Source organism: Strongylocentrotus purpuratus, unplaced genomic scaffold, assembly GCF_000002235.5.
Source record: "Strongylocentrotus purpuratus isolate Spur 01 unplaced genomic scaffold, Spur_5.0 spur5_scaffold_20, whole genome shotgun sequence".
NCBI classification, from domain to species: domain Eukaryota; kingdom Metazoa; phylum Echinodermata; class Echinoidea; order Camarodonta; family Strongylocentrotidae; genus Strongylocentrotus; species Strongylocentrotus purpuratus.
In genome coordinates, this window is record NW_022145606.1 from 1,867,589 (window position 1) to 1,939,677 (window position 72,089).

General features: G+C 35.1%; 1 protein-coding gene across 1 annotated transcript; it reads right to left on the reverse strand.

Moving 5' to 3' along the window:
• Positions 1 to 19,124: 19,124 nt before the first annotated feature.
• LOC105447171 lies at positions 19,125 to 33,665 on the reverse strand. The gene is made up of 4 exons (XM_011684924.2): positions 32,951 to 33,665; positions 32,016 to 32,124; positions 26,322 to 26,389; positions 19,125 to 19,937 (listed from the first exon to the last, which is right to left on the reverse strand). Exons 1-4 carry the CDS (start codon positions 33,648 to 33,650, stop codon positions 19,372 to 19,374), a joined length of 1,443 nt encoding a protein of 480 aa, XP_011683226.1. The 5' UTR covers positions 33,651 to 33,665; the 3' UTR covers positions 19,125 to 19,371.
• Positions 33,666 to 72,089: the final 38,424 nt, after the last annotated feature.

A 72,089-nucleotide genomic window follows, 5' to 3' on the forward strand; every position in this document is an offset into this window, starting at 1 on the left:
ACATATAATTGTCCCCAACTGTCTTAATGCTTCCATGAGTTTGCTCAACTGACTCGATGTTTCAAAAATGTAAATGCATCTAGAATCCGTCAGCATGTTTTGCAATCTTTAAGTAAATCATGAGACTATCAAGATCAGCATCAAAGCTTAGGATTGGGGATCTTTGTCTCAAATTCTAAACAAAATCCTGGATTTAGCTTATGCTGCAATGATAATTATAAACCTTTAGGTCAGTCATGAATCCCATGACGTTTACAAGCTGATCGCCCATCTTATTATCAAGATATTTATGATAGGAATTCGAAATGACAATAACCGTTTTCCTAAAGGTTTTTATAACACTACAGTCTATTTGTGAAAATAAATATGGTGAAACCGGTCACCCAAAGTTTTTACTTTTTAGAGGCACTTTATGGTCATTTTGAAACACATGTTTGTTAGGGCTTCAATATTACACCATATCACAGCCATGCCATGGTGGCCATGCATCTCAGATTTAGCATTGTTAAACAATGCCTTTAAAGGGATCCGGTAACTTTTTCAGATTCTGAAACCAAATCATGGATTTAGCCCATGCTGCAATGATAATTATAAACATTTAGGTCAGTCAGAAGCCCCATGACTTTTACAAGCCGATCGCCTATCTGATTATCAAGATATTTATGATTTGAAAACGAAATCAAATGTTTGCGTTTTCCTAACGCTTTTCATAACACTACAGTCTATTGGGAAAAACGGTCACTCATAGATTTTTAAAAACTTTTTTGAGGCACTTCTTGATCATTTTGAAGCGCGATTTTTTTGTAGGGCTTCAATACTATCCATATCACAGACGCTGATGGCACGTGCATCTCAGAGTTAACATTGTTAAACGAAAACGGGAATCACCAATTATAGGCTTAACATTGTAGACAGTATGGACATACATTAAAGCTTTTATTTCATTTGTTACAAGGAAGTAGGAAGTCAAAGCTCGTTCGTTGTTATGGCTACGCAGAATCTGTTTCGTCACGTATGTGTTTGCTTTTGAGATATCAAGTTTAATATTGAAAACCGCGGAGCAAGCAGTTTATATAATAGGTATCTTTGTTTGTCCTAAAGGCATCACATGATGGGATTCATTATGTTTGTAGATGATTTTTGCTTAAGATAACATTCTAATTTCTATATGGATTTCAAGAAGAAATCTGGATTCATTATCATATCGTGTTTTGTTAAGGCCATTAAGGCCACACGAACGAATATATTGTTTGAAGGATACAGTGAACCTTCCACAATCAACTCAATCGTGTATTAAATATTTGTTTTCTCGTGTCAAACTTTAAATCAAAGACATCGAGTATTTGATGCTGATTATAATCGTTGCATATTTTAATGAAAATATCAAAATGTGTCTACATGAAGGAAATAGTACGCCATTTTTTTATTTTTTAGAAAGAAGCTTACTCGCAATCTTTGTGTCTACATGAAGCATATAGTACTCCCATTTTTTTAAAAAGAAAATGACGTGCAATCATCGTAAAATGGTCATACTAGATATTATTGTCCTACATGGCCTTTTACAAGTTGATTTTATTATCACAGATAAGTTGTTCACAATAATTATTTATAACAAATAATGTAAGAAGGTTGTGAACAAATACCATCAAACACACTCTAGATTCGGGAAAAATTCCACTACATCCCATTGAGTGAAAGGTTTTCATTTTCATAATTTCATTTAAATTCATGGACTGATCATTGATGAACCATTACGAATACAGCGGATTTATCTTAAGCCTATTGTTATCATTTCCATGCTCATACTTGTTGAATGATATTTAAACAAAATGAAGACGAGTTTTATGTCAGAGTGAAAGCATTTCGTTAATAACAATGCAGCCATTTTCTTAAGAAATCTTGCTTCACGACATGTTTACCATCATGTGTAATAAAATACAAGAATATTCAAATACGGGGGGATATGAAAAGACCACATGCCTATTAATTCCAAACTCCGTTATTTGAAACACAAATACAAAACAAATAAACAAAAACAATACCACAATAAAAGCAATAACACTATTATCTAAACGGAAGATTAAATAGTTATCGAATGGAATTCAATCCCGTAAATGGCATCATAAATCAGTTGAAATTAGGAATTAATAAGAACAATTTTATATTTTATTGTAAGATAGTGAACATAATTAACGATTATTCCGTTTAAGAACTCTCAAAACTTGTATGCAATTTAGGTGTAATCTTATATGAAAAGAAAATTAGAGAAAATGGTAAAGAAGGGGCATCATAAAGAAAGACAGGGAGAGAGGAAGGGGTGAAAGTGCTAGAATAGTAATAGATAAGTGAAATCATGTATATTTCCAGGCGAGGCGAGTTTGCTCAGTCTGTAAAGCGTTGAACTGCCTGTCGAACCAAAGATCGTAGGGTATGGATCCAACTAAGGGTATGTTTATGTTTAACTTTTTCTGGCCAGAATCAGGCTGTTACGCGTTTAGTTCAAAACACGGTTGCGTCCTTTTCTCACTTTTGTAGAATCACCGAAAAACGGCGATCAAGATCGCCGATCGTAAACTCACAAAAAGGTGCGTTTGCAATTTTTAAACGCGTTTAAATGGGGTCAACGCCCTGACCTCTAGTGGGTCTACGTAGCATGCACAGTGCAGGTTTGCGAATCCAGCTGCAAGGCCAATTAAGGCCACCCAGCGAGAATTGCCTGGAGGAGCCATAGAAGTGAGCATAAACAGTACGCCGTGGAACTGCGATTACGATGATATTTTTACGATGTGCGTTTCAAATCGCTCATTCTGCCTTCAAAATTGAGCTTAAACGCACCCTAAGGCAGGTGACTAAAGACTGCATTGTGTGTTAACATGCCACTCCCATGTTTTAAAGACGCGGGCTATATTACAGTGAAAAACATTCGGTTTATCGGATAGGACGTACATACAGGTACTGTGTAGAGGCGAATGGCCACATTTACACATTAAAAAAAAACACTGGTCTATTCGTATGAGAGTAGGGGAAAAGCCCTATGTACATCTAAATCAGTTTTCTTTCGGACGAGATGATAAGAGGTTAACACTGATTCAAAAGGCTTTTCCCTCCAAGGCATTGTTGAGATCTTGATACAAAAAATAATATTAAAGAAGACAAAATTGATTAATAATGTTATCTTGAGATACGGACAATCATTAGTCCTTGACGAATAGACGAAAATTAATATTAATGATAATACTGACAATATGATAATTATAATATTTTGAAAATAACAATTAAATCTGAAAAATAAAAAAAAGTAATTATATATATACACTGTCGCTCATAAAGTTGGAATATTTTTGTTTTACTCCAATTAAAAATAATTTAAAAATAATAGATCTAGATAATAGTATACATTGTCAGATTTTATTGAATAGTAATTTGCCAATGTGTGTTTTGCGTGACTGCTAAAGCATGTGTATTCTACTATGCTTATCAACTAGGGGCCCTACGCCCTTAAGGCATAAATGACAGTAATGAGGATTAATGCCCCATAAAAGGGCACTAATACAGCATATCGTCACGGTTTTGATCCTTGGGCCCCACAGTTACGAGGCCATTGTTTTTATTTCAGCCATTGGCCGAGGGGGGGGGGGGGGGGCACGGTCCTGTATTTTAGTGCATTTTTGGCTGATTTTAACATATTTTTGGTGGCTGGGGGGGGGGGGCACGTGCCCCTGTGCCCCCCTCCCCTGGATCCGCGACTGATATGTATTCACATTTATGAATGCTTCCTTCCCGGGATGGTGTTTATGCATTTCATTCACCTGCTATTATTCTTTGTACTCCAATTTTTAGAATACAAAATGCATTTTGTTTTTATAGTTTCATTCAATAAGTAAGTCAATAAAAGAGTACGTTCTGCACAATAAAAACAATGTGTGTCCCTAATGTATAATGCAATGTATCCCCTCATTTTGTAAAAGTTAATTTACCCATTCACATAATACCTGCCCAGTGAAGCCAGTGGCCCGTGATCTCTGAGCACTCAACACTGTGTGGGAGTCAGTTTGTGGTTAACTTCTTTTATGAGACAAATCGAAGCAAACGTTCCCATATTGGGGCATCCCAGACCCCTACCCCTGACATTACAGTAAGGGTTCAAACCCCTCTAAACTGTAGGGGGCCCCAAATTCGCCATAAATTTGAAGGCAAGATGTCACTTATTTTTGTATCATATTGTGAAAGAGGAAGACATTGAGACACAGTTCTGCAAAGATTTCCACCCAAAGATGTGATTGAAAACAACTATTGATGAAAGAATACATAATTTTGGCGTTCTGTTGTACGCAGAAAAACTTAATGTTTTATTCTTAAATCAATATTCGACTTCAAACACATTTGTTTTGAAAAGTCTTGAACAAATGTGTCTTAAATGACATCCTCTTAAAAGTTATTATACAATTTACGTGGAATTTTGCCATCAAAGTTTTTTGGGCTCCCAACACTTCATGAACACAAAATACTCGAATCAGGTTCAAAGTGTAAGCATGTAAACAACTACCAATTTAAACAATTTAATCTTGCTTGAAAGATGTAGGTCTGTAGATGACAATTTTGCTTGTCTCGTATTACTTCACTAATTTTCTTTGTCAATCATGAAGCAACGCTACATTTACGTCTGATGTTCACCCCTAAGATTAAAAATACAAAGTATATAGTAAAATCAAATTTATCCTGCTAGTCAATTAGATGCATCTATTCATCATCCATTGAAATTCTTCGTCAAATAGTGCGTTGCCATTTTGGTCGCGTAGCACCAAATAAAACGGGCTTCGTAAACAACGGGTTTATCATTTTATATATTCTAATTGTCTAACCTTGCAAAAAGAGAAACATTGTTTACTTTCAATATCTTGACATAATTTGTTTTAAAGACGTTTGAATTTACCATTCGAAATATTGAGTTGTGCCATTTCACCACCAACAAAAACAGAAGCGCTACCGGAGTTTTTTTTCATTAGGGGGCACATGTCCTGTATCTGTATTAGCTAACGGTCAAAGTGTTTGAGGTATCATCAATTGTCATCGCATGTTATGAGCATATCTGTATTAAAAAAAAGGATGATATTCAAATCACTTGCTGCAAATGATGTTATACTTCGGGATGTTCAGGCTTATCACATTCTTGAGCCCATGTTTATTTATGTCACATGATATCCAAGTCTTCCCCGGAAGATCGGAATGATACTTTTTATCTCCATGTCTCGTGTATGACACATAAATGGCATGACTTTCCCTTGGTTTTTCCCTCGCTCGAGCTCTGCCAAGATCTATAGGTCAACCAACTTTACGAATTCCTTGCTCAACAACATACTCGGCGGCGGGTGAACAAATTTGTTTTGTCAGAATTAACTGCATCGCTGCTTCCAACCTACTCCTATTTATTCCCAAACCAACATTGTTTGGAAATATGGTGTGAATATGCGATGCTATGACTTTAATCAAGGTGTGTACATTGTAAACGAAATAAAACTTGATGGCCTTCAAGAAATTTGCGGGTCCTTTGTTCGCCGAGGGTGATTACCTACATAAATCATAATTAATTGAAACCAGGGCCCCGTCTAATAAGCAGTTGCGATCAATCGCAACTTCCTTGCTACTGATATCAATCCCAACTATGTACATGATAGATAAAAAGTTGCAAACTTGCGATTGATTGGTGGACTTACGATTGATTTAGATCGGCAGAAATATCGCACAAATACTAATGCAACTTGGACAATTATAACCGAGTTGCGATCATCTGCTCCATAGAAAAGTGCATGTTGATGTGTGAGTGCGTGTTTGTGTGTATAATATCAGTGATGGCAAGGCCATGGTCCCTACAAGACTAATTTAAATGGGATAGATACAGTAATTGAACTTTGTCAAGACAAAGGGAAAATCGAAAGAAGGAGAAAACGTGAATCATCAATTATAAGCTTAACATTGTAGACAATAATGTACATACATTATAGGTTATATCTCAGTTGTTACAAGGAAGTAGGAAGTCAAAGCTCGTTCGTTGTTATGGCTAGGCAGAATCTGTTTCGTTACGTTGTGTTTTGTTTCGAGATATCACGTTACTGAAACCGCAGAGCAAGCAGTTTATATAATAGGTATCTTTGTTTGTCTTAATGGCATCACATGATGGGATTTATTATGTTTGTAGATGATGTTTGCTATTAACGGAAAAGGTTCAAATTTCTATATGGATTTTAAGAAGAAATCTGAATTAATTATCATATCGTGTTTTCTTAAGGCCATTGAGGGCATAAACACATTTACATTGTTTGAATGATACAGTGAACCCTTCCACAAACAACTCAATTGTGTATTAAATAGTTGTTTTCTCGTGTCAAACTATAAAATCAAAGATATCGAATATTTGATGCTGATTTTAATTGTTGCATATTCTAATAAAAATATTAAAATGTGTCTACATAAAGCATATAGTACGCCCCTTTTTAAAGAAACTTACGTGCAATCGCCGTAAAATGTTCATAACAGATGTTAATGTTCTACATGGCCTTTCAATGTTGATTTTATTATCATAGATATGCTGTTCACAATAATAATTTATAACAAATAGTGTAAGAATGTTGTGAACAAATATAATCAAACATACTCTTGATTCGGGAAAATTCCACTACATCCCATTGAGTGAAAGATTTTTATTTTCATAATTTCATTCAAATTCATTGACTGATCATTGATAAACCATTCCGAATACAGTGGATTTATCTTGAGCCTATTGTTATCATTTCCATGCCCATACTTTTTGAATGATATTTGACAAAAATTAAGACGAGTTTTAGATCAGAGTTCAAGCATTTCGTAAATAGCAATGCAGCCACTCTCCTAATAAATCTAATTTCACCACTTGTTTATCTCCCTTTGTATTATCATTATTCATATATTTATCTTAATGTGATGAAAGCCCAGGTTTCTCTTTACCCGGAATTTTAGCCATTCAAAATTCGTATGCAATTGTAATTGTAAATGTTTCAGTCTATTGAAAGGCAATATATATATTTACACCAAACCTGCAGCTCAAGGGATGAAAATACATAATCGCCACTGAAATGTGCATGTCACTATATTGACATTTTGAATACTTTCACATATACATTAAACTATTGGAGTAAAGATCACTTCCATTACTTTTATTCTCAATTAATAATATTTTCAAATTCGAATGAAAAGACCAATCACAAGGACAATAACTTTTAAGTTGAAAGAGAAAATAACAAGTAATAAAACACAAGAATATTCAAATACGGATGGATTTGAAAAGACCACAGGCCTATCAATTCCAAACTTTGTTTTTTGAAACAAAGACAAAGAACAAACAAAAACAATAACAAAAGAATTAACAATATTATCTAAACGGAAGATTAAATAGTTATCGAATGGAATTCAATCCGTAAGTGGCATCATAAATCAGTTGAAATTAGGAATTGATAAGAACAATTTTATATTTTCTTGTAAGATAGTAAAAATAATTAACGAATGTTCCGTTTAAGAACTTTCAAAACTTGTATGCAATTTAGTTTAATCTTAAAGAGAAGGTTGAGTTCTGGGAAGAGGTGAAAAATAATTTGTGAGCATTACTCATTCTTATTATGCAAGTGTGGAAGAACATCAGTTAAGACATGTTCCCTGAAAAGCATGGCTCTTCAAATGCCTTCATATTCTAAATATGCATGTAACATCGTAAAAATCGGGGGCCGGCTTTTTACGCCACGTGTTCGTGTAGTCCCATATACATCTTTCTGTGCAAGTGTTTGTAACTTTACCAAGACTTGGCTACATTTCTTATCATTTTGATGATTCCAGAACCTTGCAATACACACAAATTCTTATATGCTAGATGATCAACCTTTTCTGGTCGGCTCCACACCGTTTCTTTCACAATGCAATCGCATGACCAGAACTCAACTTCATCTTTAAATGAAAAGAAAAGTGGAGAAAATGGTAGAGAAGATAACATGACTATGAGGAGAAATAAGGAAACTTAAACAAAGGAAAAAGCGGATAATATATCGAGAATAGAAGAGAGATAATGAAACAAGTGATAGATGGAGAGAGAGGGTAGTGAGGGGGTAGAAAGATAAAAAGATAGAAAGAGCAAGAAAGAGTTAACAGAAAGAGGAAGGAGGTGAGTGGGGTGGGGGCGTCATAAAGAAAGACAGGGCTAGAGGAATGGATGAAAGTGCTAGAATAGAAATGGATAAGTGAAATCATATATATTTTCAGTTTGCTCAGTCCGTAAAGCGTCGAACTACCAGTCGAACTAAAGATCGTAGGGTTTGCATCCAACTAAGGCAGGTGACTGTAGACTGCATTGTGTGTTAACATGCCACTCCCCCGTTTTAAAGATGCGGGCTTTATTACAGTGGAAAACATTCGGTTCATCGGATAGGACGTACATACAGGTTCTGCGTAGAGGCGAATGGCCACATTTGCACATTAAAAAGAAAACACTGCTCTATTCGTATAAGAGTAGGGGAAAAGCTAACTGTACATCTAAATCATTTTTCTTTCGGACGAGATGATAAGAGGTTAACACTGATTCAATGGGCTTTTCCCCTCCAAGGCATTGTTGAGACCTTGATACAAAAAATAATATTAAAGAAAACGAAATTGATTAATAATGTTATCTTGAGATACGGACATTCATTAGTCCTTGACGAATAGACGAAAATTAATACTAATGATAATACTGACAATATGATAATGATGATAACGAAGATAAAAACTACTATAAAGATGATAATGATATTAATAATGATAATAGTGATAATATTGATAAGTATAATTATTTTGAAAATAACAATTAAATCCTTCGGAGGGAAGGATATTTGTCGCGGTACCAACAGCAAACGGAAGAAAAACTGCCAAGAGGCTGATCACCTGTCGTGAAGACCTCAGGGCTCTGTGATTCCTAATTCAGCATACATGCTGCAAGTACTGCTGTGAAGAAATTATACCGTATGGAACATTGTGAACGGAAATAATAAATTACGTCAAGTTGTGAAAACTTTTAAAACTTCCAGATGGGTCGATTTTTGGATCTCGATATTCTTATACATCTCTTGTATTTTAGATTTTTTTTTTCATGAGTTGTGTTCGTACTTGTACTTGTCATTATGTCATCCCAACTACCTATTTTTAATTTTGATATGAAAGATTTACTAGAATCATGCAATGATAGTGCCATTGATAACTTCGGCACAGACCTAATGAACAATATAATAGACAAAGAAACAGAGTATTTTTTACCTGATCAACTTAATAACGAAATTTCGTTATTGGATGAAGAATACATATCCTTAATGCATATTAATTGCCGCAGTCTCAATAAAAACGTTGATACTATGTCTGAGTTTCTAGACTTGCTAAAGTGTAAAGTTGATTTTATTCTGCTCAGCGAATCATGGCCTCCGAAAGGTCCAGATTGTCTATTGTCACTTGCTGGCTACGAATATTATGAAAAAGGGCGACTATCCCGTGGAGGTGGTGTTGGAATATTTGCTAAAACTTCATTTCATATTAAGGAGAGAACTGATCTGTCTGTATTTAATGAAAATATTGAATCTTACTTCATTGAGGTAGTTCAAAGTAATAGTATAAACTTGATAATTGCAGTAATTTATAGACCTCCTTCTCAAAGCTGTGTTGACTTTATAACAGATCTTAACAATATTCTAGAGAAAGTTGGTCATGAAAATAAAACATGCTACTTTTTAGGCGACTTCAATCTAAACTTACTGCATGTACACTCTGACCAACATGTCAAGTCTTTCTTGGAAATGTTTTTTTTCTCATTCTTATGCCCCTTTCATAGCAAAGGCAACAAGAATAGTTCAGTAAAGTTCAACTCTTATTGACAATATTTTTGTCAATGACACAATTCTAGTGTTGAAAAGCGGTATTTTAATGGCAGAAATTTCAGACCACCTTCCAATTTTTGTATTAAATCGGTCAAAACATAACGAGTGGCTTAAGCAAGATCAATGCAATAAAACTTATTCAAGAGACATGTCTCGCTCAAACTTTGATAAATTTATGGTTGCCCTGACTGAATATTCTTGGGAATATGTAATGCATGATGAGTCATGTGACAGAGCTTATGAAGTATTTCTCAGTGAATTTGATATCATACAGAATTCTTGTTTTCCTTTGAAAGAAAAGCGTTGCCGAAAAAGGGAATCTAAACCGTGGATTACAATAGCAATTTTGAAATCATGTAAGTAAAAGATAAAGCTATACAAAAAGTTTTTGAAGAACCCTTCTGCGTACAGAAAAAAAGTATACCGACAGTATCGAAATACTTTTACTTCAATTATTCGAAGGTCAAAGGAATCTTACTATGCAAAGCAGTTTAAAGAAAGTAATTGCAGCAAACGAACCTGGAATATTATTAATAACATGTTGAATAGGGGATCAAGCATTTGATGAAAATAAAAAGAAACTTACAGATCCTGTTGATATTGCAAACATATTCAATAAATATTTCATAAGCATTGGGACAACATTGACAGATACAAGTAATATTGACATGCTGAAGTGTAGGTCTTATATGAATGGTCAATATCAACAGTCAATGTTTCTGAAACCAAAAGAAGGTCATGAAACTATAGATATAGTGAATGCATTGAAAATAGGTCAATGTCCTGGTCATGATAATATAACTGTTTCTGTCAGTAAAGAATCAATCTATTTCATTCTTGCTCCACTTGTACATATTTTTAACCTTTCCCTCTCCACTGGTAAATTCCCTCACAGTATGAAGCTAGCAAGGGTGACTCCGATCTATAAGAAAGGCTCTCTCGATCAGTTTTGTAATTATAGACAGGTGTCACTTTGCCCGTTTTCTCCAAAATTTTGGAAAAATTATTTTATTCTCGATCATTGTCTTACATTGAGAAACGAGCGATTTTGTCAAATTTTCAATATGGCTTCAGATCTGGTAACTCAACTATATTGGCCTTGACATATTTTTTTTGGACAAAATACTTACTTCCCTTGACGATAGCAAACATTCACTCTATTTGTCATTGAATATTTCAAAGGCTTTTGACTCAATTATTATCCAAATTGGAGTACTATGGTGTGAGGGGTTTGGCATTACAGTGGATAAAAGATTATTTAAAGGAAAGAAAACAATATGTTGTTTATGATAATGCAACTTCATTTGAACAAGAACTTGTATGCGGAGTGCCCCAAGGGTCAATAATTGGGCCACTGTCGTTTATTATATATATAAATGATTTGCCAAATGTTTCCTTAACTTTGTCTTACATTATTTTTTTTAACGACATCCATATTTATCTACGCAACGGTTCAAGCGAGAGCGCAAGGCGACCGGCTTTCGTATTTCGCAAAGGAGTGCAGCGATCGAGTAATAGGCCTGTTAAGGGTTTCGCATTTTTAACATTGATAATTTTTTTTTGGTATTATTATTCATTTCTTCTCGAATTTGACTCATTGATTTAAACAACAATAGTACTGCCTGTTAACAATAATTCAAAGACTTTGCATCGAGTTGAACCCGCTGGTTTAATGATTTTAGTCTGAAATATTTCTATATTATACAAATGATGCATGCGTATGAGTTCATTATACGATCTATCTGCACTCGATTTGAGGCTGTGTTTATCTATGGCACGAAGCCGTTAGGCTAAGTGCAATAGATACACACAGCATCAATGAGGGCGGATAGATCGTATAATGAACGAATAAAAACATGCATCATTCGTTTTATACAACGAAACTCCTAGATCCTTGTTGTTTGATGTAAAAAGAATTCATTCAAGATTTGTTCATGACAGTTAAATGGCTGAAAAACAAATCTCAAGTTTGATAAGGCTTAATTTAGTGCGCACACATAGCTATAGATATAGCAAGCGCACTAGACCTCTATATCCATTTACGCATAGCGCAGTGCTGCGCAAGAATAGGCTCATGCTCACGCAGTATTAAGCGCTATAACCTCTACGCGCACTGCGCTCTGAAAACGAGTTCAATTGTACTGGGAAATATTGCACTCCTTTTCATGAAAACGAGTGCAATAGGCTCAGTAGATGAATCACACGTGACCGCGCATGTCCAATCATTTGATTAGGATCTGGGAGTGAGTTGTATAAATTACAATAAACGACACTTTTTTTTTACTGTTTTCGATAAGAGTCACATGGCAACAACACGTTAGATACGTGATCATCAGTGCCGGGTTTACACATATTTAAAAATACAATTGAATCTAAACCCTGGGGCCATTCTCTCTCTCTCTCTCTCTCCCTCTCTCTTTCTCTCTCTCTCTCTCTCTCTTCGTTGTTGCTCTCATAACGACTTTATTACGTCCTTCTTACAACGAAGTATGAACAGTGCACTTGTATACCTCGATCATCCAAAAAAAACTTATCACTTATTATATCGCTGAAATAATTCTTGTACTTCGTCTTCTTCTTCGTAGTTTTATTAGTAATAGTAGTAGTAGAGGTATAATTGCATTCATTATCATAATCATTATCAATATCACTGTTATTAGCATTGCTAACATTTGTTGAATATCATGATGATGATGACACTAAGGAGTCTATTACGCTCCTTGTAAACAAAACATTATTTACCTTATAATCAATTATCATCTTTTAATATAAAAAAAACGGTATACAAAGGAAATTATGGCGCCAAAAGCAAACAATGAGAATACAAACTTGATCCAGGGGAGGCAATTGGGTACCTGATAGAATTATTCATTGAAATGCACTGTGCGCTGGTAACAGCTGTCGGAGCTGGAACTAGGGTAATAATTTATAATGCTCTTTGAAAGCGAATGGAGAATACATATCATGACGAGTCATGCGCTATACATGAACTTCAGGATGGGAAGGGGAACAAGAAGTAGAATAACAAGAAGGAAAATAAGACGAAGCAGGAGAAGAAGACGAAGTAGAAGAATATTTTCAACGTTATTAGTTATTAATTTGTCTTTGACCGAGGAAAACCAGTCCGTATTCCATACATCGTTGTAAGAAGGAGGTTCGAGAGTTGTGAGGAAAGCAAAAACGGAAAGAGAAAGAGAGAGAAAGAGAGAGAGATGGAGAGAGAATAACACAGGGTTTGGTTCAATCATATTTTGAAATATCTGTAAACCCGGCACTGATGATCACGTATCTAAAGTATTGTTGGCATGTTACATCACATAATTAATTCAACTCAAAGTCCAGTCACATAGTCGTAGCCTGCACAGTTCCACAGATAAACTATTGTTTCAGATTCCCCATGGCCAAACTAAAGTAATTCTTGGGGACCGTGCTTTTGCTATTGCTGCCCCCAAACTATGGAATAGCTTGCCAATAGATGTTTAAATGAGAGATCTTATTTTGTAGAATTTAGTAAAAAGGAGCTCTTAACCAGCGCAGCTGAATATAGTTTGTATAAAAGCTGCGCTATATAAATTTATTATTATTATTATTATTATGTTGCCATGTGACGCTATCAATAATAAAAAGTCCGTTTATATATAACGCATGACTCATTATGATACACAATATTCTCTATGCGCTTTCAAAGAAAAATGGAAATTATTACCCTAGTTTAAGCTCCGGCAGCCCGTTACCAGTGCACAGTTCGTGTCAATGAATAATCATACCAGGTACTCAATTATCTCCCCTGGATCAAGTTTGTATTTTCATTGTTTGCTTTTGGCGCCATAATCTGTTTGGACGCGGATTTTTTAAATAAAAAATGTGAATTTATTATAAGTTTAATTTTTTTGCCATTCCAATTATCATTCAATTTTCCCGTTTTGGTATTCAATTTAAAATTTTGGTCGAAGGATTTCATAGATCTGTCATTTAATTTAGAAACTGCTCAACTAGCATTCGAATTAATCGTCACTTGTCTAGGCGTCATTTTGATCATTCAAATTAACACCTGTCATTCGTATTCAAATTATGTTTATTCAAGTTAGGAATGTTAGGGGGAAGAAATGCAACACACGTTTACAGTTTTAAAAATGCAATTAAATGCATGGTTTACCATTAGGGTGTTTTCTGTTATTCAATTTATCAATTTTGAGGACAATGCATATATGTGTAGTCAGACATTTGGAAAAGAAGGGGCGAAATCAAGGGAAATGGCATTTCTGCACGGACATCTTTATATACCCCAGAAAAGTGGGGATACAAAAATACTTATCCCAGTCACAATATTGTACCCTTCCTCCATAATGAAGTTGTGATAAATTTATGATGAAACACAAGCCAAACAACTTCCTAACATGAAACTTTACACAAATATTGAGACCATCAAGTCCGTAGTTGTAAGCATTTTTTAAAAATTACCAATCAAACTTAAAGGATGATGAATATCAGATAAATCTAAAAGTATATAAAGTGTATAATGCAAGAAAATAGAATATAATAAAATACACATGGAAAAACCAATCTTGAAAGAAAAAGAATGAGCTATAAAAAGTGTGTAATAAGCGATAAATGTATATTCGTCGGTGGGGTGACAAAACCTCTTAACATCATGAATTTTCAGGAGAGCAAAAAAACTGACCTTCAATTTAAGTGCACAAAGTGCTAATTTGAATGCTAAAATTACACCTTCGCGATGTCAGAAATCGTGTTGCGCCAACTAGAATGACCAAATAGCGAAAGAAGCACATTATTCATTAATTTGAATGAAACATATATATATATATATTCTAACAAAAACTTCATAGATTTGAAAACTAAAAGAGTAATATAAACCCAAGATATGTCTTACAGCATTAAAATCGTCGAATTTCAACGCAAGACAAATTAATTGAAATGACAAACTCGCGAATTCGGCCCGAAAATCATATACTACTACTACTACTACTACAAATGAGAAGAAGAAGAAGAAGAAGAAGAAGAAGAAGAAGAAGAAGAAGAAGAAGAGGAAGAAGAAGAAAAAGAAGGAGAAGAAACAGAAGAAAAAAGAGAAGACATAGACGAATCATTTCAGCTACATAAGTGATTAATTTTCTTTGATCGTTGTTTACCAGTGCATATTCCAAACTTCGTTGTCAAGAGAACGTACACGAGTTGTGAGTAAAGCAAGAACAAAGATAAAGAGAGGCCTAGGGTTTAGATTCAACTTAATTGTCAATTTCTGTAAACCCGGCACTGATAATCACGTATCAACCGTGTTGTTACCACGTGACGCCTAAAACAAAAACAATACTAATCCTGTCATTACCTCCCCTGGATCAAGTTTGTATTTCCATTGTTTGCTTTGGGCGCCCTAGTCTCTTTGTACGCCGGTGTTTATACAAAGTTGTATATTGATTATAATGTCAAACTTGGTTTTTTACAAGGAACATTAGGCTCCTCAGTTTTCTTCATCGTCATCATATTCAACCAAATGATAGCAATACTAATTACAATGATATTGATGATGATTATAAAAATGAATACAATTATACTTCTACTACTACTATCACTCCTACTACTACAGCGAAGAAAAAGAAAAAGTACAAGAATCTTTTCAGCGATATAAGTGATTAATTTGTTGTTGATCGAAGTATACGAGTGCACATTCCATACTTCGTTGTAAAAATAACGTAAGAGAGTCGTTATGAAAGCAACAACGAAGGGAGAGAGAGAGAGAGAGAGAGAGAACGGCCCAGGGTTTAGATTCATTTTTTTCAATATCTGTAATCCCGGCCCTGATGATCACGTATCTAACGTGTTGTTGCCATGTGACGCTATTGCTAATAATACTAGTCAGTTCTTGTTCAGCGCATGACACATTATGATAGTCTTTATGCACTTTCAAAGAGCTTTGTAATTCATTACCCTAGCTTTAGCTCTGGCAGCCGTTACCAGCGCACAGTGCGTTTCAATGAATAATCCTACCAGGTACCCAATTATCTCCCCTGGATCATTTTTTTTTTACAAGGAGCGTTAGTCTCCTCAGTTTCATCATGTTATTTAAACAAATGATAGCAATACTAATAACAGTGATATTGATAATGATTATAATAATGAATACAATTATATTTCTACTAATAATATTACTACGAATTCTACTACTACTGCTACTACTACTACTACTACGACGACGAAGAAGAAGAAGAAGAAGACGACGTACAAGACATATTTCAGCGATATAAGTGATTAATTTGTTGTTGATCGAGGTATACGAGTGCACATTCCATACTTTGTTGTAAAAACAACGTAAGAGTGCATGCGTTAAGAAAGCAACAACGAAAAGAGAGAGAGAAAGAGAATTATTGTACACATGCACTACTATTTTTGTTTATATCTTGTTTATTAGTCACATTCGAGAAGAAATGACACTTATCAATGTTTGTATTTTCATGGTTTTCTTTTGGCGCCGTTTTTTTAATAAAAGGTGAGAATTGATTATAAGGTAAAACAATTTTTTGGGCAGGGAGCGTTAGGCTCCTCAATTTCATAATTATCATTATATTCAAACAAATGATAGCAATACTAATAACAATGATGGTGATAATGATTATAATAATGGCTACAGTGAACTTTCTAAAGCTGGTTTTCTTGAAGTCGATCAAAGATCAAAACAACTCGTATTGCATCACGTGCATAAAATATATCATACTAGGTCGAATCATCATATTCGATCCAACATCGATCTAGTTACTGACGTACATGATTATAAAACAAGAAATAGCCGATTCAACTTTAACTTACCAGAAAGAGTAGGTAGTATTGGAAATTTGTTTCATTACAATGCCATAAAACATTGGAATTCCCTTCCCAATGGTGTAAAAGAAATAGGAAACTATGATCACTTTAAGAGGAAATTAAAGGAATACCTAATACCTGACAGCCAGAGAAGAGAAGTGAATGACATGTTATATGATTGAAATTGTTATTCTTCTGTCGATTCATACGTTTTCATGTTGTATATACTTATGTTTTCGTACGTTATAGCAATTCTACAAAATCATCATTATTTTCCTCTTCTTCCTTCTCCTCTTTTTCTTCTTCTCCTTTTTCTTTTTCTGCTTGTACTTAATATCATTTCTATCATCAGTTTAATGTTGTTGTTATTATCATTATATTTAATAAAAAGTAGTTCTTTTAATTTTCTTATCTGTCTGTAAATATTACTATTTTAACTTATTAATGTCATACATGTCTGTAAGGGACCCCTCGGGAAATAAACTCTCGAGCTTTCGTGGGTCATCCTGTTCAAGCTGACTCATTTTTGATCTGTTATTATTGTATGTTAGAAGCTTGTCGAATACAAATCAATCAATCAATGCATACAATTATACAATTAAACGTGTACGTATTATCAAAATCGTAGACGGTATTGTATCAACAATCATTAAATATATATATTGACTAATTGCAAGTGATTTAACCATAGTCAATGTACCAGTTTCTGTTTCCGGTTTCTTTTCCAGTTATCTCACATTTGTAGCATTTTCTCTAATTTTTTTGTTTGCAAATCTATCTTTAGAGCACATTGCAGATTCAATTCAAATCAATTCAAATATGTCTAATCAAAGCCGAAATAAGATAACGACCATCGTAGACAGGATTTTTTAATCCAAATCAAGAGAGTCTTTTATCTATTTAACTTTGGTCCTGCACCTTCCCTAAAAAAACTCTCATTCGGTAAAATATTTTAAAAAGAATTCATATCATATACATGAAATAAAGAATACTCCCAATTTATTACACCGAGATAAAAAAAAAAAAAACCAAATCCATAATGGCAAACATAATAAAATACACGTATATCAAAAGTATCGTTTGAAGCAAAGCAAAGTACATCAACAATAGGTTCACTTTGAAATATTTTCCCATCATGCGAAATGTTAAATATATAAAAATATAGATTTACAACCTCATAATAAGTAATCAAGCTTTTACATATATGAACTGTGGCGCATACCTGCACATATCTAAACTATCCACCTAAATGGATAATTAAACGTGTACGTATTATCAAAATCGTAGACGGTATTGTATCAACAATCATTAAATATATATCTTGACTAATTGCAAGTGATTTAACCATAGTCAATGTACCAGTTTCGGTTTCCGGTTTCTTTTCCAGTTATCTCACATTTGTAGCATTTTCTCTAATTTTTTGTTTGCAAATCTATCTTTAGAGCACATTGCAGATTCAATTCAAATCAATTCAAATATGTCTAATCAAAGCCGAAATAAGATAACGACCATCGTAGACAGGATTTTCTAATCCAAATCAAGAGAGTCTTTTATCTATTTAACTTTGGTCCTGCACCTTCCCTAAAAAAACTCTCATTCGGTAAAATATTTTAAAAAGAATTCATATCATATACATGAAATAAAGAATACTCCCCATTTATTACACCGAGATCAGAAAAAACCCAAATCCATAATGGCAAACATAATAAAATACACGTATATCAAAAGTATCGTTTGAAGCAAAGCAAAGTACATCAACAATAGGTTCACTTTGAAATATTTTCCCATCATGCGAAATGTTAAATATATAAAAATATAGATTTACAACCTCATAATAAGTAATCAAGCTTTTACATATATAAACTGTGGCGCATACCTGCACATATCTAAACTATCCACCTAAATGTATTCCTATAAAAGTATTCATGCAATCTAGAACTAAAACATTTAACATAACGCTTTCTCACTAATTACAATATAATTTACCTTTGTTTTTAACAAAATAATAAAAATGTGTTTTTATACCGTCCTGCCATTGTTCTATTGATCTAGTATAAAAATCAAACCACATTCGCACAGAATCACAATGGTCGAGCTCTGGATTTGATATTTCTATGTCTTCATCACTTGGAATTTTAGATATTTCACATAATTGCCTTAATTTCCCTCTCAGATTTGGCAATATTGTTTTATAGCTATTTTTTGTTTGTTTAAGTTTTGACCAATCAAAATTGTATCATTTTATACGCTCAAATTAAATGTTCTGTAAGGAAGAGGAAGAAAGAAACAGTAAGAGCAAATGGAGGAAAGAAAAAAAAAGAAGAAGAAGAGAGAGAGAGACATAAAACAGACAGAAAGAGAGAGAGAGAGGGAGATATAGAGAGAGCGAGAATGAGAGTTATAGTTAGAGTTAGAGTGACAGTGACAGAGTGCAGAGCGAATCATGAGCTGCAAATAATGTACATTTCTTCTCAAAAGAAATATTGAAGAATCTATCTGCATAATAGTATACAATATGCTTGAAGATCACACGGGAATATAAAAGTATTAATTTGAATCTAAAGGTACTATTTCAATCTGAAAGAGCTATTCCTTTCAAGGCAGAATCGCATCAACTCTGTTTCGAGGAGTTAAGTTATTCTACCGCCCACCAAATACTGACTAAGAGAACAACAAGAGCTGCCAGAGAGACAAATATTTTGTTCTTTTTTGCCTCTCTTGCCTCTCTTGCCTCTATTGCCTCTCTTGCCTCTCTTGCCAGTCGATCTTTTTCAAATTTTTCTTGTAACACCAATTCTACTTCTGCATCTATTTTCTTTTGCAATGCTTCCTTTTTCTCTTTTGCGATTCGTGCATCTTCTTCTTCTTTAGCTTGCTGTGCCTCTACTCTCTCCCTCTCGAATCTTGCCTGTGTAAGTCTCACTTCTTCGGCCTCTCTCTCCCTCTCCTCTGCTTGTTGCACCTCCATACGCTCAATCCGTCCTCTCAATGCAAATATGCGATCCCCTTCTTTGATACAGCGTTTCATCAGCTTTAGCATATTCAGCTGATGGTCTAGAGATAATTCTTTCCTCTCCCTGGTGATGTTGGCAACCTCGTATGTGTCAACCAATCCAGCGGAATTGAGAACAACATACATGTTCTCCAGCTGATCCGGTGTTGCTACGTCTACATGCGTGATAACGCCAATTGGGTAGCGACCTTTAATATGAGAGGCGATACACAAAGGAAGACATGTAAAACAAGAAAAAAAAAAAAAGACAATTGAAGAACTAAATATCAAAGAGAGAGAGAGAGAGAGAGAGCGCGCGCGTAAGAATAAGAGGAAGAAGAGACTAAATCATGAGCATGAATTTAGGTACATCCATATAAGGGAGCATGATATTAGGAAGCAGGAGAATACCAAATCAACTTTATTTCGCATATTAAAACCTCAAGGTAGTTCATTAAGTGTCAAATATAATTGAGTTTGAGTTTGAGTTTGAGTTTATTAACAATACAAATAATAACAAGTAAAACATAATGTATCAAGCATGATTACATAAAATATAACAATATTACACAAGATCGATAACATTACACATGAATAATATGAATATTGTTTTACAAAGAATGTCGTATACAAATGGAATAAAATATTATGTGTACACTTTTGTTGTTAAAGGGGGTACCAGAAGTTAGCACAAGTGCTAGTCGAGTCTGGTTCCCTGTCTTTGGCAAGAATTTTAAAACTTTTTTTTTTTTTTTTTTTTTTTTTTTTTTTTTTTTTTTTTTTTACTATACTACATTATATACATGTAACATAAACTATACAAGTAAACAAGTAAACTCGAAGTATTCCTTACTTAATATACATGGAAGTCAAACGTGTGTTGACTTCCGTATCGATACCAAACATACAGTAAATAAAAAAAATATCATTATCTACTGATCTTTTTAGAATTTTTCTAATCTGAGATTTCTTTTTGCCATTTTAAGAAGTTTTAACTTTTGTTTTACTAAAGGTATTTAGATGTTTCGTTAACCCCTTCCGAAAAGCATTTTTAGATTGTATTCCTCTTAAATCGTATGGTATACTATTCCATATTTTCACGCCCATAAATGATATTGAAAATTGACCTTGTGTGGTTTTGCATTTATGCAGATATAGTTGTCCTTGTTCGTTTCCCCTTGTGCCATACCTGTGCTCTATTACCTAACAGTATTCAATTAAGGAGTGAGGAAGATTGCCATTTAATGAGTCATAGATGGAGGTTGAGACAGATGGGAAATGAAGGTTGTAAATATTTAAAACTTTTATCTTTTCGAACAAGGGTTCCAAATGGGTACCTCTTGGGCTAAAAGTTATCGCTCTCATTGCCATTTTCTGGGTAAGGAAAATACAATTCAAGTTGGTTTTGTATGTGGTTCCCCATACTTTAATTCCATACAAAATATGTGGCTGGATTAACGCCTTGTATAATAGTACTAAAATGTTCTGTGGGACATAATGCCTTATTCTGAACAAAATTCCGACTTTTGAACGAATATTTCGATTTACCATTTGTATATGTTCAATCCATGTGAGATGCTTATCAATTTGTAGTCCTACAAAAGATGCCTTATCTACTTCAAGTAATTTAGATCAAGAGCACCTTTTACTTGGACAGATCTCCTTTTGCCCTTTATTATCATATAATTTAATTTGCTTAGATTAATTGTGACTTTGTTGGCATAACACCACTGCTGGACCTTATTCAAATCCGTATTCACCTCATTCATACCAATATCTTTCTGGCCAGTCTTAAAGGTATGAAACAAGTTTGAATCATCAACAAATAACCTGGAGTTTAAAAATGTTGTAGAGTTTGGCAAATCATTTATATAAATGAGAAAAAGAGTTGGGCCAAGAACAGATCCATGTGAAACACCGCATGATTTTTTAAAATATTGAGACATTGTTTCCCGGTATTTCACAAACTGAAATCTATTGCTGAGGTAATCTGTGAACCACAGGAGCGCAATGCCACGTATTCCGTAATGAGATAATTTACTAATTAGAATGTCATGGTTTATAGTATCAAATGCCTTCTGAAAATTAATGAACACACCAATAGTTAGTTTTCCCTCATCTTTTGATTTCAATAATGCAGTTGACAAATTAACAACAGATAACTTTGTACTGTATTTCTTCCGGAAGCCATACTGATGTTGCTGCAGCACATTGTTCACATCTAAGAAATCCATCAACCGACTATTTACTATTTTTTCAAAGATTTTTCAAAGTACTGGTAATACAGAAATTGGCCTGTAGTTTCCTGGGATGTCTTTTGGCCCTTTCTTGTAAATTGGTGTTACTTTTGCTATTTTTGAGGCATCAGGAATTTACCTTCCTGCAAAGGCACATTAAATATGTGAGATAATGGTACATTAATAAAGTGACTTGCATCTCTAAGCAGTCGCGCTGATATGTTATCATAGCCACATGACTTGTTAACATCTAAGGCAGAAATGTGATTCTCAATTTCTTTTTCAGTCACTGGTTTCCAAAAGAGAGTTTTACTCAGCTTAGGTCCTAAATATGCAGTGTAATCTGCATCATTCTGTGGTATTTTATCTTCCAGGTTTTTTCCAATATCAACAAAGAACCTATTAAATTCAGAAGCAATCTCATGATCATCTGTTATTACCCTACTCCCACCGTTTTTATGAATAGTCAATTTTTCAATGTTGGTACCCTTTCCTGACACTTTTTTACCACACAATAACTCATTTATAGTCTGCCATGTTTTTCTGGTGTCGTGCCGGTTTTGTTTTAAAATAACATTATCATAATTACGCTTTGCTTTTTTTATAACTAAAGTAAGAATATTCCTAATTTTTTTATATCTATCTCCAGATAGTGAATTAAAATTTGATCTTTTATACTTACAATACAAATTCTGTTTTTTTTTTTTGCGTATTGACTTCAGTATAGCAGTGTTTTATGTCTGGTTGGTCTTTGTGTTACGATTGGTGCATTTTTATCACATATCTGTTGATATAACTTGTAAAACATGTCATATCCTTTATTAACGTCTTCTTGTCTGAAAACAAGATCCCATCTTGCTTTGATAATTCTTCCTGAAGCTTTTTATCTTCATAATTCTTAAAGCTACGGGTAGTAGTTCTCCTACGACACGTGTCATTACTAGTAACTGTACAATGCTAACAAATTACAAAGATAGGAATATAATCTTGAATGAAACAATGTGATGAACACAAATATAAGCATTATCAAAATACAAAAAAGAACATTAACGACGACGTTACTACAACAACATTAAGAGCAACCGAACGTGTTTAAGTTGAACAAATATTAGGAAAGAGTGGGAAACTAGCTGAGGTATTATAATGTTCCTAGATTAACCATGTAGTTCTAGGGGGTTATTCTCCCGGAGTAATTATCCTCTGAGGCTATCGTCCTTGGTAATTACCCAAAGGTTATTGTCCAGCGGGGGGGGGGGGGGGTTATTCAAGGTAGTAATTTTCCTTCGTTCAATTCCTGAGAAATGTGCTCCAGGTTTGCTTTCACATTATATGAATAAAGTATATTTTGAGACTTGCGACAGTAATTTCCTTAAAGGGACAGTTGACTTCTTGTTTAAGACTGCAAATGCCTTGAACGTGAATGATTATTGCTCTTATCCCTTTTTATGGCATTTCCTGTCCTGTTTTAGCACCTAAAAAAACTATGAAGCTCATTTGAGACCCTAACATGAAATTAGATTAAATTCGATTATACCAATTCAGCTCCACTTTCCAACAAATACTGTGAGAGTTCATTTAAAGCCCGTCTTTACTAGTTTGGCCAGGAGGGATTATACCTCCCTGCAAGGTCACTGACATGTGGTTATCTCATCAAATCAGCTCTCAATTACCATAGGAAAAAGAGGATCATGGAGGACCAAGGGGCACCGCTTGAGCTATAGTCACAACTCAGAGCGGCGACCGACCGATTTGTAGCCTGCTCGGTCGTCACTGGAATTTAGGCATTGCCCAACGATTTTTGGAGAAGTCGAGCAGGCTGTCTAGCCCTAGCGATGCCTGGGCGTTGTCATGTCGATTTCCCGCCGGTTGATTTTAGGACAAAACTGGGCAACATTCCGTGCTAACTCCGTGCTAAAACTTCAGCGGCAACCGAGCGATGCCCTAAAAACTGGGCGGCCGCCGCTCGGTGCCCGGGGGAAATTGGCCTAAAACTCGCCGCCCGGCCGCCGAGCAAGCTACTTTTTGGGGTTGTGACCATAGCTTTGGGCATTGTTTGCTATAAATAGGTCAAAATTAGCTACAAGTAGTAAAGTCCCGCTTTAATAGACCATTTCGTAGTTAGCACATGGGTCATATGCCTCCAAATATCCACAGATCTTATACTCATGGAAAGTCCCACTTTGTGTATGCAATGTATGTGCATGAAAAGCTTTTGTTTGCCTTCTTGTGTCAATGTACCGTAGGTGCACACATTAATGATTACATAACATGAACACGTATTTATCTCGGTGGGTTTTACAATTTTATCACAAATGACCTTTATCTGCCCATGCGCAGATAGTATTTATGACAAGGCTTATAATGTAATGATAATAACAATACACGGGCCGGCTAGTTGTGCGTATTATAACCAAAACAAAGCCAACGTTCGCATTGGCTGGAATAACATGTATAAGGCACTATATCGTTTGTTAACGGCTGGTTCAAAATTATCTAAATATTTCCTTGATATTTTTTGTTGTTTACATGTATTCATATCCAGAGATTAAAAAAAACACTTGTATCAAACCTCGTACAGATTAGCTACAGTTTAACATTTCACCAACAGCTTTACAACTTTTCATGCCATTTTTTTCTGGTTTTAGGGACTTTTAGATTCACACGAAGGCAATGGGGATTTCTACGATCGACGTCCTTTTAATGCACTGCCTTGAATGGACGTCACACGTATCAGTCCACGCAAATCTAAAAGTCTCTACTGCCTCCTTCCTGACCACCCCTACTGCACACGGGAATTCCAAGTGGTAAGTGATCTTTGTTGGAGTTTAGGTCTTTCTACCAAAATATATTTCATATAAAAAACCTGTAATAGATTCTGTGTAATTTAAACATAATTATTACACTGTCACGAATATAAACAGATAGGTTGTTTTACGGTAAAAACTAGAAGACAATTTTGGTTAAATGTATATAAATACGAAACCTCGCCCACATACACCACTTACTATCTCCTATTAAGTGCATGTTACAACTGCTTTTGTCTGTGTTAGTTCATTTGGTTGCCCCCCCCCCCCCTTCCTCATCGAAATATTATTCATTCTTTTTTTTCTCCTGTTGTTGGGCATGTAGCATACTAGATTCATATTGCCATTCATGTTTCGATATTCTGTCCAAGTCATATTAATTATTAATTCACAAAACGATAATTCAACACCAATGAACTATCTTACAACACCTGCAAAAAAGTATCACAGCGAGTAATATAAATTAGGAGACCCGGGGTTGTTTCACAAAGACTAAGATCTAATTAAATTTGACTTGACCTATGGCAGGCTGTTTATGCCACTAGTTCCTTTAACCATTTCTGGCATTAGTTATTAAGAGACGTACACATCGTTGTCACGAATATACATATATATTTTTTCATAGTTCTTTTTTTGAAGGAAAACGTATTATCTTAAGGACATAATTGAGAGACCAATGGTGAGATCAACCAGTAGTCCAACTTGAGTCGATCTCAGTCTTTGAGAAACACCCCGGGTATATTATGTGGTCATTCATGATTTCGAAAATCGTAAGAATCATTTTTTTAAACATTAAACAGGACTCGAACAGTATACTACTATAACGAAGAATGCATTCAGACCCCTGTAACTTTACTTGCCATTATGCGTTAAAAAAATTCCGGGTGCGGCATGCAATTACCCTTTGAAAGTACCACGACATAAACAAACACTGTCTCGTGTGCCGGGGAATACGTATCCGGTATATATTAATCGTGTTAAATCGTCGAACTCTTTAAACTATATTACAATTATGGTTATTAATATTATTATTATCAGTATTGCTATTTTTATCACTATTCTTTGTTATTATTATATAAATTATACAGAGTTATTTGTTATTTTGGAAATTACGAATTATGAACCTTTGTAGCAAGAAAACGAGATTCAGGAATGATTAGCCTTCAGAATTATAAACATTCGGGAAATAACAATCGTCGTGATAATTTTTCGGGAATCATATTTACACATTTGCATGTTGAATATATTGTAATTGTTTGTCGGAATACGACTAATACTTTAACCACACTATTTGCTTGATTGATCTCTTACCTTTAAACTAGCACGAATGCAACTATTTTAAAAATTAAATAAATATTTTTTGTTTTCTATTGCCCATATAAATCTTGCCTGGGATAAGTAATACATTTGTAATAAGGCTACTAAAAGTAAGTTGATTATTGTCCTTACAATTAAGTTTCAAGTACTTGCAGTGAGCTTCATTTTAAGAATTCATTAGTAGTCATTTTTTTTTCGTATTTAAAAGATTAACCAAAATATATGTTATATTCACCTTGCCATTCGAAGATTTCTGTAACAAGCTTGCTCAGAACCGTGTAGACTGACTGTGGGTTCTGGGCGCTGCATCGGAATGATAAAGGAAAAAAATCGTTCGATTATAATCGTATAGATTTGTAGTCCATAATATAACACATTTATATCCACAGTTATAACAACAATGATGATAATAATCTTAATTAATAATAATAATGATTATGATGATAATGACAATTATGATAAAGATAATAATAGTAATAATAATAATTATTATAATAATAATAATAATACAAAGTATAATTGTTATTTCAATTTGTATTACTATCTTTATTATATTAATAATAATAATGACGGTGATTATTATAAATACTAGTACTATTCATTCTAGTGATACCGTCATTATCGTCGTCATCACCATCAACATAAATATCATAATTAATAGTATAACTAATCAAAACAATCTATCTAACTGACTTAGGTAATAAGGCAACCTGCCTTTAAATCTGTAAAATTATTGTGTGCAATATTAAAAAAGATGAACCAAAGAATGTCAACAACAAAAAAGCCGTCGCCCGTCTGGTTGGATACTTAAAATTATATATGCTTTCTTAGCAGTCAAGTAAAATAACCATCACATCACAACAATATATCGCTCAAGGGGGAGGGGGGGGGGGGTGTTGAGTAAAATGAAAAATGAAAAATAGTGCTCATCCCCCCTCCCCCGCTTATTCGACGGCTGATTCGCCGCTTAATGTTTTCTCACGAATTGCCCCCCCCCCTTTTTTTGGGCCCCCGCTCTCGTCGCCGGCTCTATCCGCCCCTAAAGTTCACACTACACCAGGCCCGTAGCTAGGGGTTGGGGTGGCGATGTGGAAGGTCGCTTCCCCTCCTCCCCCCCCCCCCCCCCCCGAAAAAAAAAAAAAGACGCGAACCCAAACAAAAGAGAGAGAGAGAGAGAGAGAAGAGAAGAGAAACAAGCAAAATGACAACGACTGTTTTGGAAACATTTCAACAGAAACAAAAAATTGTAATTGTCAAATGAGCATTAAGTTTTATAGCCAATAGCCCAGCGCACGTTCAGCTCGACATAACATATCAAGCGTACCTACACAATAATATGACTATCGAGCTCTACGGAAAAGTTATGTTCGCCACAGAGGTCCAGACGATTCAGCTTTGAGCAAGTTACTCAATAAATATGAGGCATCAAGATTTTCTCATCTGACGGTTATTAAATGCCTAGTTCCCCTAGCTTCCAGTGTCTGTGCCCCTTGACCCTATTAGGAACCCTAAGGCGGGCCCCTAAATGCTCATCTGACCGTAATGCCCCTGGACCCCACACCAATTTACGCAACACTTTAACTGATTGGGGGGGGGGCACACTTTGAACAACGCTTCGTGGGGCTAACAGGCATGTTACATGTAAGAGTCGGGTGGTGATGCGAATTTTTTTTCCTGCCCCAAAAAAACTTTTCTGCTCATTACGCCACTGCATGAGAATGAATCAAATATTATTTTTGAACATTCATACAAGGATTAAAAGTCGAGAACGGAACCACAAATCGTCTTCTTTCTCTAATAATTTACTAAATCGTCGAAACTTCCTAGCTTCCAAGCTTCGCGCGGGAGGGGGAAAACCTCCTCCACCCACCCCCTGTAAGTGATTCCCCCTACCTAAAATAAAATCCTAGCTACGCGTTTGCAGTTTGAGATTTAAACTAACCACAGACAGAGACAAAAACACAACCCCCCCCCCCCCCAAAAAAAAAAAAAAAAAAAAAAAAAAAACCAAAAATATATTCACAAAATTGACTTCAAACATATTAGACGATCAGTCTGAACCATGCCAGGAGCAAATTTGAAGAAAATATCAGTTTCGGTGCTGAAAAACCAAAGCAATAGGAACATTTGTTCAAAAAATCGTACATGTGAAATTGCCCACATTCTCAATTTTCATTTGACAGCAGGTGTTGGATGACACTCACGTGTTCTTAACTTGTCATTGAGAGAGTTCTATATTCTATTTGAGATTATTTAATAGATTAAAACCAACAAACGAACCTCGATGGATCTCTAATGATTATACAAAATGCTTGTTTATTTTCCATTTGACATTTTGTTTTCTCGATCCTTCGAGCCATTTTGTTCATGCGCGAGTCAATGCAATGTACGAATGAGCTAACTTTCAACACGCAAAGAATGGGGAGCACTCACGGACCTCGTATCAATTTCGCTACCAATTTAGTTTCAAGAAAAGAAACTTAAACAAAATCACACTTGCATTTTTAGAAAATTGAATCTGTATTACGGTTAATAGTTCGGCCTTCATTTTGTAAACGCCATAATCTTTGTAGTTCGATTTGTGAACATTTAGCAGTGGCGGATTCAAGGTGGGGCACAGGGGACACGTGCCCCCCTCCCCCTCCCTTTAAAAAAGGGGGGTGGGGAAAAGAAAAAGGGAGAAAAGGCGAAAAGGGAGGGGAAAAGAAAGAAAAGGGAAGAATAAAAGAGGGAGGGGAGAAAAGAGGAGAGGGGAACAAGGAGGGTAAAAGTAATAAAGGGGAAGAGAGACGAGAAAAAAAGCGGGACAGGAAGAAATAGGGCAAGACGGAGGAAAGAAAGGGGGAGGGGGAAAGAGAATAATGAGAAGGGAAAAGAAAGAAAGGGGGATGATATCAAAAGAAGGTGTTTTTTTTTACCGGGAAAGGGGCTGGGGGGGGGGCATGCAATTTTGCAGTGTGCATAATAATAATCATATTGCTCCGATTGTCTCATTTTCGCTCGCTGGAGCATTGCCAGCACAAACCACTGACCTCTACCTCCTGATCGAATCATCGCCCATGTCCATTCACGTTAATTATGCTACGTACTAAAAGGATGTATTGTCTGACCGTTAATGAATAGTTATGTTTTTGCTTACCTCGGCATAATGTTTGCTTTTACTAAATGGAAAAATGACGGTGGCGGTTGAATGAAATGGACCTAATGAACCAAGCAAAAGTGATCTATAATAATTCATGCTTCTTATCCTTCGTGTGTTTGACCTATAATCTTAAAATCGCTTGGCAAACTGAGTCCAAAGTTCGACTTGTTTCACATGTGTATTATAGGCAATGCCGAGCTTGCAACCTATTTTGATCAAATTACGGTGCGTGAGCTTTCAAAAGTCAATGGGACATGAGAGTTCCAATGAAAGAGCTAGTGATAACGTAAGTCGGGTCGGATGTGCTTTTCTTTAAAAAAAAAAAAGATTTTTTTAACGATTTTTGTTTGTACAATTCCATAGGCTAACATGTATGGCTGCTGACTCTGACGATAGGGGGCGTTGTGAAATGAGACTAAACGGAGCTTTATGAAATATAGCTAGTTCTTATATACCGCTTTTCAAGACCGAAGGCCCTGCCAATGCCCTTTACAGATATATATATATATATATAATTACCCCTGTCATCGGATTCAGGCTTACCCGCACACAGTGCATGCATATTCTACACTCCCTGGGGAGCATTCCAGCCAGGCGTCATTTTTACAAGCGAACACTTGCTAAACTAAGCACATTATCTTTCGCCTGGAGAGTGACAAATGTAGATCAATGTCTTGCATAACATGGGGTCCCTCTTGCATGGCGTGTATCCCCCCCCCCCCCAAAAAAAAAAAAGAACACATAAAACAAGAGATGAAAAGAGGTGGGGTGGAAGGAGATAATTGTTGTGAGTTGAAGGAGAAAGGCAAAAATGAAAGAGAATTAAACAACGATAGAAAAAAGGTGCGAAAGCATGAGGAATTGCATTTCTTTTAAAATAATAACAACCAGGGGCGTCGCACAGGGGGAGGGGGTGTCGCTGCGACACCCCCCCCCCCACTTGTCAGGATATTGTCGGTACAATTGTGCTGCTGTCGGGAAAATGAGAAAAGGGGGGGGGGATGAGAGGGAAAGGGAAAGAAAAAAAAAGGAAAAGAAAGGAAAGAGAAGAGACGGGGGATGAAAGGGAGAAGAGAAAGAGATGGGGGGGGGGGTAAGAGACTGAGAGATTTATTTGCAATATATCGAGCTGAAGTTTAAGTTCATGCATTGTCATCAATAAGTTGTTGTGTTGGGTTTTTTTAAGTCCGATTATGTATAATATTTGAGGCATCCCCTGATGCATTTCATGGAGTCAGGAGAAAAGTCTTACGGGTTATAGTAATTTCACATTCCTTTTTTTTCTTCCAGGCAACTTCGAGAGGTGCAGCAGGGGAAGTCAATTTTATTCTTTCATACTTTGTATCCTATGTGCCATTTTATTGTATCTTCTATTGCATGTTTGAAATGCCAAATAAATAAAATAAGAAGAAGAAGAGGGGTGGGAGTAAGAGAGAGGGGGAATGTTGGGTGGAGTCACCACGTCGAGGGGGCAAAAAAGGGAACGCATAGATAATTATGTTGCTGTGTCGGTATTCTTGCTCGGCCCCCGTGTACTATATCAATGCAGAATTTTGAAGTCGGTGAGATTCAGACAAGGATCAGTGTGAGCTAAGAAATGGGAACTCGGCACAACGACTCGTCTTGTTTCCTTAATAATTTCATGAAACGTGACAGCTTCCACAGCTCGCGCGCGATGGGCGAAAATTAATTCAGGCAAGGATGTAGAGTAATAATTTAATGAAACGTCTAAGCTTTCACGCTTCACGTGGGAGGGGGAGAACTAAGTTCAGACAAGAACACGATACAACGACTCGTCTTCTTTCTCTAATCATTTCATGAAACGTGATAACTTCCGCGCTTCAAGCGCGATGGGCGAAAATTAATTCAGGCAAGGAATAAGAGTAATAATTTAATGACAAGTCAAAGCATCTACGCTTCGCGCAGGAGGGGGGGGGGAAACTAAGTTTAGACAAGGATTAAGAGTAAAAAAACAGTAGAACAATCGTCTTCGCGCGTGAGGGGAAAAACTGAATTCAGACAAGGGTTAAGAGTCGGGAACGGTGCAACGAATGTTAAAGCTTTCGCGCTTCGCGGGGAATGTAAAAATAACTTAGTTCCTGGCACTTGGTTTATAGGATTAAATTTGTAGACATTGGGTCATTGGCATTAATATATTTGTCGGTAATTCGTGTTTTTTTTTTTTTAATAAACGGTCTAGCGACGCCCCTGGTACCAACCATTTTATACACTCGAGATAATTTTTGCCAGTACTACTGGTAAAGTATCAGACCATCGTCTTTTTTGCATTGTCAAGCAACGAAGCATATACAACGTCGCTCGAAGTAACACATCACTTTTCTCTTACTTTTAACCTATCAGAACGCCTCATTTTTTTTCTCCATGAAGTGCCGTTGGACATTGATCCGCCAAATTTGGTTCTCAAATTGCCAAAAGATCCCTACATTTGATGGGGGTAGAAGAAAGTAATTTTGCGTCATATACTCCAGGAAGTGCCTGGAAATGCGTCTAATGTGGTTCTAAAATGGCAAATGCTTCCTACTCAGGAAGGGGGTCAGAACCCCTCCCTGACCCACCACCGCTTTTTCGTTCCGCTACCTCAAAGCTGACGCCAAGCTCTGTCGCTTCGCTCCATCGTTTTTCATGTATTTTACCCATGCGATTTTGTGCCCCCCCCCGGTATGTTAATTCCCCTAAGCCGGGCTTTAAACGAATTCCGGCGCCTGGGACTCATTTTTTCCGTATACACAGGATAATCAAACAACGTCAACAAATAAGCCTACTTACTCAAATACCAAGACTGTACAGTGGATCTGTTTTTCCTCGTTAACGAGAGTCTTCTTACTACTAGATTCTTTGCGCCATTCAACCTTTTCGGCAAATGAAGATCTACCCTCTGCAAAAGAGACAAACAAGAAATTAGAAAATATGCATAACAAATTATTCTTACTGTTGCAGTTGGACGGGGGCACGTGTTATCTTTACAGTAACATTAGTTATTAGTAATTGATAAAAATACAAGTTAGGGGCGTGAATATTTCAACAGGTTTTAATCGAAAGTTAGGAAGTTAGGAGAAGATTTCTTTTAAGCTCAGACGCTCAAGTTATGAAACGTGAATTTGGGGTAGCTCTGCGCTTTCAAATAACTCTCTTTTAGGTTAGGGTACAGAAACTACATTGCATGTACTTATAGATGACTAAATGCGTACCGTATTATGTACTAGCAGTGGTTTTGGTTTTGAACGGGTTATGACTTCAGATTTTAGTTTAAATTGTTTATATTTTTCGATAATAACTATTTTCTAACAACCTGAGTTGTAAGAATAACAAAAACAAAAACAATTGAATTAACATAGACTTTTCTGTAATTTGTGCAGCGGGAATTTTAGTAAAATATCTACTATCGAATAACACGGGAACCCCCTTTCCTCGGTTTTTACAAAGTCCAGATTAGAACTTAAGAATAAGCTTTACTTGACCTACTCCGAACATGGCTTCTAATTTTAAAAAAATAGGGTAGTGAATTGCCCTTGAGTGGATTATTCTCAAGTATTTGCGATCGTGTTATGAAATGCATGATAACATGTGTGCCCAAGGCCTATGTTTAGTATTATGCCATCATTATCACAATTTGTCCAATTTCGTTGTAGGACAGAAAATAATCCTTAGCTGCATGTTTCGTTCATTTTAATAAACCGGTTCAATTACAATCAATCAATTACCCAATTGGCTGATGATTTCGTTAGACGCATCGATAGTTTCCAGATCTTCTGCTCCAACTCCTCTGTTGTCGATGAACGTCAAATACTTTGTTATCCTAACTGGCAGCCGCCGAACAGTGTTGCCACCGTGGAAATTATCCGTTGAGGTTTGTTCCATCGTGAGCTCTGTCAATTCCCCTTTTAATGCAAATTTCAACGAGTTTATGAACGACGATTTTCCGATGCCCGTCGTACCGTACAGACCTACATTGAGCTCTTTGGCAAATGTAGTATCTTCATTAGGAAACTCAATGGAGTCACCTGGCTTAAGATTTGGCACTTCGTCACGTAGTTTGTCAAGTTCTTTCGTCTTTCTTTCTTCTGAAGTACGTTTTTCTTCATGAAGTATTTGTGCCTTCATCTGCTCTTCTTCCTCAATAGCTTTCCTCATCGCCTTTTCTCTCTTCAGGTGTTCAGTACGAAGGAATTCTTGGCCTTCTTTTAACTTCATTTTCTTTGCCTCTTCTTGTCTCTTCAATTCTGTTTCTATTTTTGCCCTTTCCCTCTGCAATTCGGCCTCATGAAGCATTTTTTGTTCTTTTTGTTCTTTTTCCGCGATTAGCCATTTGTTCCACAGTTCTTTTTTTTCTTTCTCCGTTTTTCGTTCATGTTCAATTTGCCTTCGCTTCAAATCGTCAAAATTACTTTGGTCATTCCCCATCGTGATGAATTAACGAGTAGTGTGCAGCGTGTAATGTTTGTCTGATATCAGTCACCATGCAGTTGAGTTAATGATCAGTCAGCTCGTTGTCGACACGATTTAATAGCATATGTCATGAATCATCGGCTATGTCTTCTCTGATTGGATAATTTCGTTTCAACTCAGAAGTCAGTTCGACACATCGAACTGTGAGGTATGCCATGCAATTTGTGCCAGTAGCTGTGATGCAGCACCATCATAACGTTATTATTCAGAGCTCCTCATTACATTGACTTCGAGAAGTAATATGCAACTATGGGTTCTGCAAAAGACCCGATTACCATCGGAATCCTATCTTTGGTCTGCGATAAAACCATTAATACTCAGTTGATCCCGATGTTAACAACACCTTGCACCAAACTTCAATTTGTTCAACTTAAACCGACGGATCTTCATGTTTTCTCTCCGCCAGGTGATTTACATGCAGTGATACTTTTACATCCATTCACTGAAGGCAGACTTTCTCTCACCGACGTAACAGATGCCAGGTATTCGAAATTGCTACCAATTTTGAGTTCACGTTTTGGTAAGATATGCCTCTGAATGATACAACACTTTTGAGCTGTTAAATATAGTGTGTCCCTTTTGCAGCCAACATCGAAATCTGTAGAATTGTGCAGGAATTATTTATATGCTACGTATGTTTTATCTGAAAATAATTAACGTTAGCAGTGTCCTAGTATCCAAATAAGGCAAGGAAACTCGTTTTATTTCTTGAATTCACTGTCAGACACTACTGAGTGACTGAGTGACTCCTTTTTCAATGGTAATAAAATACATAAAATGAGCTGTAAAGGGTACATGATAATTTGTCAACATCAATAACCTACTTCTTGTAATGAACGAAATTAAACTGATTGAATCTCTGCGCAAAATAAAACGTACGACCATTTAGTATAATTGTCAGAAAATAAGACTATTTCATTAAACGACTGCAATCCCAACATTCGATTCGACAACTAACGGTCGTTATTTTCATACGAAAAAGACATGTTCGAGCCTTTCTGTTTTGAGGGAAGTTCTAAAATCGCATTATCTTTCAATTGTCATTGCAATTTAATCTTTTCGTTTTTTGGCCTGCAAATGGAACACATTAACTTTTAACGCAAGGTTTATTTTTTAGATTTTACACAAATGTAATAATATTTTGTCTGGTACTACCATGCTATTATATACATTACTTATTACAAACGCAACAATGAACTGTCATATCTCACATTGATTGATTGATTTATTCAATTATTCCGGGGGGGGGGGGTACTCATATTTGTTTCGGACGGTGTGGGGCACTCAAGCCTCGAAACCCCTACACATTTGTTAGGGTCATTTTTTTCGGGGGGGGGGGTTTTCTCTAAGTAAAGCCAATTCTCACATTTCTTGGTGTTTGTCATTTGCAAACACCCGAATATTTTGAAGAAGAAAAAAAAAAAAAAAAAACATGTTTAGGGATATTTTGTTAAAAAAATGTCACATTAGAGCGGAACATCCCCGCTCTGCTGTATTCTTACTATTTAATTCGCTAGTTCTCCCGTATATAACATATTGTATAGTGTATGGGCAAATTGTGGTTCGAAAACAAATAATTGTTTTTTTAACTGCAAAAGAAAGCCATACGTATTTGTACAGGTACGCATTTCTTAGCTCACACTGATCCTTTATTCTATAAACTTAAAACACTAAAAATGTTCGATCCGAACACTATTGAAGTAACAGTTATTATGTTAGTATTAGTACATTAATAATCAACTTCCACCGTCCTTTGATACCATGTCTAGGTTTAATAGTCCTGTTCATTCATACCCTACTCGCATATCTTACAAATCTCAAATTATCAATAACTAACAAATCTGTTAGACATTCTGGCCCGGACATTTGGAATAATTTTCCCGACAACATAAAGTCTTGTTCAACCATGGACCTATCACGGATGGACATTCGACGTGATTCTTTCTTTAATCCAGTTAGTTCCACCGCCTTCTGACTATGTGCATTTTAATGAGAACATTCAGCTGTTTTAACAATAACGACTGCTCAAGCATGGTTTCGGTCATTGCCAAAGGAGCAGTTTCCCTCTCTTGGGTTTTGTTTGTATGGTGTGCTCTGTAAGAGTGTGTCTTAAATAAAACATCCCCAATGGGGAGCAGCAAAGTGGAACAGCAGACAATTTTGGTGATATGAAGGAAATTATTACTGATTCGCACACTTTTGCACACACTCATGACCTTATCAAACAATTAGAAGGCCATGATCTGTATAAACCCTGTACGTTGTAACTTTTGAATATTATGAGGAAATTGGGAAAAACGGGATTTTAAATTACAACCAATCCAAATATAACCTCTATTTGGTAATACCAACGTGTTTTTCAAAATAAAATACAGTACAACAATTTCCGATTATAAACCAAAACTGCACATCGATTTTTCATGATTTAAGCGAGTTATTATCTTCTGCGCATTTATATTAACATGTGTAAAATCACTATCTGAATTCTGTCCCGGGTTTTTGGCGGTGGACCTCATGAGATCAGAGTGAAGAAACATGAACGGAATGTTATTGAGACGACATTGACGGAGACAATCACAAAGAATTTCTTAAGAAAACGGCGAATGTCCATCCGTAATAGGTCCATGGTTCAACCATCTACTTCTTAAAAGCTATACTTAAACGACATATAATACAATCATACTCTCCCCACTCTTTAAATTAGTATAATAACACCGTGACCTTATTTTATTCTTCATCTTGCAACTGCTTTCTGCACCAGCACTTGCACTTGATCACTCAGTTCTCCCAAGACAGTTATGTCGCCAACTATTTTTTTTTCTTTGAGTCCACCATCCATCCCTAGCCTAACTGCTCACGATAGTGGTCTCCTGTGCTCTAAATTACCTCTCTTATTTATGGAAAAATATTTACTATATATTTCTTATCTTATTTGTATGCTTCGTACATGTTTACCGTATGATATGATTGTACATGATTTTCTATTTAATTAATTTTGTAAACATTGTATTCATTGTATTTGTTATTTTTCGAAATTTTGTATTTTAAATTTGAATTTGTATCTTTTTGATCGCAGAAATAAAATCAATCAAACAAACAAACAATGTCTTAATTTGTCAGTAACCCCCGGTTTTATTCACAAACAACGTTAAAGGCTGAGTTCACTCTAAAATAATTCGCTTTTAATAAATGCAGAACAAGAAGAGAAACAAAGCAAAAAAAAATGAATACAATCGGATAACTAATAAGAAAGTTATGATTTGTTTTTAAAAGTATGAACAACTATGGAACTTACAAAATCACTACACAAATAGCCAATTTGATTATCACTTTTTGACGTCATCGCCTCACTATTTATCATTTGCTTTATATATTTTCATCCCGTTAATTTAACTTGTTATTCCCACAAATTGATTTCCCCATGCCTTTGCCCAGGTTTATGACATTTCACGAAATCTGTTGTGAACTTTGAAGAATTGATACTATCTTCTGAATATTGTATATTCATACTCATTGATTTTTATATGAATAGTGTATCAACTTCACATTTGTCATGATTTAACTGACAAAAACCTCTATATTAGAGCATCCGCACATACAGATATTATTATCAATGGAACTTTGATGCTGGTGTGAGAAAAAAAGAATTTTAAGGGGAAAAATGGAGATTTATATTATCGATATACAGAAAATAATTTGTGGATAGTGAAGCAATGACGTCACAGACTCATGAATGAGTTGACAATTTGTCATGTGATTTTCAAAGTTTTTCATTTTATTAACAATTCATAACTTTCTTATTCGTTTTTCCAATTTTGGGTAAACTTTTTTGATTGGTCTGTCTGATTGTTCTGCTTCTATTGAAAGTAGGTTATTTTTGGAGTTGAACTGTCTTTAAACAATATGTGTATACATTGTGTACGAAAAACTACACCAATATTACATGATCATTGTATTTTCTAAAGAATGGTACATGGAACCAGAAAAAAAATGAAACATATATGCTCTTCGAGCCTGACCCCGCTACAACATTTATAAAATACAATAAGTTCAATTTGAAAGTATACAAATCACATCATACAACACTTACAACTAAGTTACACGGGGTTATATAACGAATTATATACAATAGCTTTTTGAGAGAATAAAGGTTTTTAAAGTAAATTCCCGAAACTGTTTCTCAATTTTTGAAATTTCATACCACATCGTATTGTGTTCCATAAATAATAAATAATACATAACGATAAGTCCCTGAGTAGTCCTAAAATTCAGTAGAAGTAAATGTCTACTTGCTATTTATTTTGTTCGCGGATATTTGTGCTGCGTTGGATCTAAGTAATCTAACAATATTTAATTACTCAGGTCATACATGAAGTACATACACGAAAGTGGTGCATTTGTCATTTATCATGCTTTTTGGGGTATAAAATCGGTTACTCTCGAACGTACTCCCTACATCTCAAATCCCTACGTGGCTCCATGAATACCTTATATAATAAAACCATTGTATATCTGGGGACAAAATGTGGCAACCGGACTACAATTTCACATGTTTCTTCAACAACCTCTTTAATTTTCTCTCTGTATTTTTTTCTTCAGTTAACCAGATAATCTAATGTTTTTCTTTCTGCTGTAAATTGATATGGACTATGATATTTACATACAATTGCTCTAGATTTCCTTGAAAGATATGAAATCAATTAGAGACATCTACAAATAATTCTGAAATTCAAATAATCAGAAACGGGTGGTAGATCATTTAAATAAAGGAAGAATTACTGTCCATATCCATATTCAATAGCAGAACAAATAACGGATGTACATTGATGGTAAGTTAACAGTGCCTGTAAAGTGGTTCACCATGTTCCCGGTGTATGCTTTATGTTGCATTAGTCTAATGTCAATTAATAAGAATTAAGGCAAAGTAAATTAAGATAAAACAATTATGGAAATAGATGCGCATGGACATTGTGTACATGTTTGTGACCTAAATTTCTATTTCTGCGTGTAGGTAGGTTCTTTCTGTCTGTTCCTTATCTTTCGTATACTTACCCGCCCCCACAAACACACACACACTCCCTCCGCAAACAGCTGTCCATAAAAACTAAAAAGGTTTTGGATAATACCTTTAGATTTAGCATTAATGATGATTTTTCTTTTATTTTTGGATATTGATTACGATTTCATTTAATTCTTCTGCCGATTAGACCGTTTCTTCAGCGATTTTTAGGAGTTGAAAATCACACCAAAAACAGCACTCTTCCAACGAGACTCGCATTTCGTTATCACCCTCAAACAAATAAATAACATGTAAAGTATTTACACAGCACAAAGGAACATTAAGTAATCGCCATGTACCGTAATTCTATAGAAATCAACCAATATTTATAACCACAGAGTGAACAAGTATTAAAAGGAAGCAATACATGTCAGTCTACATAACTTTAATATTACATATTACATCAATTATCACTCCTTTCCCTTTCTTTTTTTCCAATCAGGACCCCATGGTGTGTGTGTCATTGCCTACCTAATTCAGAATTTGAAGGAGAGCACAGAGCGAACACATCTGAACATGGTAAAACATAATCAACCAACTGTCTTTGAAATGGCGAGCTGTGTCATTCTATGCGGCAAACTGGAAGATTTGTTTCAACGAAACATACAGAAGATACAAGAATTCATGAAGGTCAACTGGGAAAAAAGAAGAACATCACCATGGCAGGATCAGTGCTTTCGAAACACCACTGGGGAAGAGCTTATGGAAAAACAGATTCAGGATCCGGTATGTCTTAATCAAAAGGTATATTATGTAGGAACAAAAAAAAGGCTAACATTTCTTGAATAAATGCAAATTCGTTGTTTGATTCCAAGGCCATTATGAAGACGTCATAATAAATGTAATGGCCAAATGAGACATTAAATCATATCTCCGACCCATACTCCATCCATACCTGAACAAAAATTGGGGGATCCATAGCATCCCAAAGAGCTATAATGGATTTGTATAGGCATGTTTTTGCCCATATATCCTATGTATTACAAAAGCTAGCGCGCACAGACATTTATCTTGAACGGACGTGTATTCCGTTATTTATGGTCATAAAGAGATGGACATGGTATTAATTTTTTCGAAAGAAAAAATATGGAATAGCATAAAATGAAAATAAAATGGCGAAGTTATGTTGCGTAGGGCTTTGACGAATGAAAACGGGCGCGAGTTCGTGCTCGCGCACACAATTTTGAAATGCTCAGAATGGCCTGAAACATAATTTGATTAAAACATGATTTTGAGCATTTTGACATTTTTCGCGCGGACGTACACGTACGTGCGTTAATTGACTTTTTATTGACGGATATTAACCTTGATCATGATAAATATGGATGAAAAAGATTTTCCGTTATGAAGATATGACAATATGTACCCCCCAAAAAAACCCACACACAATGGCGCCTGGATGACGTCATGAAGATCTGATTGCTTTGAAAATGTTATTTTCACGTCTCATGACAATGACCTATGACTGTGCCTAAACTGAAAGAATTTGACTAAACTGATCTTAATTTCTCTTGGCGCCATAATCTTTTAAAATCCATCGTTTATACTGAGCTGTGAAATGATTTCAAGGTAAACATCGTTTGCACAAGGCTCCTCAGTTTAAACATCATCATATTAATGGTCATTATAATAATGACAATAATAACAATAATAATGCCAATAATAACAATAATAATGATATTAATTATACAATTTATCAAACTACTGCCACGACTAAGAATTAGAAGAAAGAGTAGAAGAATACTTTCAATGATATTAGTGATGATATTTTCTTTGATCGAGGGGAATCAGTGCACATTTCATAATTCAATGGAAGAAGGCTGAAAGAGAGGAAAAAGAATAGCAAAGAGAAGAAAAAAAGAAATAGAGAGAGAGAGAGAGAGAAAACTTGGCCCAGGTTTTACATTCAACTTTCTTTAAAAAGGTTTAAACCCGGTACTGATGAACATGTTTCTGCATTTTGACGCCAAATAAAAATAATACCAACGTGCCGATTATTGTAATTGAAAACAATTGAAACAAAAAAACTTTAAACCAGCGGGTTCTACTCGGTGCAAGCCATGAATTTTGTAACAACAATGAAGAACTCTCCCAGGAAGCCTAACTCTGAACAATATAGTTATTCAAATAGCGTTTGAGAGAGATTGATCAAAATCAATATTCCCATTCGACCGATGTGTACTTGGCAACGGTGGAGTAACAATAATTGTTAGTGTGGAGGGGAGGGGGGGGGGGCGAAGAGCATTATTAATCATGATGTGGCTTTCACGGTTATGTGATACAAATACTCTTTTTTTTTTCTCGATTTATTTTGCAAGGCAAGAGAGCTATTGATCATTAGAGCACATGCATCAACCGATATGAATACAGCGTATTATCATTATTATCATTCCATCGTGTTTTTCATGTGATATTGACCAATTCTAGATTTAACAGTAAGGCAAAAAATAGAATTCATGAAAATACACAATTTACTCTTTTTATCATGATGAATTGTTTACATAAACGGTCTCTCTTCAAAATTAAGTTTATGTTGAGGCAATTATACAAAGTTTTAATTTACAATCTTTCGGTTATGGAAAAATTGTCATTTCATCTGTTCCGTCTTACTTTTTGTTTTTGTTATTATTACGGATCACTTTTTTTAAAATTCGAAACCACGTTTAAATATAGCAAGTCACTCCCAAATTTTTCTTTAAGCTACTACTAGATATAGATGTAAATATCATTTTGATATGGATTGGAATCAATTCTAAAGCAAATAATGAAATCCCGAATGAGTCGATTGCCACTTCATGCATGGCATGGGTTTATTAAAGAGCAGCAATGGCAAACAATTTTCGCTCAAATTTAGCAGCAACCGTTGCTAAGATTGTTTTTCCCTAAAAAATATACCAAGATACAAAAGGACAGCATGAAAAGTTGCCAAAACATTCAAGAAATACAGCAATAATAAAGGTGTCAAAGCAATTGCTCTATAATTTATGACTGTAACCTGAAAAAAAGAGTCTTTCGAATCGTGATGTAAATCACGTAAACAGTTGGAAATGCATGTACAAAGACACTTCAATTTATTGTTCATATCAATCAGTTACATTCAAGTAGAAATGAATAGAAAACCACTCATCAGTGTTCAGAACGTGAAACTCTAAACAGGCAAACTGCCTAATCGCTGCTCTCCCCTGCGAAATCCGGAAGCTTGTTGCCTTGCTCCCATAATTGCGTTTTCATTAATTGCTCTTGGCGCCATAATCTGTTATACCCCACTGTTTATACTGTGCTGTGAATTGATTCCAAGATTGCACAAGAAGCATAAGGTCCCTCACTTGTAACATCATCATATTAATAATCATTATAATAATAACAATAATAATGATATTAATTATACAATTTACCTATCTACTGCCACTACTAAGAATTAGAAGAAGGAGTAGAAGAATAATTTCAGTGATATGAGTGATTATATTTTCTTTGATCGAGGGGAACCAGTGCACATTTCATAATTCAATGGAAGAAGGCTGAAAGAGAGGAAAAAGAATAGCAAAGAGAAGAAAAAAAGAGAGAAAGAAAGAAATAGAGAGAGAGAAAACTTGGCCCATGTTTTACATTCAACTTTCTTTAAAAAGGTTTAAACCCGGCACTGATGAACATGTTTCTGCTTTTTGACGCCAAATAAAAATAGTACCAACGTGCCGATTATTGTAATTGAAAACAATTAAAACAAAAAAAACTTTAAACCATCGGGTTCTACTCGGTGCAAGCCATGAATTTTGTAAATGAAGACCTCTCCCAGGGAGCCTAACATTAAACAATATTGTTATTCAAATTGCGTTGGAGAGAGATTGATCAAAATCAATATTCCCATTCGACCGATTTACTTGGCAACGATGGAATAACAACAATAGGTAGTGGGGGGTGGGGTGGGGTGCGAAGAGTATTATTAATCATTATTTGGCTTTAATGGTTATGTGATAACAATACTCATTCTGTTTCGATTTATTTTGCAAGGCAAGAGTCGTGAAAGAGAGCTATTGATCAATAGAGCAGATGCATCAACCGATATGAATACAGCGTATTATCATTATTATTATTGCATCGTGTTTTTCATGTGATATTGACCAATTCTAGATTTTACTATTAGGCAAGTAAATAGAATTTAAAAATACCCAATTTACTCTTTTTATCATGATGAATTGCTAACATAAACGTTCTCTTTTCAAAATTAAGTTCATGTTGAGGCTTTTATACAAAGATTTAATTTACAATCGTTCAGTTATGGACAAATTATCATATCATCTGTCCTGTCTAACCTTTTGTTAATTTACGGATCATTTTATTTAAATTGGAAACCACGTTTAAATATAGCAAGTCACTCTCAAAAGTACCTTTAAACTACTACTAGATGAATTTGTGAATTACATTTCAATGAGGATTGGAATCAATTTTAAAGTGAAGTAAATCATGAACGATTCAATTGCCACTTCATGCCTTGGGTGTATTAAAGAGCAGCAATGGCAAACGATTTTTGATCAAATTTAGCAGCAACCGTTGCTAAGATGGATGTTGCTAAGATTGATTTTTCCTAAAGATCATACCATGAAAAGATACATAAGCACAGCATGTTTTAACATCATCTTATTTATAATTACAATATAATAACAATAATAGTGATATAAAATAATTCCATTTCTCAAACTACAAATACTAATGAGGATAAGAAGAAAGCAAAATGATAATTTCAGCAATATTAGTGATTTCATTTTATTTTATCGAGGTGAAGCAGTGCTCATTCCATATTTCGTTGTATGAAGGATATAAGAGAGGAGAAAGAAAAGCAAGGACGAAGAGAGAGAGAGAGAGAGAGAGAGAGAAAGAGAGAGAAACAGAGAGATAACGTGGCCCAGGGTTTAGAATCATATTTTGGTTTAATGTTTAAACCCGGTACTGATGATTATGTGTCTGCCGTTTGGATGCCTTGCAGGGTTTATTGCAAATAGTATCAGAGTGTCGTTTATTGCAATTGAAAACAAATTCAGACACAAAGCTTTGAACCAGCGCACAGTGGGCCAGAGAGGAGCCAAAGTGCACCAAAACTAAGTTTGGGTGATTTATTTTTTTCATTTTTTTTCTTGCCCAGTTGAAAGGTAATACATAGAGGAATCTCTCAGTGAAATATTTAATTCCGGTATGCAAAATAAGGGTATAAATGTACTACTTCAAACAGCAACATCCTACATATTCACAGTTTTAGTGCAAAAGTGACTTATTTTATAAATCTTTCAATTCAACATGAAGTGTTTAAGTTATTGATATGAAATTGCTCTCACATATTCCTGATAGTTAATTTCGTTGAATGAATTGGTTAAAATTAATAGAAACACAATCTTCATGATATTATAGGGTAATTCACTGAAAAATGGACTAATTATCCATGTTTTTTTATAAATCCAGAAGAAAGGTTTAGATTTCCGCGGTTTACCGCTTAAATTTTAATACCATCATTTTGTCTGATGTCTAAGCTTTAAGTTGATACCAAATTTGGCTGCCCGATCTTGCCCGTTGTTATGTTAGAGCAGATTTCCCTTGCCACATTGCTCCGGAAAAAGTGGGGTTTTTGGGGTCCGCGGCTGAATCATGAAGGATTCGTGGTCATAAATCACGGCGCGAGGGGGCGCGTGACACTAACTTGTTCTGACACCGCGGACCAAAATAAACACATTTTTCGGGCCAATGTTGAAAGGAAAACGGCTCTAACATAATAACGGGCAGAATCAGGCAGCCAAATCTGGTATCAACTTAAAGCTTAGACATCAGAGAAAATGTTAGTAATAACATTTAAACGAAAATCCCTGGAAATCCAAACATTTCCTCTAGATTTATAAAAAATGAATCCCCAAACATGAGTTTTGGCGCACTTTGGTTCCTCCCTGGCCCACTGTGCGGCGGGTTCTACTCGGTGCAAGCCATACATTATATAACAACAAAGAAGACCTATCCCAGGGTGCCTTACATTAAATAATATTGTTATTCAAATAGCGTTTAAGAGAGATTGATCAAATAAATATTCCCATTCGACCGATATGTACTTGGCAACGATGGAGTAACACCAATTGTGGGGGGGGGGGGGGGGGGGGAAAGAAGAGCATTATCAGTTATGATGTCGCTATACCCTAACTGAAGTAGACCACGTTTTCACTTTTATGTGATGAAAATACTCGTGTTTTTTGTTTCTATTTAGTTTGTTAGTCGTGAAAAACAACGATTGACAGCAGTAGAGCAGATGTATTAACCGATATGAATACAGAATATTATGATTATTATCATTACATCGTGTTTTTCATGTGATCAATTCTAGATATCACTGTAAGGCTAGTAAATAAGGTTTGTGAGATATAAAATCATTTGTATTTCGTAACGAATATCAGTATTGTAAACGTTCCCTTCTTCCCATTTAAGTTCATGTTGAGCCAATTATACTAAGATTTCTTTTTCTTTTTTGGGCAACCAAATAACAATCGTTCGGTTTGTGGAAAGTTATAAAACCTTGTCTGACCTTGTTTTCATATTAAGGATCACGTTTAAATATAGCAAGTCACTCTCAAAAAATGTCTTCAAACTACTTATACGTGTATTTTGTGAATTCCATTTCAATTAGGATTGGAATCAACTCTAAAAGGAAGTTAAACCTAATTGCCAGCCCTTGCCATGGATGTTTTGTTGAACAGCCAGGGCAAACGCTTGTTGCTTAGCAACAGCCGTTGTTAATATTGCTTTCCTTAAATATTATACCATAACAAATAGCTGAAGTATACACGATTGGTGACACATCCAAGTAATACTGAAAAAATCTCTTTCAAATGAATCGCCACACATGGTAACATGAGGTTCTGTTATAAACTATTCTCAGTAACAGTTCAACAATAGTGATGTTTTTCAGTGCACTCCACCTAGATAGTGTGCAGGGAGGTGCCCTAAACACTTCGATACCCACCGATATTTTATACATTTCTATATCTAAGAAACCCGCCTTCCCCTAAGCACATATTTATATATTTCTTTCTTTTAAAGACGACAAAAAAAAAACGTTTTACAAAAATAACTGCAGTTTGTTGAGAGTAATGCGAACAGCCAAGATACATTACTGCAGGAATCTTATAGAAAAAATGGAGAAAGGTGTAACTTAGTAGGTACATGAGACCAGTGGCGTAATGAGCAAAAACGTTTTTTTTTTTGGGGGGGGGGGCTGACAAAAAAAAATCCGCCACACCCCACTCTAACATGCAGGCCCCGCTGAACGTTTCGCAAAGTGGGGTCTAGGGGCGGAGCCCCCGAAGCTCAAGGGGTATGAGCATCAGTAGTGGATCCAGGAATTTCTTACCGGGGGGGGGGGGCACAAAATGGCAAGGGGTTAGATATATGTAAAACTATAAAGTGACAGAACGAGGCTTTAGCGGTGAGGGAGCGGAGCGACCAAGCGGGGGTGGGTAAGAAGCATTTGCAAGTTTAGAACCAAATTAGACGCATTTTCAGGCACTTCCTGGAGTAATATGACGTAAATTTGCTTTCTCCTACCCCTTCCAAGAGTAGGGATCTTTTGCAATTTGAGAACCACATTTGGTGCATTAATGTCCACCGGCACTTCCTGGAAAAAACGCGGCCTTCTGATTGGTTAGAAGTTAGAGAAAAGTGATCTGTCAAGTCGTGAGACGTTGTATATGCTTTAATGCCGCACAATGCATAAAGACGGTGGTCCGGTACTTCATCAGTAGTACTTGCAAAAATTATCTCGAGTGTATAAAATCAGGGGCGTCGCTAGATCTTTTTCAGTAGGGGAGTAGGGAGGGTGTAGGCCATCGATTACCGACAAAACGAGCAACCAATTACCGACAAATGTCTACAAATTTAACTCTATAAACCCGAGGCCAGGAACTAAGTTATTTTTCAGTTCCCCCTCAAGCGCGCAATGTTTTTACACGCTAGCCTGGCCATTTCTATGATAAACACCATGGAAACGACTAATATTAGTCTAGCAGCCTACATGCGAGGTTCATGATGATACACATCTACTTCATGCATGACAATCATCAGATAAAGACATATCTGGCCCTTGTAAATGAGACGACCACCGCAGCCATCGGGCGATACAAAAACTTAATCTATTTTGATTTAATTTAGGAACTTTACATTAATCTTGATCTAAAGAGACACGAACGAACGAACGTTCAGCTAGAGAGCATCCAAGTTAAACTGCGGGAGTGCATGCGAGTGCATGCACTTTTACGAGTATTACGGCGAAACTGGCCAGGCTAGCGTGTAAAAAAAATATTCGCCTCCCGCGCAAAGCGCGAAAACTTTGACACTTCATTAAACTATTAGTGAAAGAAGACGATCCGCTGTACCGGTCCCGACTCTTAATTCTTTTCTGGATTCAGTTTCCCCCCCCCCCCCCCTCCCTCCCGCGCGAAGCGCGGAAGATTTTACGTTGTAATAAATTAGTACTCTTAATCCTTGTCTGAATTCATTTTCGCCCATTCCGCGCGAAAGCGCGGAAGCTTTGACGATTCATGTTATTACTCTTAGTTCTTGTCTGAATTCATTTTCACCCATCTCGCGCGAAGCGCGAAAGCTTTTTGACGTTTCAATAAATTATTACACTTAATCCTTGTCTGAATTAATCTTCGCCCATCCCGCGCGAAGCGCTGAAGCTTTCACGTTTTATTAAATTATTAGAAAAAGAAGACGATCCGTTGTACCGTTCTCGACTCTCAATTCTTGTTTCGCCCCCTCCCGCGCAAAGCGCGGAAGCTATGACGTTACATTTAATTATTAGAGAAAGAAGACGATTCATTGTACCGGTCCCATTTCTTGATCCTTGTCTGGATCCTCCCCCCCCCCCCCCCCCCCCCCCCCCCCATTCCTCCTGCGCAGAGTGCGGAAAATTTGACGTTTCAATAAATTATCACTCTTAATCCTTGTCTGAACTGTATTTCGCCCATCTCGCGGAAGCTTTGACACTTCATTGAATTATTAGAGAAAGAAGACGATTCGTTGTACCGTTCTCGACTCTTAATCCTAGTCTGACTTCAGTTGCCCCCCCCCCCCCCTCCCGAAGCGCGGAAGCTTTGCCGTTTCATTAAATTATAAGAGAAAGAAGACGATTCGCTCTACCGTCTTGTCTGAATTCAATTTCCCCACTGGGCCCCTTAACGGTAAATGTGCAGTGTTACATGATGTAAGTATGGAACGCCCGGCATGGCTTGTCACAGTTGCTTCTGGAAAGGATCTTTATATTAGTGTCACTGTTAGTGGCCTCGGCCCCTTAATGAATATTAAAAAAAACATATGCTCTTCCTGGCTATTTGGGAATGTGTCAGTTTGCAACAGAAATGGAGAAACGCGCATTTTGTTGAAAATAATGTGATATCACGAAGATTTATACATCACGGAATTGAAAATAAGTCATGGTCCAATTTTATTTGGGGGGCTGCCCCCCCCCCCCCAAGCTCCCCCCACCCCCCCCCCCCCACCAGTACGCCAGTGCATGAGACAGGAAATGAACCATCATAATGTGTATTTCTTTTTTTCTCAGGACGGTTACTATTTTCCTTCTCAGATGGGACACTTTATCATCGATTGAAGATTATTTAAAAAAATTGGTTTTGCAACATTGAAGAAAAAAAATGTAAATAATGCACATTCACCCTTTAAAGATTTTATTTCTTTTATTTCATGTTGGCGTGTGATAACAACTTTTCGATTTGTTAAACCAAAATATGACACAAATAGATTTTGACATGCCGTTTTCAAAACAATTTTACTCATGTTTGTGTGTGTGTCATTTTACTTCAAACAATCTTCCAAAAGCTTTGTCTGGAATTATTAGGTTATGCTTCATAAATAAATGTGAAAGGTATGGTAATTTACCGACATCGTTACCACTACCGATATATATTCAAACGCGCCATATTTTGCTGAAGGCGTATATAATTATGAAGCGATTTCGGTTCTTGTACCCTTGCATCATGATGCATTCTGGGACATAAAATCTATAAATCAGGACACTGTGAGCGGCATGTGTCAGTATCCGTAAATCCGAAGTGTCAGTAATATACACTGCTTTTACAAAATGTACACTTATTATTTTCACGTAATGCTTTTCCACTACTCGGCTTTCGGATGTATTGTGCTTCTCTACTACTACTTCGGATGCGTACTTGTCATGTTGAACAGTTGAATAACCTTGTTGTAGGCATTATTTTCTAACTTTAGTTTAATAATAAAATATTCAAAATGTCATCAATTGCCTTTCTTTGATTTTTGTATTTTTTTCTCTTTAGGAGTTTTGTATATTACACAAATTACTGATTACAGCTTTTGCAGAACCTTGCTATTAAGCTCCGTATAAATATATTATATTCTTTATATATGAACATGTTGACTCGATATACATGTATGTTTAATTTACCCAAAATGCATAGTATTACACTGATTCATACTAATTTAATTTCTTTGTTGCGGTGTTTTTGTTTACAGAAACCTGTGGCAGAAGAGATTAAGAGGGAGACTAGACCTGCCAAAGATGAAGGTATATAATACTATATATATATATATATATATATATGTATATATATATATATATATTCACATATCATATTTAATTAAACAGTTGACATCATTTAATTTAATATTTTTTAATTCACTATTACCGGTATCAATTTATTTCGTCAAATAGTGAATTTAGAAGTACAAATTAAATAATTGCAACAAGCTATGGGTGGTATTCTCATTAATTAAGTCGGGACTAGGTCCAGACTAAACAAGAATTTTAGTTCACACTTCTATGTAATGCTAGGTTTCATCTTCCTCCTTCAATATTCATGACAAAGATAATCTACCAAAGACTGTGTTGAAATTCAGTTCATACTCATATTATCTTTTTCTTCCCGTCACATTGCAGAATTATTTTTGGACACTTTTCATTGCAGGATTAAAAGAAGTTGTACCGGGTTAATGAGCTGGCAACAGCCACTCCCTTAAAGTGTGGAGTAAGTTAAGCAAGGTTTAACTAAGTATGCACTGTCAGAATAACACCCTGCATTAAGTGTATTACGATAAAATATCGCGTTGCTTTGCAATTTAATTGTTATTTAAATTATTGTTTTATCACCAAAACTATTTTCATACATGTTTATTTAGACTTGTTCAGAGCTAAAATAAATCTATGAAATATTTTTTTTCTTTCTTACGTTCAGTTGCTATTTCTGATCTCATTTTATACAAACATAAACACCTCAAATTCTCGTTGTGTTTCTTTATGAACATCACGATATATATGATACTAAAAATATGAAGAGAGGTTTACCCAGAAGGAAAAATTATTGGTATGGTTTGCCTAGGATGCATTTTAAAAGCTACATGAAAGTAGAATGTGGTTTAATGTTAACTTACATGACACCAATACCGATACATATCGTCTTAGTAATCTGATTGATTTTCTGCTGAAAACCATACTTGAATCGTATGAAAAGCTTGATCAAAGATATATTTTGAATTATCTACCTGTGAATAATGATGAAGGCAGTTTGTTGGATACATTTAATTTTAACCGACTATGTACTCTCATTGTTCATTCAGTTGGATTAAATACTATTCGATATTGTTTGGAAACATATCCACAATAGTTGAAAACAAAACAAACTCCGTTCATTTCCGTACGTGCCAAATTGAAGGAAATATTAAAGGCAACGTCGTTCTAAAATCAATGTATTTTATTTAATTCAATTAAGATAAATATTACCAACAAAGAAAATGAATTGAGATGAAATTTTGAAACATACGATTTCATAATTATATCAGTCAAAAGTGTATTTTTCATGTGTAAAATTTCTTTAGTGCTGACGCAATTCATGTTTGTTTGTGTTTGTGGATATTGGATAAAATGACCTATATAGTTGGTTCCTCGTTTTCTAAAAAAATAGAAGACATTATCATTGAAAATATATCCAATGCCAGGATGATATCTTCGAAAAATTACCGTGAGAATCCCTAAGAATGGATATGATATATTTTTTTAATCTGTCTTTGAAAACAATATGTATTATCATGCTGACGTAGACTGGATATTTTTGTTATGGTGGTATTATGCTCTTATGCAAATAACTATTTAGTATTTTTTTCTATTGTACATTCAGAAAGAGGGGAGAAATAAAAACGTTGGAAATATTACGAAATTGCATTCGAATTAAAAGTCACTATCATTTAGAGTCAATAAGGCAATGCATTATAATAAAAGTCAATAATAAAATCGGTTAGATACGGCAAAAATGCAAAATAGTGTAAAATGAAAGAAAATTTGAACTATTAGTGAAAATTGACCGTGTGACCTTGACCTTCGTGTTTGATTTAGATCGATTTTTCTTTATGGTGATACGAAAATGAATTTAAAACATGGCTCCTGGATGACGTGATGACCTTGAAAACTCATTGGTACACCATCTTACATGAGTCATGTTTGTACTCAACTTGAAGAAACTGTTTATTTATTTATTTATAGTCTTACTTTTAAAAGATAGCATTGCCAGTTGAAATAACACTTTCCACAATGGCCATGTTGGCCTAGACAATAATATGATTAAATATTGAAATTACCGACATAGTAATTGCTAAGGTCCATACACATGTACCAACTGATTTCAGGCAAAAAAAAGTTTTCAAAAACTAATTGTACAGTAATACGAGTTTTACAGAACGTCTTAAGAACCCGTTACGTTGTAACACCTTTAGGGCTATACAGTCAATGAATTCTGCCCTAGTATTACTATTGGTCATAAAGTTTCATCAGAAATAATTGAATAGAAATACTTTTCTTCATTATCAATTTCAATCATGCATTTATTAATACAGATGACAAAGCCGGGAATACATCGCTTTCGACAAGTTTGATTGAGAGGGAAGATGAAACAAGAGAGTCACCTACAGGTGAGCAGAACAACATATTGAAATTAGAATCCTTTCTTTCCATTCATTTATAAATCGAGCAAAAGGGAAGAATAAATCGTTCTCGAAGAGTCGCACAGAGGGTTATAGAATCAGATCTGCCCTCTGTTCCAGCACTTTATGAAAAACGCCTACTTGCAAAAGTTAAAGTTATAATGACAGACAAAACTCATCTTCTCAATGATTGTTCCAGGTTCAACCGTTCTGGAATAAGACTGTGCCCTCCCCGTACTCGCCTTTCACGTTCTCGTAATTCATTCACCCCAAATCCATGTGTATAATTCAACTGTGACGCGATAACTCTATACATAAGGCTATCTACCTATCTTTATAATCATATATTTTTTACTGGATTTGAAATTGTCAATTCGAAATTGTTATTGTTGTTTTCGATAGCTATCCGTTTGATTGCACTTCAATAGCTGCTATTGAAGCGCAATTAAACGGATAACTGGAGGCTGTGGATGGGGGGGGGGGGGGGGGGGGGGGGTAACTGACGGGAAATATTATATTATGAAACATTTTATTCTATGACGCACGTTTATTGTAGACAGTATGAAATTGAGGGGCACATGTACGTTATAAATAATTTTCCATATTTTTGTACATTGTTTTCTATTGTCAAATGATATATAGTTTTTTTCTATCATTTGTATTTTCACTGTCAACAAATGTCTATGTAATGTTTGCATGCATGGATTAATACAATAATCTTGAATCTTGAATCTTGAATTTATGTATACATTTTTTTTTCTCTCTCCATTCTTTTTTCTCTTTTCCATGTTAAGGTATGGCATGTCATATTTTGTTTTATTCATATTTTTATATCAGTCTAGTGTATGTGCCTTCTGTTTTGTCGTTTTTAATCAAGTCAGTGGTTTAATTTAGTGAACCTACAAGCAACATGCTTAGCTCTAATAGGTTTACTTCTCATTGCAATATTTAATGAGTTTAGAAAATTACTACATGTCGATACTTACTATGATTCGGGATTATTTTCCAACCGTTAACCTCCACTTCCTATATAATGAATGTAACGTGAAATCTGTTACAGTATTTCCTACTTGTTATAAAATGAACATAATGAAAAAATATTTCAATTATATTCCACTTCCTATGCATTGAATGTATATATGCACACCAGACCAAAGTATTCACGTCCCTGATCACGCCCAATCTAATATCCATTAGTAAACAGCCGACTCTAGGCATTTCCCAGGGTCCACTTAAAGCTCAACATCCAACCATGGACCTACTACTTTCACTTCTCGCCATGATAACGATTGAGTATTAGTAAAATGAAGATTTTAACCAAAATATAGCTTTCTCGTGTCTTTAATCGTGTTGATCTTAGTTTTAAAGGGAATGTAGATTGGCAAATCTGGTTAAGCATACCTGCCAACGTTTGAAAATGAGAATTTGGAATTAAAAAAAAAAAAAAAAAAAAAAAAAATCCGAATCTTGGGGTCCTAGAAATCCACAAAAACGGAATATTCCGGATTCTTCGGAGGGGTTTGCAAATTTAAAAAAACGCCATCTTCGTCTTCTGCTGGAAAACTGCACTTAAAACGAATGGACTTGCTTAACGGTAGTCAGCGAATTAAGCTCTACATGTTCAGCGTTCGCAAAAAAAGACCAGCGATCTTCTCACGCTTCGGTTCTGCGTACGTTGCTTAACGCGTATGTTGTACCCGATAGGCCCCGATAGGCCCCGAGTTAGGACACAGTTAGGACAGGGAAAGACACGTAGTCTCGGATTGTCCTTTGATCGCTGAATAAGAAGGCGATGTTGATAGCACGTGCAGCCTCCCGGTTCCTACCTAACATTCCCAGGATATACCCCAAATCACAGCTAGGCATCACATCGCCAAGAGATGACGCTAATTAACTTATATGGCCCAAAGAGATTGTTACCCGGGACAACTTCAATCATCTTCAATTTCCTACTCAATGAAGGTAACGCGGGGTTACTTCAATTATTTTCAACTTACTATGGCCTGAATGTAACGCTTAAAAATGTTTTGTTATCTTCTACCTATAGATGTAGGAAGCACACACACGCATACATTTGTGAAAATTACAAAAAAAAAAATATTTTAAACATCTGATTCATAACAATTTGTACATTACATTACAAAGCACAATTTCTTTGCAAAAAAAAAGAAGAAAAAAAATGAAAAAACAAAAAAAACATGTTTTGAGTTAATGGCTGACTGATAATTAGGTAAGCGTTTTCTCCTTCTTTTTTAACCAAGTAATTGATTTTGTCCTAAGCAGGCGCTCTATATGCTGCCATTAAAGGCCCACTGCACTACTTGTAGCTACCTGCGCCCTCTATATAACAAACAATGCCTAATCGGTGACCATTGGTCCCCCATGATCCTCTTTTTCTTATGTTAACTGAGAGCTGAGTTGATGAGATAACCCTGTCCAGTGACCTTGCAGGGCAGTCTAATCCCTCCTGTAAACTACTGCAGATAAGATTTAAACAAAATACAAACAAATGAAGTTGGTTGAAGATGATATGACTGTCGGTTTAAGGAAACAAAGTAAACTGTTTATCCACATATCAGCGTATTCTTCTCTCTATTTTTCAAAATGAATTCAAATCACATGCTACATGTATATTAGCATGATATTAGTATGATACCCATTTTTTTAGTCTTCACAATTGGGGTCCATACATACATGTAGCTTTTTACAATAACTTTAGACCATTATGTGTACATATTATTATATGACGATAGTATGTTTTTCCTTCCTTAATTATTGTGAAATTATGTGGACGTCCTTTTATAAAGGAGGTTTCTGGATGAGAGGAGGTTTACCATTATTAAATTACGAAATACAAGGCAATTTAGTTTAAAGGACAAGTCCACCCCAAAAAATCACTATCCACTAATTGTTTTCTTTATATTGATAATACACATTTCTATTTCCCCTCTAAGAATCCTATTTCTTCAAGTTAGATTGATAGTAATTTGTTTGTGTGGGTGCACTAATACAGAATAATTTTTTTCAAGTTAAATCATGAAAATGTGAATTTTGATCAACTATTCAAATAAAATCAATAATAGTATTAATTCTTTTAAGTTCATAATTTTTGGTGAAATGTCATGCATGCAATATAATACAAATCATATAACCTGGGCAAAGGCATGGGGAAATCAAGCCCCGGGGGATAAAAAGGGAATTTAATGAGATTGAACTATATACAGCAGTTGAGATATAGTGAGGACATGATGTCACAAACTGATTACCAAAATGGCATTTTGTGTAGTTATTTTCATTGTTCCATAGTTTTACAAACTTTTTTTTTCAAAACAAATCATAACTTTCTTATTAGTTATCCGATTTTGCTCAAACTTTTTTTGATTGGTTTGTCTAATTTTACTACTTCAATTGAAAGTAAGTAATTTTTTGAGTGGACTTGGACTTTAATTTCTTAACAAAATGCTCCTGTTATAGCACACAGACTTGAACGTAGACTAATGCATGCATCTGCAAGTACTCGGAGAGAAAAGGGCTCACAAATTATTCATGGTACGGTCAGGTCTTTGCCTACAATTAGCCTACAAACTGACTGACATTAAAGGTTGATCATGATTGATACACGTCTGAAAACATATAATCACCCAGAGATGAAGTCCGAGTTCCATTTGTTGTAATCGACAATGCCAAAACAAGTGTTTGGCGCTGTTTTGTGCATGCTATGTGAATTTTTTTACGACTATTTACTTGTAGGTGTTTGGTTTTCGTTTAAGATACCCGTATAAATTTACTTCATGAAATATAATAATTCATAAACTATAGAGTCCAAAAAGTTACGATTTACATTTTCAAGACAGCAGTACGAAGAAAATTATATTCATAACTCTCCTGAATTACTTTCGGCACACGTCCAAGAAATGTATACAGTTAAATTCGTTCTCAGACTTGTGCTGGCGAACTGAATGTTTCTATAACCTCATGAAAGCTTGAAACTGTTTGTATCTCTTCCCAGTGGTTCTAGTAACGGATCCCACAGGATTCATAGGTTCTCATATCGTACAACAACTCACAAAACAAAAATATAAGGTTCGAGGAGCGCTTGAATTGGAGAGAGGGACTCTGGATAGTTTTGAGAAAGGGACGCTCTATAATATTGATATAAGGACTAAGATTCAAAGGATCAAAAGACTGTTCCCTACACTTGATCTGTTTGAAGCTGGCATTAATCATTGTTACGGATGGATGAAGTAAGTATTCAAAATAAGATTTTAGCTTCCATTTATTAGCGATGTCACTGCTAACAAATATCAATTGGGTTTATCATCGCTTGCCCCCTTCCCCTGAAGCGTGTTTCGAAAAGAACGCAACACCTGAGATTTGAAATGTGAAATCACATCAACATCTTTAATACTGGGTAGAGCGTTTTGATTCTATTTTTGTGAGGCAATTACGTTTTCAAAATGTGTATTACTATTGCATTTGCTGTCTTGCTCGAAGTAGCGATACATTTACGCATGACGTCTTCCCATCCAATCAGCTCTGTTAACAACATTGTTATTGTTGAAAAACGCATGGTATATCTATTTCTTTAGTTCATCTTTCATTGAGACACCTCTCTAAATCAGATTAAAGATGCTTTTTGTGTACAATGTTTGTGGCTAAAATGATCACGGGTACGACCAATTTTTGATGTAATTTTGGAAGTGATGTGCCATGCATAATAATTGCTTAAAAATCAACAATGTCCTTATTGTAGGGCAGTTACAGGATGCAGCCATGTGATTCATACAAGTCGTTTCCAGGACGACAAGCCAGCGAAAGAAAACGACGTAACCCAGTTGCTGCAAGTATGTCAACTGGAAGGAATTAAGCGAGTAGTTTTGACAGGTGGAAGAGAAATGATTGCGGGTAAGAAACATCTTTATTTGGTTTGGTCAATAGGGTCCGATTGTTTATTCATACTTACGTTCACTATCCAAGAGACAGGCAGATCTCGAGAACGACGACCTCATTGTTGTAGGCCGTTTTGTCGCTCTTTATGTTCGTTCATGGTTTATCCTTTTTTGATCTGCCAGTATCTTTTTCTATTTCTACTTTTCTTTTTCATTCTAAGGAAACCTGTTGAATTAACAATAAGAACCCGCTGATGTTCAATATTCCTCCCCCTCCCCCAAAGTAACCGAAGGTTATAATTTAAGAATATCACATATTATTACATTAGGTTGTATTTCATATTTCGAGGTTCTAAAATTAATCATTTCATATTTTTCTTTTTATTTGGGGGATTTTCCTCGGAAAATAGATATTGATTGAGTATACCTGTCATGTTTTCCTCATGAAGACAGTATGCAGCCAAATTGCTTGCTTCAATGAGAAATGTCAAATCTTTTAGATTTTCAAGTTATTAGTTTATTTTTTTCGTATGAGCCATTACAAAATGTTTTAACAAAATAACATTTCTTGATGAAAATCTTAGGGAACGTTAGAACTTATGCATTGCATTCAATCATTGTTTACATGTTTATGCCCGCTCGAGTTAAACAAGAATGTGTTGCCTTTTAACAGGATTGTTGATAACATGAACAAGCTAAGTAGTTTGGGTTACATTAGACATCTACTAATAACAAATAATTGAGAACGTTTCCCTGTCATCATGATCATCTCCCCTTTGTAGTAGCATTATTATCTTCAGGACTTCAACAGTCACTTAGGGACGATTGCCAGTAAAAATAATGAGATGGTGTTTTTGAAATGTATGTCACTCTTCATCATAAGCAGTGTCTTAAACACCCATGTCCCTATTTATTATATGAGGATGTTTTTCCTTCCTCAATTGTATAGCTTTTTGATTCTTAATATTTATAACGAAAACAAAACTACCCTTCAGTTTACGAAATATAGGGAGGGGACGTTATAGTCTTGTTTTCATGGAATGACGTTTAAGATGATCACTCAATCCGCCTAAATTGGTTCGTTTTGTATTTTGACAGATTTTGAGATATCTTTCCTAGTTATTAAAGTGAAGACACCTTTCTTGATTACAACTACATCCTCTAATAACAGTAAAAGGGAATATACTATAATCATTACATTGACACGGTATTGGAAAGGAAAACAAATACATGATAAAACATAAATGTTAATTTGAATTGACATCTTACGAAATAAACTGCCCATTTGCGAATTGCATTGATGAAGATCATATTCCTGTGCCGTTCAATTCGAAGGAATCATTAAATAGAATAAACTAAAAGTTTGAATGACGCTCTACAAGAAAATGTGTTTGTGCTTTATTGAATGAATATATTTACAACAAAATTCAAAATTGGCCTAAAAAGCCTATGGTACACTTCTTACAGGTGTAAAAGAACAGAAACTTGGTAACTTTGCTATATTAGGGGAAAATAGTAGAACTAAGTAGCATACTCAATGTTATAATGTAGAAAGAGCATCACTTCGATCATTTAACATGGGCGCTCACATTTACAGTTTAATATATGCATTATCACAATATTATTGCAACAAAGTGAATTCTTTGTCTGTTACAAATTTCTATACCCTATGTAAAGATAATGAACTCGGGAATGGAGAATGGAAGAGCGTTAAAAGTGCCCTGAAGGATGCCATCTGCAAACGTGTATCCGACAAGGCAGCTTCAAAATTCATGGGATTTCAAAGAGGTAATTGTAGTTTACGTGTAGTATTTATCCATACTTTAAACAAAAAAACTAAAAACTAAAACAAATCTGATGCATATCTCTTTTAACTGAAGAACACTCTAAATACACTGTCGCTCAGCCATGCATTATGGCTCTAGGCATGGGCACACAGAAGATTTGTTTACGTTGGGAACCGGGGTAAAATGCAATAAATTATTGAAAATGTATTGCATTTTCTGTTTTTTTTTATTTATGGAAACTGCCCCCTACCCTAGCGCCCGTTGCGTACAGTCATGGTTCAGTGACGAAGCAATGGCCTGGTAACTGTGAGGCCCCATGATCAAAACCGTGTCGATGTGCTATATTAGTGCCCTTTTGTGGGGCATTAATCCTCATTACTGTCATTTATGAATTAAGGGCATAGGTCCCCTAGTTGATAAGCATAGTAACATACACATGCTTTAGCAGTCACGCAAAACACACATTGGCATATGATTATTCAATAAAATATGAGAATGTATACTATTATCTAGATCTATTATTTTTAAATTATTTCTAAAATAATTCAATGAATTTTGATAAAAAAATCAAATATTCCACCTTTATGAGCGACAGTGTATGTATCTTTTCGTTCTTAACACGGCATTCCCTTATGATAAATGAATGTAAACAGATATTGATTAATAAAGCAACTAAATGGTATAAGATACACTCTTATTTAAAGGGATCCGGTAACTTTGTCTTAGATCCTTTAAAAAAGAACACTTGATTTAGCTCATACTGCAATGATAATTATAAACCTTTAGGTCAGTCAGGAAACCCCATGACTTTTACACGCCGATCGCCTTTCTGATTATCAAGATAGTTATGATTGAATATCGAAATCCAATTTTTGCGTTTGCCAAACGGTATTCACAATACTACAGTCTATTGGGAAAAACGAGTATGGTAAGACCAGTCACTCAAAGGTTTCTTCCTTTTTTTTGAGGCACTTCTTGATCATTTTAAAGCGCAATTTGTGTAGGGCTTCACTATATAACACGGAGGGCCATGCACCTCAGACTTAACATAGTTAATCGATCCCTTTAAACCATTCTTTAGTTCCAGAAATAAGTATCAGCGTGTTTTACATATGTATTATCGCAATCTCATCGTAACGAAGTACTTATTTACCGTTTGTCTTTTTTTCGTTTCACTTTCCAATGTAAAGAGGAGGAACCCTTGGATAGCGAATGGCAGAGCATTAACAGTGCACTGAAGGATGCACTCTTCAAATATATTTCTGAAAAGGCAGCCGTAAGGTTCATGAGAAGTCAAAAAGGTAACTCCTGTTTATTTGTAAGATTTATCCGTTCTTATAAAAAGAAAAAAATATCATAATTTCTCATGCATATTTCATTCATAATACACATGCTATGAATATATGGTCTCGTCATTCTTTATGAATCACCCTCTTCTGACAAAATGAAAATAACCAGATATTAAGTTTCAAAGCAGTTGAAGGTCATTATGATACTCTGTTGATTTTAATTTACCTTTATTTGAATTATAAAACAAATGTATATTTCATTAAAGAATGGGTCATTCATCCGAAGATCAAAATCAAATAATACTTCGCTTAATTTTTAGTCCAGTATACACAATTATAAATAGATTTCGTGTCAGTATTTCTTTCAAGCAATTGCGATGGTAATAGTTATAATATGAATGATAATTATGATAATTATAACTTGCAAACAAGAGCGCTTTATATAAAACAACTATATATCACAGTGAATAAATATAAATATATTTACATGTAAACGGATGAATACAGATTTTAAAAAAAGCAATAATGCAATTATTTAGGGAATACGTGTAGATATGTTTCAAGAATTCATCAAATTGGTCTATTGAATTTAGTTGATGTGGTACAATAATATGGATGCAGTTAAATTTAGTTTTGAAGCCGTCATGTAACGATATACATTGGATATTGCTTCTAAAGCAGACATTTTCGTATCACAACTTTCAACAGAGAAACCCACGTTCGGGTTGAGCATCGTCAAGCCTGGGGTTGTCTTGGGACCAATCCTTTGCGAGATAGCTGAGGCCAATGTAGAGCTCGTGAGTCGTAGAATGGAAAATACTCCTTCAGGACGGTCCGACATCTGTATTCCCGTATGCAATGTACGCGATGTTGCTGCATCCCATATCGAGGCCATGGAGGCCCCAGATAAAGGTGAGTTCATACAAGGATTTTACGAATGCATTCGAACCAAGACATATACCGTGTTTACATAGTGATCCGCCTCGAGGGTTGAACCCGGGTTGAAGCCGGGAGGATCCCGTTTACATGGCATAACAGTGCCGGGTTTAACACGCCTCGCGGCTTCAACCCGGCTTCAACCCTCGAGGCGGATCACAGTGTTAACACGGTTAGTAAGAACAATTACTTCATGGTTTAATTGCTTATTGTTTGAAGAAATTTATGTTCATTAGCTTAGATGGTGATATATATCATTTCCACTGGATAGTCAGATTTCATTGACAATTTTTTTTTTGAGACTGGACTATACAGAGCTTTAGATTGAAATCTCCTTAAACAATAAGGGGGGGATAAATCTAGACGCTCCCTAATCACAACTCTAACTAAGGTTTTTTTTTTATCCTGATTACACATAGTTTATGAGATAAAATCATGATCATAGATCGCTGAAACATATGTCGGACAACAGTAAATATTCGATTGCTTTGAGAGGCCTGGAGGGCATTTCATGAAACAATTAGTCGGTGGTTTTCACCGACTAATATCATTTTCACCAACAATTATATTGCCACAGACTATTTTCCAGGCCCTGATTGGTATAATTTAGTCAGCGCTGACAGTTATCGGTAGAAAAATGTTGATAAAATGCCCCCTGGATGGTTTCATATGCTCTAGGGAACTCGCGCATCCTGCCATTATCCTGATGCGCGCCGGGATAGGTGGCGCGCCGAGGGGTCATTGCAGGATTTGAGCGAGTTCCCTAGAGCATATAAAACCAGCCAGACCTCTAATAATAAAACAATCGATATCCCTTTTATATGGCGAATTCAAACAAAAATCTACCAAGAATTATTACCTTATCCTTTAATCGAGTAAATACTGGTTAAAACATCACGGACAATCTGAGAAGCTGTCTGTTTATTACCAACGAAAAATGACTGAAATGTTCGATCAGTTGGGAATCGTTCTCGCTCGCTCAAAGAACATTTTAGCACGTAAACCAATGGGTATCGCAGCAAGATTCTATTATTTTCCCGGTAACTGGAATTTCGAAGGATTTTACTCTTGGACTATTGGGTGGGTGGATTTCTTAAAGATAAACTTGAGTTCTGGTAATGCGATTGCATTGTGAAAGAAAAGGTGTGGAATGGATCAGAAAAGTTGATCATATAGCATGTAAGTAATGCAATGCAAGGTTCTGGAGTCCTCAAAATCATCATAAATTTGGCAGAGTCTTCACTTACACAGAACTATGTATATGGGACAACACACATGGTGTCGGGGCTAGTACTACCCTGATTTCCTTATCTTTCTATGCTCATTACTCAGCCAGTATACCTTTTCTCCCAAAATTGTTTGGCATATGACATTTATTTGTAATCTTGAACATTCAGTGTAAGTTTCGTTAGATTCTGTGGGAATTAATTTTCTTTTTTTTTTACCAGAACTCAAGTTTATCTTTAAGTGAGGTATATGAAACCTATTATCAAAGGTTTATCTTGCAATATCGGGGAACCAAAGCAAAGTATGAGAGCTTGAGAAAGCCTTTTAAACCAGTTAATCATATGATAATTATATTTTACATCAGGTCCGACAACTCAAAGACATCTCTCCCCTTTCGATAAATAATAACCAAGTTACAACATGATTGATAAACTAGTATTTGATTTTTAAAAATTCATGTTTTGTATCTTTACATTGTGTTGATGCACATATATGTTATCATATATTATACAATGGACATGCGCTTGTGATTATATACATATAATAGGGTCGTGAATTGTTATTATTTATAAATAATGGAAAGGGAAATCGTTATCATTGATAAATAATGTGAATGTGAATTGCATTTTTTTTTTCATAAATAATGACATTTCAAATTTGTATTATTCATTAATAATGGAAAAGTGAATTGTATTTTTTTATGAATAATGAAGTATAACTTGTGATTATTTGTAAACTATGACAATTGAGTAAGAATTATACATGAATAAAATTGTATATTTTCTTGCATTACATATTGATAATAGTTTTTATTTTGTTAAATAATGATTATATAACATATACATTGGAATGTATTATTGTTTTCCAAACGGCGCCTCATAGTTTCAGGCACATCTGTTTACTCTGTCCAACTACATCCCTTAAGCTTGAAGGATATGACAGTCATCCTGAAGAGTGGACCCAAAGATGATGGTAATGAGTTTCAAAACATGTAATTATAACTGGAAGTGGATATGTCGTGTGAAGAAAAAAAAAGGGATTTACTTATATAACTATATACTGTTTATAAAACTTTTATTGGAACATTGATATTGTGTAAAAAGAAATTTATTTGTTCAATAGGTGTGGGACAAGGGATTGACATTATTTACACTAGCCCGTTTTCGGGATTATGAAAAGAGGAAGGACGGAGTTGATAAAGATGCAAATGAATATGATTTGATTCGGTTTATTGAAATAATAGAACATGCAGCTGGGAAGCTGAAATAATTCAATTTACAAAGTCAATATACAACACATTAAACGAACAAAATATGAATGACTAAACTGGTCAATGTTGCTGAATGGGTGAGTTAATGTAGTGAGGAAGTGTGGTTGACAATATTTAAGCGTTTAACAACGCATTCGGTATTGAATTCTCTTTGTATATTAAACTGGAATTTAATGTAGTACGTGTGGGCTGTTGACAGATTAAGCGAGTCTACTTATTTTTTGGAAATGTTGCAGTATCCCCAGGTCTTGTTCACAGTCAACCATCCACGGATTGCACAAATACTCTCGTGTGTAGATGCATGAAAGCATGAAATCCTTCTGTATAGTATATTTATTGATAGTATTGGTAATTAAAAGGAATTAACATATATTTCCATAATCAAACATGCAATATGAAATGACTTTTCTGTGTCATTTTTGGTACACTAATGTGTGTAAGTTCCAATTGCAAATCCAATTGATTAAAAATGTTGTACCTCTGCCCAGGTAACTGGTTTTTATCAAAGTTGTCATCAAAGTTGTCAGAATTCCAAAGGTTCTGTAGTGGCTGGGACAACATGAGCCAGTGTCTTCAGGACCTGTACGGTAACAGAACAGAATCACATCACCATTCGGTATGCTATACATATCTACGTGTCTCGGGAATAGTTAAAAGTCTAAAAATAAAAAATCCCAAAGTAGAAATCAGGCAATAGACCGTCAGCGTTGTTCGCAGAATACATTAAAGAGTGTAGGATCAAATAACTTAGGGCTAGCTGCATAGCGGCACAAGTGTTTTTATTAGTTACACAGTTAGTAAGAAATGTCTAAAAATGTCAAGGACTATTTCATTGGCAATATCTTTAAAATACTAACCACCTTCTATGACTTATTTTAGTCATATTCCTAAATGCCATGGAAGCTTCAGAAAGGATATAAACTATAATGGTATTTGCATTACTGTAAAGCGTACCATTTTTCAAATGTTACAAACGGATGAACGCGTGTACTAGTTGTAAAATTTAAACATTAGTGAATATCGTTGGCTTCTGTATTTCCCAACAAACATTTTCATTGAAGACATACCATAATATTTTATAAACAAATCACCGATGTCACACTGTGGATGAAGTATTTAGAAAATGTCATGAACGTATTCAACCAAGCAAATCAAATTACGCATTGCAGTTTATAAAGTATACGCTTAATATTTTTAATCTACTCATTAACAATATCTCAATGAATATGGCATGAGCAAAATTATGCAGGAAACAACAAAATATTGTTCTCAAATAAAATAACAACTGTTTAACTCGTTTATGTCTCTAATACATATGTTTTATTTAAATCTTTCAGAATATTATTGACAGTAATTATTGGGTCACATCAGCCATATAACTGTATGCTTACACTATATAAGTGGTATATTTGGTGGAAAACCGTAGTATAATTTGATCTTTAAGACATTTCCTGTGGTCTAAACCAAACATAGGAATTTAATGACGTTTTAAGTTAGGTGAGGTGTCCTTCTTCTCCTGCGTCCCACTTTACTCCCCTATAACAAAATCCCAGGAAAGGTAAATGCTCTCAGCCCTAGCTACGGCACTACATTTAAACTTCATATAGTTGCATCAAAACGCATGTCCATAACAGAAAATGTCATTGAGAATGAATTAGATCGCGATCCTGGTTAAGATGAACGAAAATCTTAGTATCAATTAAAATGTTGGTAAGTGATCGTGAAGGATTAGCTCTTCGCACGCTCTAGTGGAAAGGAATGTGAACATATCAAATAATGTTTCATAATGATACACTATTGCAGCTGTTGATTTATCAAACATGCACCTACTTCAAACTCCCTGTCTATGATCGCTATCAATTGGACGTTATTTCGTTTGTCTCTTCTATATCATGTTTTTTTCTCTCTAGGATCTTGGTACAAAGAAGACTGTGATCGACATGGCTCAGTCGTGTATTGCACGGGGTTTTATCACAAAGATGCCCGAATATAGACCAATAGAACAGGGGAAGAGATATCCAGAGGAGACAGCAGGTGCATCCGCTGTAGAAGGAGCCGACAATGCAGACGGCGACCAAAGGGATGGCAACGGCTCTCAGATATGAAAGTGCCTTTGCTTTTTCTAGTGGTCCTTTACTTCACTAGGTTTCTTCATGACAGAATACGTATCGGGTCAAAGGATCGTTTTGGGATCACCTGGGCAATATTTGTATTAACCTTTCCCCTGAAATCGGTTAATATGTGAATAACATTCAGCGTGTGTTGTCCTTTTCATACATCTTACCGTACTAGATGAATTTTAGAACGATTACATTTTTTGTCCCATTCACTATCAACAACGTTTAACTCAGGTTTTATAAAGGATTTTTAATAATTGAGTTGAGTTGCCAATAATTTTAACAAAACGAAATAGTTTTAGTGAATCGACACATTTGGTTTCATTTAATATTCTAATAATTACAATTTGTGGCAAACTAATTGGACGCTAAATTATCAATAACCTTATTCAAGGATATTATTTTAGAAAGTCGTTGATAGCTGTTGACGAATTACCGGACAACTGATATGAGTTATACATCGTTATATCAAACCCCACTATCGAACCCCACTATACGATCGTGATTTGCGGGATGTCGCGTTTATCGTCCCTTCACGATTTAAAATAAAGGCCTTGTGTCTGCCCAGCTGTTTTGATCCGGGAAGCAGACAGTTTCTCGGAGGTCATCTTCACACGCATGCTTGTACACAACAACTGGGGGTCCTATTTGTATGTGAGGTTCAAAACAGCTTTGCGTTTATTGATCTCTCAGAAACGTGATTCTGGCTGTATGTCACATTCAAAACGCACCTTTTTGCGTATTTAGATATGCCCATATCTAAAGACGTTTGAAAAAGGCTTTGCGTTTATCAACTTCTAAATTTGCCTGAAAGACGTTTGAGAAACCTGATTCTAGCCAAAAATTTGCTAGATAAACGCAACCATAGTATGAGAAAAATATATATTGTATGTATTGTTTTTATTAAACTTCTTTGATATACATCAATATTCTGTTTATAAACATATAAATCACTATACAATTTACAATTTAAAATGTTATGTAACTAATCAATATTATGTTTGGAAACATATACATCATATAAATAAAATTACAATGCAAACATTAGGACTAGATAAATGTCTATACAGGTTTATACATCAAAAGTCAAGGAATCAACGTTGATTTGTTATCAAAAATATCTTTAAACAAAAAACAAACGTTTGTTTACAAACAAATTATTCAACCTGTTGTGTTTTATGTCAATACTACCTAATGTACCGAATTACGCCAAAACAATATATACTTTTATTTCCAACCGTCCATCATCGCTGATATTTATTTCTTTAAAATCAATGCATCCAGCATGAGTCTGTTAGATAATTCGTAACAAAATTAAAGATCGTTGAATCTATGCCGGGTTATAAAGTAGCTATACTCGCGCAGCAGGGCTACTCTCCACTTCATGCAAGTAAAGCCACAGCAGTTGGAAAAACAATTAAATGTGTTGTTTCATTGTTAAAGTGAAGGTTGAGTTCTGGGAAGAGGTGAACAATAGTTTGCGAGCGTTATCAATATTATCATGCAAGTGTAGAAGAACATCAGATAAAAAATGTTCCCTGAAAAGCATGGCACTTCAAATGCCTTAATATTCTAAATATGGCATGTAACAGCATAAAAATCAGGACGGATCTTTACGCCACATGTTCGTGTAGTCAACCTTTTCTGATCGATTTCACACCGTTTCTTTCACAATGCTACCGCATAAACATAACTTAATTTTCTCTTTAAGAGATGACATATAATATTTTGTTGTTGTTGCTGTATCAGCTTAATAATGCTATGCATATGTAAACATCCCGACACCAAACTTTGCAGGTTTAAAAAGGTTAATCGTTGTACTAAAAGTCTTACTCTCGGTTTCCTTCTACAATTGCTACACTTTTTGAGAGCAATCATCAGATTTGATAATTATCATCGTCATCACTTGCTTTTGATACATTGAAGAAGTGTTGAAAAGAATCATAAATTAAAGACCACAATTTTGTATTTTAATGAGAAAAAGTATACATATATATTTCTTTTTTTTTCGGTGGACAATCGGGTAGAACCCTAGTATCCCGTACTGGGAAACGAAAATTATTCAAATGTAGCTATACGTATGGGTTTTCAGCCGAATCCCGTAAAATTACAATCCGAATAAAACTTTGTATACAAATTGAAGGCATGAATCGTTATTCGAAAAGCTTTATTTTCTTGCCGTTATAATTCGAGCATGCGAATTAAATATGTTGCCAAAGGAAATTTTATAACGTATTTTAGTTTGAGTGGAAATAATAATACACAAATGAAAGATACATTACATGAACGCCAATTGTATACAAGCAATGATCATGTCGGCTTCTTGCTCGATTTAATATCAATTGTTGAAACATTCAAACGAATTTACCCGGTAACGGAATTGATTTGTAATTAGTGATACAAAGGAATTCACTTGACAACTTTACTCATGTATTTCTGTGTCATGCATAATTTATATTCCATTCAGTCCCTACAAATTGTTCTTAAAATACTTATTATGCGGTGTATTACTATGTTGCCTTAACATTTCACAAATTACTGTATGGGTTAAACTTGCCTAAGGCCTGTCCAACACGGCAGCATTTAATTACATGGAATGTCATGTATAAATTCCAAAAGAATTGAATGATTTATCAACCCGGCTTGTATCAGAGCTAGAGGAGCATTAGATTATAAACTTTAACAATGAGTTAATGTATTTTTAGCAATGAACACATATTGTACCCTGATATTGGAATATATCGGTAAACTGAACATTTGTCTCGAACATAGTAGCAATATTTCAATGTGCAGGTGGCGCATATTGCTCTTTTGTATTTAGGAAAATTCCTATTTGTTTGCAATCCGTTCTTATCAGTTGTACTTAAAAAATGCATATGTTGTCGTCATTTGGTGTATTTCCGCTTGCATTTATACCCTCTATGCCAAATGGTGGTATTTAAACATTTCTTTTGCATACATGTATATGCCTTTATATGTTATTACTATTACTTGAGTATGGATATGTAAGTCTATGATTGAGCCAAATGGTTGCAGATCAATTGTACTTCTTTAAAAGAAAATCCTCCCAATTGTTACTATTTTTTAGCGAGAACATGGTGCAAAATATTACAGGTATTTTTATTGAAAAAATTATGGAGCTAGAAGGGCATTAGTTCAGCACAGGTTATTGCTTCATCTCTATTTGGTACATGGTCAAACTTTACAGATAGCTTCTACGCAGTTTACAATAAAGAAGAAATCAGTGTAAAAGGCCGGTAATTAATACTTTGAAGATATGGTATGATGAATAAACTTCCATTTCAAAATGTTTGGGTCACTAACAGTGCTGTTTCATCATCAACAAAAGTTTTATAGAGAATGAAGTGAAAAACACGTCTTTTTTTACATCAATCTTCATTCTGCTAAAAAGAAAATCACATGGTTTGCCAAGTTTGACTATTATAATTCGACAAAAACTATTTACTTTCGGGTAATGAACAGGCACGTGCCCCCTAAAATTTCCAAGATCGGTTGAACTTTTTTAAGACCCTTTTGTTGACCTCGATCGATTACATGTATGTGCCCCCCCCCCCCTCCCCGCTCCCCCCCCCCGAAAAAAAATAAAAATAAAAAATAAAAAATAAAGATAAAATTGAGTTTTGGTCATGCGATTGGATTGGATTCATCTAAACAATATAATCCAAGTTTAAAGTAAATTACGCTAAACACGACTTACATGACAATTTACTATTCAATAATGACAAAAATAAATGAATTGTAATATACGGAGCTATCAGAGAGATTGGGTATGCGCAGGTGGGTGTGAGAGAGAGATATATATATATATATATATATAGAAAGAGAGAGAGAGAGGAAGAGAGAGAGAGAGAGAGAGGGGCTAATTGTATTGAGATGTTTGTAGTCATCAAACTTTTACAAAATAAAGGAAACACTAAACGAATAAGAAAAAAAATATATAAATCGTTATTTGAAAGCTTACACTTATAGACAATATGTGCATACATTATACCTTTTATTTTAGGTATTACAAGGATGTATGATGTCTAAGCTCCTTGGTTATTTCTTCCTGCGATCTGTTTCGTTAAGTGTGTGTTTGCTTTTGAAATATCACGTTATTGACAAATGCGGAGCAATCAGTTTATATAATAGGTATCATTTTAGTTTTAATGGCATCCCATAATCGGATTTATTATGTGTGTAGATGATGTTTGCTAAAGATAACGTTCTTAGTTATATATGTTTTTAAAGAAGAAATATGACTTAATTATCATATGCTGTTTAGGCCATTGCGGTCATTACCACGAATATATTGTTTGAAGCATACAGTGATCCCTGCTACAATCTACTCAATCGTTTATTACATTATTTTTTTCTCGTATGAAACTTTAATTCAAAAGCATCAAATATTTCACGCGGATTATATCGCTGCATTATCTAAGGGAAATTTGATATGGGTCCATGTCAAGCAAATAGTACGCCCCCTTTTCAAAAAAGAGGCTAAAGTGTAATCATTGCAAGATTGTCATACTACTAAGCAAAACTATCATCCAACGCAATAATCGATTTTCTTACCTGTCATTTTGCATGTAGATGTTATTGCCTTACAAAAGATGATACAATTAATTCAATTCAATTCAATTCAATTCAATTCAATTTTATTTCGCAATATAAAAATCAAAATATACAAAGTAACAGTAAATTTTAACTATGTTTACAAAGGTTATATGCGGGGCTTTCCATGAAGGTTGCGAATTAAATACCTGCAAGAAGGTTGAGCTTTAGTCAATAAAGAATTATTAATGTTTAAATATTTAGGAATTATACAAATTGCTTATCTACACAATTTAAAATACAATACAAAATAATATGATGTACTTTTACAACTATTAAGATTTACATCAACCATTCACTAAGTTTTATATTGCTTTGTTGCGGAATTACATAAACAGTCATGACTTTCCATGTAAAATAATCATTGCACAAAATATGTGAACTATTAATTGTATTTGTATTATTATTAAATTCAATTTAATTCAATTTAATTCATCCGAATTGAATTAGATGGTACTTATACTTCGAAATATTCTCACAAGTGGTATCGGATTTTGATTGGCGTAATATCAAGATAATGCCGTTTCCTAAAATGATATACACGTTGTTTCCATTTTTACATTTAATTAAAAAAGAAATACCGTCATAAATCGAAGATGGCAAATATCACGTGATCACGTATACTCGCATTACTTGTAACAAGCTCGCGCTGCACTCTTCATAAGTAGAAGCAACTCGACACCTTATGAAGAGTGCAGCGCGAGCTTGTTACGAGTAATGCGAGTATAATACGAGTGTAGGCGAACTTACCTCGAGTAACAACGAATTCACCTCGAGTAAGAATGAATAAGTGAACAAAATTGGTTCAGAGATGGCTGAAATATAACGATTTCTAATACTTGAAAAATTAAAAAAAAAACCCGTTGAAAAAACACGAAATAACGCCTTTTAATGCCGATGTTGGCTTTTTCATTAGCATTTTCGTGTTGCTTATATTACTCACAATTAGCCGGCTCATGCATTGTTATTTTTAATTCAATCATTAATTAACGGTCACCGTGTTCTTTTTTAAGTGGAGCTGTATTGGTATGATCGTATTAGCTAAATCTCACACATTTTGGGTTATAAAATTACCTTCATAGCAATTTTAGGTTCTAAAAGGGCACTTATAAAAGTCATAGATAAGAATAAGAGCAATAACCATGCACTTTGAAGGCATTTGCGGTCTAAAAACAGAACTGAACTATCCCTTTAAAACATAAGGAACAGTCAGATGATGAAACGTTTCATTTTAGTCTTAATAATATCACGAAGTTGGTTTTTCTGTTTTAACTATTGTTATAACTTGACTTTTTTTAAATTTAGGATATGGATTCACTGAAGGAGTACTCGTCATAATACGTGCCTCCACAGTTGTTTCATCGCAACGCATGCAGGGACATTATTTTATAATACGAAAGTCAATTTTCACCTTCGCCGCGATTAGTTGTTCCATTGCAAACAACGGATTTTTTATCCTGTCGAATCAACATCATACTTGTGTACATGATCCGTTATTCTGCAGTTGTGAGTAGAAGGAAAACTTTTAGAAATAGGTTGAATAACCATCATTATCCATTATCTATATATGACCAGCCCCCCCCCCCAAAAAAAAAAGGATAGAAACGAACACTCAATGCATCTTCTATACATTATTACATGAACAGGACGGTAAGCTCACTATTCTGAAATTGATTAGAACTAACAGGAAGAAAAAAAAAAAAAAAAGGCTAGGTACCATTTTACATTTTACAAAATGTACTTTCGTTATGCGAATAATTTTTTTTTTTTTTTTTCTACACAATTTTTAATTTACCTCTTGTTTGTTACATATTTATTTAGTGTAAGCAAGAAAATGATAAATGCATGTATCTGTATATGCATCGCGCCAACACCAGATACATCTTGTCGTTAATTAATACAAACAACAGGAAATGCTTTATGAACTATAAGCAAACAACAACATTAATTCAGAGCATTGGTTTTTTTCTAAGATAGCTCAAGTAGAAACCTGTTTAGTCTTTTGATAATTTCAATTCAAACAAACTTGGTTTCTTGTTTCCTATTTTGTTAAAGGATCCTGAACCTAATCGTAAAGACTGTTCCTGTTCTAAAGCAACGACTAGTTTACTATATGATTCCCTTGTTTCTCGGAAATATACAAAACACTGTGTAACGAATATATACCAACAACATAACGTGATTCATTACTCCAAATATATCAATTAAAGAGGATA

Coding starts and splice junctions, on each gene's coding strand:
- LOC105447171 (XM_011684924.2), bottom strand. CDS start 33,650: ATGGGGAATGACCAAAGTAATTTTGACGATTTGAAGCGAAGGCAAATT. Junction 32,125..32,950: donor CGAAATCATCAGCCAATTGG/GTAATTGATTGA, acceptor TCTCTTTTGCAG/AGGGTAGATCTTCATTTGCC. Junction 19,938..26,321: donor AGAAATCTTCGAATGGCAAG/GTGAATATAACA, acceptor CTCATATTAAAG/GTCGCTACCCAATTGGCGTT.